At 40.7% G+C, this 70,735-nt stretch overlaps 9 protein-coding genes and 1 long non-coding RNA gene across 14 annotated transcripts in view; 6 read left to right on the forward strand and 4 right to left on the reverse strand.

The window, feature by feature from the left end:
- Positions 1-6,261: 6,261 nt before the first annotated feature.
- Positions 6,262-7,297, reverse strand: LOC132858497 (uncharacterized). Its single transcript, XM_060888877.1, has 3 exons — positions 7,193-7,297; positions 6,919-7,022; positions 6,262-6,823 (listed from the first exon to the last, which is right to left on the reverse strand). The coding sequence occupies exons 1-3, from the start codon at positions 7,202-7,204 to the stop codon at positions 6,262-6,264; spliced, it is 678 nt and encodes a 225-aa protein (XP_060744860.1). The 5' UTR covers positions 7,205-7,297.
- Positions 7,298-13,193: 5,896 nt separating this feature from the next.
- Positions 13,194-17,987, reverse strand: LOC132858498 (uncharacterized). Its single transcript, XM_060888878.1, has 5 exons — positions 17,891-17,987; positions 17,617-17,720; positions 17,011-17,510; positions 13,770-13,803; positions 13,194-13,683 (listed from the first exon to the last, which is right to left on the reverse strand). Exons 1-5 carry the CDS (start codon positions 17,900-17,902, stop codon positions 13,194-13,196), a joined length of 1,140 nt encoding a protein of 379 aa, XP_060744861.1. The 5' UTR covers positions 17,903-17,987.
- A 514-nt stretch (positions 17,988-18,501) lies between these two features.
- Positions 18,502-19,343, forward strand: LOC132858056 (uncharacterized). Its single transcript, XR_009649616.1, has 3 exons — positions 18,502-18,633; positions 18,896-18,947; positions 19,064-19,343. It is a non-coding gene; the product is annotated as an uncharacterized LOC132858056 (long non-coding RNA).
- A 5,191-nt stretch (positions 19,344-24,534) lies between these two features.
- Positions 24,535-33,198, reverse strand: LOC132858124 (uncharacterized). The gene is made up of 4 exons (XM_060888342.1): positions 33,049-33,198; positions 25,600-26,379; positions 25,304-25,407; positions 24,535-25,210 (listed from the first exon to the last, which is right to left on the reverse strand). The coding sequence occupies exons 2-4, from the start codon at positions 25,609-25,611 to the stop codon at positions 24,649-24,651; spliced, it is 678 nt and encodes a 225-aa protein (XP_060744325.1). The 5' UTR covers positions 25,612-26,379; positions 33,049-33,198; the 3' UTR covers positions 24,535-24,648.
- A 163-nt stretch (positions 33,199-33,361) lies between these two features.
- cldn8.2 (claudin 8.2) lies at positions 33,362-34,811 on the forward strand. The gene has a single exon (XM_060888786.1). The coding sequence runs from the start codon at positions 33,427-33,429 to the stop codon at positions 34,315-34,317; it is 891 nt and encodes a 296-aa protein (XP_060744769.1). The 5' UTR covers positions 33,362-33,426; the 3' UTR covers positions 34,318-34,811.
- A 1,594-nt stretch (positions 34,812-36,405) lies between these two features.
- Positions 36,406-39,316, forward strand: cldn8.1 (claudin 8.1). The gene has a single exon (XM_060888704.1). The coding sequence runs from the start codon at positions 36,655-36,657 to the stop codon at positions 37,528-37,530; it is 876 nt and encodes a 291-aa protein (XP_060744687.1). The 5' UTR covers positions 36,406-36,654; the 3' UTR covers positions 37,531-39,316.
- A 2,043-nt stretch (positions 39,317-41,359) lies between these two features.
- On the forward strand, positions 41,360-43,795 carry LOC132858471 (claudin-8-like). Its single transcript, XM_060888835.1, has one exon. The coding sequence runs from the start codon at positions 41,753-41,755 to the stop codon at positions 42,806-42,808; it is 1,056 nt and encodes a 351-aa protein (XP_060744818.1). The 5' UTR covers positions 41,360-41,752; the 3' UTR covers positions 42,809-43,795.
- A 1,166-nt stretch (positions 43,796-44,961) lies between these two features.
- On the forward strand, positions 44,962-57,537 carry grik1b (glutamate receptor, ionotropic, kainate 1b). The gene is made up of 15 exons (XM_060887927.1): positions 44,962-45,129; positions 49,512-49,679; positions 49,767-50,024; positions 50,919-51,100; positions 51,222-51,275; positions 51,500-51,673; positions 51,951-52,094; positions 52,728-52,835; positions 54,004-54,114; positions 55,069-55,272; positions 55,513-55,736; positions 55,823-55,941; positions 56,139-56,356; positions 56,451-56,676; positions 57,060-57,537. Exons 1-15 carry the CDS (start codon positions 45,039-45,041, stop codon positions 57,347-57,349), a joined length of 2,571 nt encoding a protein of 856 aa, XP_060743910.1. The 5' UTR covers positions 44,962-45,038; the 3' UTR covers positions 57,350-57,537.
- Positions 57,538-60,619: 3,082 nt separating this feature from the next.
- rwdd2b (RWD domain containing 2B) lies at positions 60,620-63,778 on the reverse strand. Its single transcript, XM_060887787.1, has 4 exons — positions 63,357-63,778; positions 61,579-61,646; positions 61,099-61,467; positions 60,620-60,991 (listed from the first exon to the last, which is right to left on the reverse strand). The coding sequence occupies exons 1-4, from the start codon at positions 63,552-63,554 to the stop codon at positions 60,757-60,759; spliced, it is 870 nt and encodes a 289-aa protein (XP_060743770.1). The 5' UTR covers positions 63,555-63,778; the 3' UTR covers positions 60,620-60,756.
- A 405-nt stretch (positions 63,779-64,183) lies between these two features.
- The window catches only part of usp16 (ubiquitin specific peptidase 16), a 9,268-nt gene continuing 2,716 nt past the window's right edge, over positions 64,184-70,735 (forward strand). The window contains exons 1-11 of one of the 5 annotated variants that reach the window (XM_060888419.1): positions 64,184-64,304; positions 67,196-67,279; positions 67,364-67,542; positions 67,717-67,820; positions 68,074-68,222; positions 68,823-69,019; positions 69,149-69,244; positions 69,910-70,040; positions 70,136-70,223; positions 70,318-70,396; positions 70,508-70,653. In XM_060888419.1, the coding sequence (XP_060744402.1) occupies positions 67,207-67,279; positions 67,364-67,542; positions 67,717-67,820; positions 68,074-68,222; positions 68,823-69,019; positions 69,149-69,244; positions 69,910-70,040; positions 70,136-70,223; positions 70,318-70,396; positions 70,508-70,653 (1,242 nt within the window). In that variant the 5' untranslated portion in view covers positions 64,184-64,304; positions 67,196-67,206. Of the gene's footprint in view, positions 64,305-66,539; positions 66,741-67,195; positions 67,280-67,363; positions 67,543-67,716; positions 67,821-68,073; positions 68,223-68,822; positions 69,020-69,148; positions 69,245-69,909; positions 70,041-70,135; positions 70,224-70,317; positions 70,397-70,507; positions 70,654-70,735 lie in introns of those variants that run through there. The other 4 variants (XM_060888418.1, XM_060888420.1, XM_060888421.1 and 1 more) reach the window with 4 other exon arrangements.

The raw sequence follows: 70,735 nt of genomic DNA on the forward strand, positions 1-70,735 counted from the left end.
AACACACACACACACACACACACAAACTTACAAACACACATACACTCACACACTCACACACAAACAAACATAGACACCTACACACAAACACATCCACACGCACACACACACTCACACACACAAACTCACACACACCTACACATGGGCATAAATTTCATTTAACAGTAGGGGGGACAATAAATATAAAATTTCTCATAAGCAATTTTTGAAGGGGACACAAATAATACAGTCAAATTGTACTTATAAAGACATGTCCCCACAGTGAAAAACTTTGCTTTTATCATTATTATTGTAGCATGGAGACTGCGTCATTATGGTTGTTTTCAAAGTTTTTCTCAGGTTCAATGACAAAAGCCTGTACTAAAGAAAGCAGCATCAGGTCTATGACCTAAAGAGGACTGGTTTGAAACACCTTTGCTGCAGTAAAAACATAAGACCCCTTTCACGATTTACACCCATATACCTCAGTACATAAGCTAGCTGAGCATTGCAAATATGGCATCTTATGTGAGGAAAGATCCAAGATAGGATTGTGGTTGGCCTACGTGATGCTAAATTGTCTGAGAAACTGCAGCTCAACCCAAATTTGGATTTATCTACAGCTATAGTTCAAGTGATCAAGGTATGTCGTTCCTCCTTAACCTGAAAGACAAAATTGTTGAAATTCAATTATCACTTGAAACTCAGCCTGCAATCCAGAATTCTGAAGAGCCAAAACAATTAGTTCAGTACAAAGATAACTTAGTACAAAGTAATAAGAAAACTGCAGTCCAACATCGGCTGATGGTGCACTCAGTTGAATGCACTGATGTCCCAGCACCTACAGAGAAGAAAGGGAAAATGTTACCTCAGGAAAGTAAGAATAAACACTTGCTAAATAAAATCAGAGAAATCACATCAGATATGGCACTATTAAAAAACCTTAGTGCTGAAGTGTCACAAATCAGAGAGTCGATTCAACTGCCTCAAGCCAGTACAGCACAGAATTTGTCCACACCTGGTTTACAAAACAACATACCAGCAAATCAGATTGAGTATTTTTCTCCTGCATATTGGCCAAAATACAGCCCAGGACAGAGAGGAAGAACTGCTCAATTTCAACAAGGATTTGCTCCAACTGGAATATGTTTAAGCAGGCTGCCACCAAGTGTATTGATGATGTAACAGTCACAAAGACTGTAGTGGCAGGTTGTGGCCACCTGATGGGGCTAGAGGTCCAGATTGTTAAGCAACAAGAGAGTAGAATTAATAAAGTGTTGTCTGATTTCATCCATTGAGTTGTGTCCTTGAATACAGAGTATAGAGGAACAATACATGGTGTCAGAAATAGTTAACCCACGACAGACAGAGTCTAGTGGCACAGATAAGAACCTGGAGCAGTTTAATGGTGCGACAGTGATAATCTGTGGAGCTGTGGAGCAAGAGAGAGCGGCTAACTAAATGATCTGAGGAACTGATCCGAGATAGGATTGTGGTTGGCATACGTGATGCTAAATTGTCTGAGAAACTAGCATTGATGATGCAGAGACTCACTTTTGCTCAACTTACCCAGATGTATATAAAGGGCTGGGTAACCTTATGGGGGAGTACAAAATTAAGCTGAGAGACAATACAACACCCTATGCCCTCTCTGCACTGCCACGTGTAGCAATTCCTCTCCGGGCCAAAGTCAAAGAGGAACTAGACCGGATGGAGAAGATGGGAGTCATAGCCTGTGTTGAAGAACCAACAGAATGGTCACGGGCATGGTCCCTATAGTGAAATCATCAGGGAAAATTCACATTTGTGTGGACTTAACCCGGCTGAACGAGAGTGTAATCAGAGAGAGACGTATCCTACCGGCAGTGGACGAGACACTGGCCAAGCTGGAAGAAGCCAGAGTTTTTACAAAGCTCGATGCGACATCAGGCTTCTGGCAGGTACCACTCCACAAAGACTCAATGCTGTTGACCATGTTCATTACTCCAGAGGGGCGCTATTACTTCAAAAGGCTGCCTTTCTGTATATCTTTGTCACCCAAACATTTCCAGAAGAGGATCTCTCAGCTGATTGATGGTGTTGACGGGGTCCTATGCCATGCTGATGATGTCCTTGTTATAGGAAGAGACCGGGCAGAGCATGATGACAGGCTGCACAGGGTGTTACAAAAATTCAGAGAGGCTGGACTCACACTGAACGAGAAATGCCAGTTTGCTCTGACAGAAATCCACTTCCTGGTTCATGTCATAAATAATCAAGGCATCAGAGCAGACCCTGGTAAAATAAAGGCAATCCTTGACATGCCTGAGCCAAAGTGTGTGGCAGATGTTCTCCGTCTCATGGGAATGATAAACTTTATAGGAAAATTTTCGGCATGCCTGCCTGAACTGACAAAGCTCATTCGTGACCTGTTAAGGACAGAGAACAGCTGGACTTGGGGAGCACCTCAACAGAAAGCATTTCTTGAGACAAAAAAGAATTGGGGTCAGAGAGGGTGTTAGCCCAGTACAGCCCAAATCATGAAACCATGGTGTCAGCTGATGCCTCTTCATATGGATTAGGAGGTGTCTTGACACAAAAACAGACAGATGGTAGAAGTCTGACTAAAACTGAATCATGATATGCTCAGATAGAAAAGGAGGCTTTAGCTGTGACCTCGGCATGTGAGCGCTTGCGAAGATACTTACGTGGACTGGATTTTACCATAAGAACTGACCACAAGCCACTAATAACACTTCTGAAGTTCAGAGCATTGGATGACTTAAATTGGATGAATTAAATCAGATTCAGACTCAGGCTGCTCAGATTTAATTTCAACATCATCCATGTCCCAGGTAAAAACCTGATAACAGCTGACACACTGTCCAGAGCACCTCTTCCAGCTACAGCTGCAGAGGTAGAGCTAGACTTGGAAAGAGAATGCAGAGCTTATCTGGACAGTGTAGTAGACAGTTTGCCGGCCACACCGACAAAGCTGGAACTTCAGATGACATCTGCAAAAATCTCAGCCGATACATTGCAAATGGCTGGCCGAGACACAGACGAGATGTGCATGAGCAGCTGCTATCCTACTGGCCCAATCGGTCAGTCTTGCATGAAGGAAGAGGACTGCTCATGAAAGGAGAGAGACTTATAATCCCTGAATGCATTCAAGGTATCAACAAATGTCTAGCTAGGGCCAGAGAATCAGTCTGGTGGCCAGGTATCACATCTGCAGTAAAGCAAAAGATAGAGAGATGCGAGATTTGTGCACACGAAGATCAAATACCAGTTGAACCTCTCCTCATGACTGAATTCCCAATCAGACCATGGCAGAGAGTTGCAATGGCAGAATGGGAACTATTTAGTCATGATAGATTATTTCTCTCGCTATATTGGAGTTTGCTCCCTGCAGGGCAGCACATCAGCAAAACAGACCATTGCCAGATTTAAAGCTGTGTTTGCCAGATACGGATGTCCAGAAGTGCTTGGCACGGACAATGGTCTTCAGTTCTCCTGCAATGAATTCACTCAATTTGCACAGGACTATGACTTTACCCATGTGACAAGCAGTCCCTGTTACCCCTGCAGCAATGGGGAGGCAGAACGGGCCGTCAGAACTGTGAAGTCCCTTCTGGCAAAAGAGGGAGATTTCCACAAAGCTCGGCTGGCCTACAGAGCCACTCCATTGGAACATGGGAGCTCCCCAGCACTACTGATGGGGAGGAGAATCAGAACACCAGTTCCAGTGTCACCAGAACAGTTACAATCACAGTGGCCTGATCTTAACAGATTCAGGGAAAAGAATACAGCTGAAACTGCAACAGGAACAAACATTCAATCGCAGACACCGTACTCAAACCTCTCCTCACCTCTCCAGCCGGGACAGCATGTATGGATCAAACCTACAAACACAAAAGGGACAGTTGTTAATACTGCAACTACACCACGTTCTTATGAGGTAGAGACCCCGGATGGAAGATGGCTGCGATGCAACTGTTCACACCTCAGGAAAGTTCCAGTGCCCCCTGCACCAGGTGAAATGATAATGACTAGGTCAGGGAGGCTGCCTAAGGCTCCTGAGAGACTAGACCTTTGAACCTTAAACACATGCATATACACAACAGAGTAAAAGAAAAAAAGAGTCCTAATTTTCTGTTGGAAGAGTTAAATGTTTATTAGGAAATACATGTTTGATTTATTGAAGGTTGCATTAACTTTAAGATTAAGTCTACAAAAATGGCTACTGTGAATTAAAAGGTCTTCTGTTAGTTCCTCTGGTTACACTTTTAAGTTAAAGAAAGTTGTGAGAATAATTGTATAAAACAATCTTTTCTGGTAATGTTGCAGACTGTCTGTAAAGAGTACATTGCTCTTTGTCTCTTACACACACACACACATACATTCTCCCCCACACACACAGACACACTCTTGTCCCTTAATTCTCTTGTTTCATAATTAGTCTTAAAACAGATGGCCCTGCCATAATCATTCTTTATGTTACCAACCATGGGAACTAAGGGAAGTATAGGTTTGCATGCCTATGAGATCTGACTTTATTGGGGTAAATAAAAGGTCACCTAAACACAGATGCACACACATAGCAACACACACACGCCCACTACACCCTCCCTCTTCTTGAACGACTATATATTCCTGCTTTTCTTAATAAACTTTGGAACTTCTCTCTGAAAAACTTTGACTAGTGTGTTCATTGAGACTTCCCCGAGTACTCGCCGGGAACCAGAAACCGAGCAGAGGTTCGAGAGGCTGAATTTTGTTATCCTGCCCAGGCGGCAGATGAAACGAGGGTTACCCTGTCCAAGCGACAAATGAAAACTCCTTACAAAAGTATTTGATGGAATTTGTAAAGTTATAAAATAAGTGAGTTAAATAATGGAGTAGATATACTGGTAAATGTATCTCATTATTTTAATGTTCTGTTAAAACAAGTATACTTTGATCTAAAAGGAGGAGATGTGGTGGCAGGTTGTGGCCACCTGATGGGGCTAGAGGTCCAGGTTGTTAAGCAACAAGAGAGTAGAATTAATAAAGTGTTGTCTGATTTCATCCAGTGAGTTGTGTCCTTGAATACAGAGTATAGAGGAACAATACAAAGACCATCACTGTCCGGGCTAACCAGAAGCCATGGATGACAGGAGAGGTCTACAGACTCCTGAAGACACAGAACGCTGCCTTCAGACCTGGAGACGAGGTGGGCCTGAGGACAGCCGAGGCTAAGAGGCAGTACTCCAGGAGGATAGCCCATAAATTCAGCGACAGCAGAGACACTCTGAGCCTGTGGCAGGGGATACAGACCATTACGGACTACAAGCCCCCACCACAGATCTGTGACAGCAACATCTCTCTGCTGTCACTATGTCACAAAGACTAATAAACTTATGCTATTCTAAAAAAGCACAAGTGAATTGTAAGATGTCTGGACGACATTTAATTGTCAATTAAATTAACTTTTACAGTTCATAACTATTATCAGTTTGTTAACTGCAACATAAAGAGTGCTAAGTCAAAATGATTAATTCATGTGATGCTTATTATTGTTCTAATCCGGTTGGTTAACTAAAAATTAGATGTAATTCAAGGAGTGTCCAGGTGGGGGAACTCAAAGGCTGCCGGGAGTAACTGATTCGTGCTATGCTGTGCGTCGAGCCAATACAGCTCAGCACACAGAAAACAGCACAAGTCTGTGTCTCTTTTATTAATATATATTTTCCCCATTTTCAAGGGGTGCAACACTAACAACAAATATCCAGCATGCTAACACACTAGCAGGGACAAATCTGCTCGTTCATGGATTGAGTTGGAGTCATTAAACCATGAAGACAATCAAATAAATTTAAATAATCAAAACATAAGAAAAAATAGAAAATATTGTGGTGCTAATATGAAGCTCATATGAAAGTAGAAACTCAGGACTTTAAGAATTTGTAGAGTTTCATCACTATTTCTGTTTTTCTCTACAATATTGAAGGTGATATATTTATAGATAAACCCAGAAAAATAAACACGGTTATTTTTTCCCACACAAATGGACACTGCGCCACACAATCTTATTAACACAGTAACAGTTAACACTCTTCAATCGTACAGTGTAATTAGTAACAACTAAAACTTATGGAGAGATGAAAGAGAGTCACAACAGATTTGATGCTTCTTAAATCTTTACTGATTAATGCAAAAAAGAGGCACAAGCCAAGCAGGAACCTTTTTTAGCCGTTTTGTTGCAAGCTTTCTTTCCTTAAGCGATTTTATTCAATCTTCTTTTGGAGCATTTAAGAACGATTAAAAAGGTTTTTGGCCGACGCACTGAGTGTTAACTACATTATTAGTGATGCAGCGGACGCATCTTTTGTTGTGGCAGCGATAGACTGGAATTCGTTTTTCTATCTCACCTATGTTATCTTTCCATTCAGTCTTACCCTTATCATGATGCCAAATCTGACTGAAAACAAAAGCTTTTGGACCGTCGTGATTTTTGAACATCTCGAGAGCTGAGATGATGCTGTGGGGTTCGCCAGGTGTTGAGCAGGTCTTGACACAGGGGGAGTTTAAGGTGAAGAAAACCGTGCAGCCATTTTCCCGTTTATTCAGGAGCTTTTGCATGGGCGAGGGATCGGAGCCTCTCAGTAACAGATACTCAGAGTGTATATTGTAACCTTTAGACCGTTTTGGTCTGGCACCAACCAGCTCTTTACCATTGTAAATACGATTTTTACGGTTCATGCCGTTCTTCACCTTTCTTGCGCTATCTTGAGACAGGAAGTTCTGGTCGAGTTTGTGATCTGAAGTACAATATGAATCTAGGACATTAATGCCCAGAGCATACTGACCATTAACTCCATAGCTGAAATAACAGAAGAATAAAAGTGTCATCCGTGTCATGTGGCACTAAAAAAGGTTTGTGTGTGTGTGTGTGGGTGTGGGTATGTGTGTGCTTACATGTTCTGAAGGTGGTTAATTATCTTCTTGAGATTTGTAACCTCAGCCCCAGAAGCAGTAGAGAGCAGAAAGAGCAGAACGAATCCCAGAGCTCCAAAACACACCTAAACAAAACACACACCGAAACATGATGGAGCTTTCCTATATCATTCCTATATCATTCCTATATCATTCCTCTATCATTCCTATATCATTCCTAACTCATTTTTAGCTCATTCCTAAACTCAGAAATGCTTAAGAACAAAAACACAATATTGAATCAAACACTACTTACATAACCAGCCATCTTTTGTCTCTCGTTGGAAACTTGTAGAGGAAACTGGAGTGAGTTTTGCTAACTGTTGCTATCTTATTTATACTGAGCAGCGCATCACTGTGGTTATTGTACATTACCAAAAATGTGCATGTGCAGATTTACAGTGAAATGTGTGTTCACACCTCCTTGACCCTGTACACACCAGTACACTGATGTTCAGTTCATCAGCAGAATAGACATGAACTTATGAGACGTTTTCAATCAGTATAAAGAAGCGTCTGATGTTGTGTGTGAGTCTGATCTAAAGTGAGTCAGGACTCTGTTGTTCTTTCAGTGTGTTTTAGACGTGTGTTTGTCCCTGTGTTGATGATCTTACACTGAATTTTAGTGTTGAAGAGAAATCTGAGCTTCTTTTTAGATGAACAAACACTCAGAGCATCTCACAGAGCAGAAATGGGTTTGATATCAACATTTACTCTGAACATACAAACATTTGTGTGGAAAAGAAAACCGTTTTTCTCTAGTATTGTAGAGAAAAACAGAAATAGTGATGAAACTCTGCACATTCTACAAAGTCCTGAGTGTCTACATTCTTCTGAGCCTCATATTAACACCACTGTGGACTGAGACATGAGGAAGACGTTCAGTGATCAAAATGGACACAAGAAAACCATACACTGTATCTAGACATACTGTAGTTCATCGATCTATGATAAGATAAACAGTGTGTAAGTGGAGAAATTCAGTTAGATGATGATGATGATGATGATGATGATGATGATGACGGAGCTGAAAAGGAACCAAAGAAGACAAACTCAAAATGTGTCCTGCAGAAATCATGGATAATGTTGAAGAAATGATACGACAGAAGGACACGTCCTCTATAAATAAATAAATAAATAAATAAATAAATAACATCTTAAGATTTAGAAAGTCTTCTGGAAATCTGGGACAACACACACACACACACACACACACACACACACAGAATAAAATGCTAGAAAACACCAATACACACTAACACACTTTAACATACACACAATAATATACAGCAAAACATAGACAAATATACACAAACACACACAAACACACATAAATACAAAGATTCACTTTAGTAAACACATACACACTAAAATGCACAACAACAAACTCTGACACACACACAGTTACACAGTAATACACACATATGCAATAACATAGCACACACATGCACACACACACACACACACACACACACCAAAACTTATGTTGGACTGTGTTAGTGTGTATTTGTGTTTTTGTCAAGTTTTAGATTGTGTGTGTGTGTATATGTGTGTCGTACTGTGTATAATTGTGTATGTGACAAATAAAATTTGAATTTGACCCTAAATCGAATATATATAAGAACCTGACATTATATTTCTGTTTTTTTAGTTTAGATTTATTAAAGCCATTTAGTTCATTGCAGCTCCGGGACGTAGGAATCTGTGCAGAGCCACAGTCTGTGCAGAGTTACAGCTCTACACATATTTACACTTTTCTGTGTTTTGGGAAGTGGTGAAAGAGGTGCAAGACAAACATCAGCTTTCATTTTTACTTCCTTTTTTTTACAGAACATTTCACTAACACTAACACACATACACACACATACACACAAAGACACACAGCAAAGATTACATGCTGTTTTGCACACTTTTTACTTTTGCTCTTTGCACACACTGTCTAATATTTCAGTCATTTTGCTCACACTGTACAATATTTCAGTTGTTGCTGTTCTTGCACAATCTTATACACTATCTCAGGGACCTGCTGCTAAAAAACTGTGTTCATTCTAGTATTACTGCACGCAATATTGTCTGAACTTGCAGTATTTACATACAGTATTGACACTGGTCGGTCGGCGCTGTTTTTTGTTTACTGTCTTTTTGTATTTTGTGTATTGTCTTGTAACCTTTTGTCTGCACTGTCTTTTGTCCTGCACTGTCTTGTCTGTCTTGTCTTGCACTGTTTGCACCAGGTTGCACAGTTGCACTTTATGTGGCTAGGACTACTTACTAAGTCCCAGCCCTGTCTTTATTTTATGTAGCACCTTAATCCTGGAGAAACGTTGTCTCATTTCACTGTGTACTGCAACATCTATATATGGTTGAAATGACAAAAAAAGCTTCTTGACTTAACTTGACACATACTAAAGTACACATATACAGAGCTATACAAACTTGCACACACACACACTAATACAAACATAACACTAACACACACACAAACACAATAATATGCAGAAACACACAAAAACTCGAAAAACCTTTTTACACAAAACACACTTTAACATACATACAATTAGACATAGTAACACACACACACACAAACAGTGCTCAGCACGCAGACAACAGCACGAGTCCGTGTCTCTTTTATTAATATATATTTTTCCCCTTTTCAAGGGGTGCAACATTTTGGAGGCCCCAACGAGGAGGATGGTCCCTGGTCCTGCTGATCGATGTAGTGCCATATGATGACATCCCACCTTGCAACCACAACCACAGTGATAGGAGGTCAGCGTTGTGCAGTAGTGCAGTAGTCTCACAACCGGATGGGCAGAAGTGCGAGTAATCTCTAAAGTTCTTCCCAACCAAGTAGACATTCTGCTTTACACTGACACTGACCATTTATTCGCAACCAACATGGATATGCTAGAGGACCTGAAACTTGATGTAGTTGAGACACTTTATACACGGAGTAGTGATCAGTTGCCTGCAGTGTGTGACTTTCTAGATATTGTTGGTACTGAACATGAGAATGTTCTGGGGAAAAGTTGTTCATTTCTAATTGCACACATTGTGAAGTATAGTGAGAGAAATGAGGTACAGGAATTTGAGGACCAAGGTATGTCGTTCCTCCTTAACCTGAAAGACAAAATTGTTGAAATTCAATTATCATGAAACTCATGAAACAATCCAGAATTCTGAAGATCAGAATTCAGGATTCAGAATTCAGAATTCAAAACAATTAGTTCACTACAGAGATAACAGTACAAAGTAAAAAGAAAACTGCAGTCCAACATCGGCTGATGGTGCACGCTGTTGAATGCACTGATGTCCCAGCACCTACAGAGAAGAAAGGGAAAATGTTACCTGAGGAAAGTAAGAATAAACACAGTTCTGACTTGCTAAATGAAATCAGAGAAATCAAATCAAATATGGCAGTATTAAAGAACCTTATTGCTGAAGTGTCACAAATCAGAGAGTCGATTCAACTGCCTCAAGCCAGTGCAGCACAGAATTTGTCCACACCTGGTTTACAAAACAACATACCAGCAAATCAGATTGAGTATTTTTCTCCTGCATATTGGCCAAAATACAGCCCAGGACAGAGAGGAAGAACTGCTCAATTTCAACAAGGATTTGCTCCAACTGGAATATGTTTAAGCAGGCTGCCACCAAGTGTATTGATGATGTAACAGTCACAAAGACTGTAGTGGCAGGTTGTGGCCACCTGATGGGGCTAGAGGTCCAGGTTGTTAAGCAACAAGAGAGTAGAATTAATAAACTGTTGTCTGATTTCATCCATTGAGTTGTGTCCTTGAATACAGAGTATAGAGGAACAATACAAACACCATCACTGTTCGGGCCAACCAGAAGCCGTGGATAACAGGAGAGGTCTACAGACTCCTGAAGCAATGGTGTAAGTTTGATTTTGTCATTGGTGGGGACATAATTTATTTGACATTGGTGCGGACAACATTCCCTGTATTTTGTGAATAAAACTGTTATAAGAATACTTTCTTAGCCTGAATAATCATGTTGCATATTGCTTCATACAACGGAATATAGCTGCAGCATCCTACCTCAACACATTAGCGAGAAAGACAAAGCCAATCAAACAGCGATGTGGGTTAGAGAGCAGGACTCAAAAAAGGCAAAGGCCAATCCTTTTAGAGAGGTGAGTTACAGAGGCGAGATTCATTGCAGGGGGTAGATCTGTTAACCGTTTGTGTTCCACAAGCGCTATTTTTTACAGAACTCCGTTGTAAAATATATTTCACCTTATTTAATGATTCCTGGATAAATGTTAAATGAAAGACACACAGACAGACATCAGTGGTTATGTATATATGTATATTTATATATATATATATATATATATATATATATATATATAATATATATATATGTATATTTATATATATATATATATATAGGCTTGGTCGAATTATTGCTAGGGACAATTGAGTGTTCCCTGGATATTGGTAGGGACATGTACCTACCGTCCCTACCCAAATCGACGCCCTTGTCCTGAAGACATGGGACGTCTCTAGGTTATGACCATAACCCTAGTTCCCCGAGGAACGATACGCTGCGTCGAAACGTTATGGCAACGCCCCTGCGTGACCGCGCTCTGAACCACGTGTGTAAACTGACCAATAGGTGTTGGGACGTGACGTCATCGGCGGGTGACGTCACGTAAACAGGAAGCTACAAATGGCTGCGAGATGGACAAGACACTAGCTCCTGCGAGACAAGGTAAGCGCCGCAGGGATACAGGGAGTGTGGCACGGAGACGCAGCGTCTCGGTCCTCGGGGAACTAGGTTTACGGTCGTAAACTAGAGGCGTTCCCCTTCGGAACTCGAGCTGCGTCTAAACACCATGGGAACAAGTGTCCAATCACGCCACACTGACCAGACCCTGCTTAGAGAGTGAGGGTCTCGGCACCTGCACGTAGGACAGAGGAGCCGGGGGTGGCTCTGAGGTCAAGGTCATAGAACTTGTCGAAGGTCAGCGGGGTGGACCAACCTGCAGCGTCACAGATGTCTTGGAGTGCCACTCCAGCGGACCAGGCCGTAGAGGCCGCCACACCCTGGGTGGAGTGAGCTCGGACCCCGAGCGGTGCGGGGAGGCCGGAGGACTCGTGAGCCGACACAATCGCATCCACTACCCATCTGCTCAACGTCTGCTTAGTGGCTGGGAAACCTTTTCTGTTAGGGCCGTAGCAGAAGAGCAGCTCCTGTTCGGGGGCTGTAAATGGAGGAGGGCAGAATACCTGCAACATGACAGGTCGTGAGGGGGCCGAAGGCACCTTAGGTACGTACCCAGGTTTCAGATAGAGAAACACTCTGGCCATGCCAGGGGCAAACTCCAGGCGAGACAGGGCCACGGACAGGTCCTGCAGATCCCCGATCCTCTTCAGGGAGGAAATCGCCAAGAGGAAGGTGGTCTTAGACAGAAACCTAAGGGCCACTTTGGCCGATGGCTCGAAGGGGGGCTCTGCTAGAGCCGCCAGCACAACTGCCAGATCCCAGACAGGCACTCTGGGTCGCGTCCCGGGCCTCAGCCTCCGGGCGCCGCGGAGGAAACATGTCACCAGTGGGTGCCTACCCAGCGACTGCCCCACCGGCGGGGTGCTATATGCCATGATGGCGGACACGTAAACCTTCAGGGTCAAGGGGGTTAACCCAGTGGAGGAAGCACTGGAGTGGAGAAGGGTCTCTACTACCTCGGTAGAGAGACCAGCCGCTATGAACTGTGCCCCCTCAGGGGCCACAGCCACAGCCTCCACAGCTCTGGGCGGGGGTGAACCAGGGTTCCGCCCGCCTGTGAGAGGAGATCTCTCCTGGGGGGAATTTCTCACGGAGGGCCCTCGAGTAGGGACAATAGATCCGCAAACCATGGCTTGCCCGGCCATCAAAGGTGCTACCAGGAGGAGACGGACTCTATCCCGGCAAACTCTCTCCAGAACTCCAGGGAGCAGTGCGATTGGGGGAAAGGCGGACAGGCGTAGCCTCGGCCACGACTGTACCATGGCATCCAGACCTAACGGGGCTGGGTGAGAGAGAGAGAACCAGAGGGGACAGTGTGAGGTCTCCTGGGTCGCAAAAAGATCCACCTGGGCTCTGTAGAACCTCCACCTCGGGGTGGAGACGCCATTCCCCAGGCCTCGGCCCCTGCCTTGACAGGGCATCTGCTCTGACATTCAACCGTCCCGGGATATAAATGGCCCTCAAAGAGAGGAGTCTGTCCCGGGACCACAAGAGGACCATTCGTGCTAGCTTGTACAGAGGGCGAGATCGGAGACCCCCTTGGTGGTTGATATAGGAGACCACCGCAGTATTGTCCGTGCGGACCAAGGCGATCTTGTAGGTCCGGGAGGAAGTGTTTTAACCCCAAAAACACTGCCATCATCTCCAGGCAATTTATGTGCCACGAGAGACATGGGCCGCTCCACAGACCCTGGGCTGGGTGGCCACTCATGACTGCTCCCCACCCTTTTGAGCACGCTTTTGCTGGCGTTTAGTCGAAACCCAAGCACCTTCATGCAGGCGAGGACGACATCTCGATGACGAATCGCCTGGCGCTCCGACTGAGCCAGAATCAACCAATCGTTGAGGTAATTTAAAATGCGGATGCCCTGGAGCCGCAGCGGGGTCAGTGCTGCGTCGACGCATTTCGTGAAGGTGCGGGGCGAGAGTGGTAGGCCGAACAGGCGGACCCTATATTGGTAAGCTTCGCCCCCGAAAGCAAACCTCAGGAACCTCCTGTGTGCAGGGAGAATGGAAACGTGAAAGTATGCGTCTTCCAGATCTATTGTGACGAACCAGTCCCCGGACCTGATCTGAGTTACGACCTCCTTGAGGGTGAGCATCTTGAACCTGAGTCTCCTGAGAGAGAGGTTCAAGGAGCGTAGATCTAGAATGGGATGCAACCCGCCATCCTGAAGCCTGACTCTCGAAACCGAGTAGGGAACCACCTCGAAGGCTCCTTTTCTCAGTAGGGAACCACCTCGAAGGCTCCTTTCCTCACTGCCGACTTGGCCCGAAGAGCCAAGTGGGCAGTGCGACGCAACTCCTCAATATCAGCGGTCCCGGAGCTAAGTCCCTCATCCAAATCTCGTAGAAGGTCAGCCTGGTATGCCTGCAACACACCCATGGTCTGCAACACACCCAGCCCGCGGCCTGACCTGCTGCCGCATAAGCCTTCCCTACTAAGGCCGACGTAGCACGTAGCGGCTTAGTAGGGAAGAGATAGCTAGCCAGCCTCTCTTCCACACGCGACATCACCCCGTAGCCGCATGCCTTAGCCCCAACCACATTCGCGTAGAGCGAGGAGTGATGAGGAGAAGTGCACGCCAAGTACAGGGTTTCCCAGGATCTGGACACCTCGGCATGCAGATCGGGAAAAAACGGCAGATAGCCCAGGAAGTGACACAGGCGCCCAGGAAGTGACACAGGATGCAGGAGACGCTCATCCAGCTTACTGGGTGTGCGCTGCTTCTGCTGCTCCACCGGCCAATCTAAATCCAACTTGGCTCGTGTGATGACCTCGAGGAGCTGCTCGTACAGCACAGGCTGTGAGGAGCCCACGGGCTCGCTAGCATCCATCAGCTCTAATTCCTCGGAGGGATAGAAATGTAATGCTGCGCTGCTCGCGCCAGGAGAAGAAGCAGCCATCGGGCCTGCTTCTCCTTGAGAGCAGGAGCTCGTTTCAGCAGACGAGGCTGGAGAGGACTCATCCGACTCCAATCCCACTGCTAATCGACCTGCGAACCTGTGAGGGAGAGAGCTCTTCTCGAAGAGAAGATGGTGCTTGCAATGCTACAGCGCATAGTGAGAGCAGCTGAGAAGATTATTGTCTCTCTCCCCTCCCTCCAGGACATTTACGAGACCCGTCTCACCCGCAAAGCTCTCTGCATTGCAGGTGATCCCACCCACCCATCACACAGCTTCTTCAGTCTGCTGTCATCAGGGGAGTAGACTGCGAAGTCTCTGGGCCAGGACCAACAGATTGAAGGACAGCTTCATTCATCAGGCTGTCAGGAAGCTAAACTTACTACCCGACTTGCCCACCCTTCCCTTTTCTGCCCCAGGCACCACAGATCTATGAACCCACCCCACCCCTCCAGATCCCACATCCCCAGGTCCCAGGTCCCCTTCCCACTAACATATGATGACATGCACCAGTCACTTTGTGCAGCATTGGTCTGCTCATTTGCACTTTATCTGCCATATGACTTGCACTGCTTTATTTAATTTCTATTGTTAGTATTATCTGTATGCACCTAGGGGCTGAGAGTAATGCAATTTCAATTCTCTGTATGTCTGTCCTGTACATGTGGAAGATTTGACAATAAAGCAAAACTTGAACTTGAACTTGAACTCCTCAACGTCATTTCATGCAGCCCAGGAGTCATCCTAGGGGGTGTTTAAACTGCCAACAGAGTGGAACCGATATGTATTGTACACACTGTTACAGGTGTGGAAGCAGTGAGCATTTCCTGGCAGGCTTAAATTTAGATGGTAATTTAAACTAGGGAGGGTTGCTTCCATGGGACAGGAAGTGAACTGCCAGGTGTTAAAGCTCCACCAACAGTGCTTGTGTTGTGGTGTGAAGGGGGATTCCCATGATTTCAGGCTTTGCACATCATGCCACAAGGCCCGTTACTGCTCTAAGTTATGTCAGGCTCGTCACTGGAGTGAATGCAAGAAAGACTTTAAGTGGAATGGACACAAAGATGTGAAAGAATTAAGATGCAATACGATGCAGAACCAATTCAAACAAAACATTGAGTGTGGTTGCTTTAGTGAGAAAACATTGATTTAGTAAAAGCAGCAAAGTCCACAGGAAACAAAGACTAATAAACTTACTGTATGCTATTCTAAAAAAGCACAAGTGAATTGCAAGATGTCAGGACGACATCTAATTTTGAGGGGGAGTGTGTAGTGGTTTAAAAGGATCAATATGATTAACTTTTACAGTTCATAACTATTATCAGTTTGTCAACTGCAACATAAAGAGTGCTAAGTCAAAATGATTAATTCATGTGATGCTTATTATTGTTCTAATCCGGTTGGTTAACTAAAGATTAGATGTAATTCAAGGAGTGTTCAGTAGGGGGAACTCAAAGGCTGCCGGGAGTAACTGACTCGTGCTATACACAGCCAATACAGCTCAGCACACAGACAACAGCACGAGTCCGTGTCTCTTTTATTAATATATATTTTTTATTAATATATATTTTATAATTATACTTTATAAGGGGTGCAACACTAACAACAAATATCCAGCATGCTAACACACTAACAGGAACAAATCAGTACTCTTTCATGTATGGAGTCGGAATCATCCGATCCGATGCTGATTTTAATTCATGTTAATTATGATTTATTTTCCATGGTGAATAATTTCAAATGTGCTGAATGCAATCAAATTCAAGTAAATGCAAAGTGGGGGAAAAAATGTATTGTGGAACATTACTTTGTTACTTAATTTGTTATTTCAAGATAAAGTTTTTCGTGTTGCTGTATGAGTTTCTCTCAGAAATCGGCATTTCCTCCTGTCTTGTGTCCATGTTGATGACTGAATGTCTTCCTCATGTCTCACTCCACTGTGGTGTTAATATGAAGCTCATATGAATGTAGACACTCAGGAATTTGTAGAGTTTCATCACTATTTCTGTTTTTTGCTACAATCTTAAAGGTGATATATTCATAGATAAAACCCAGAAAAATAAACACGGTAATTTTTTCCCATACAAATGGACACTGCGCCACACAATCTTATTAACACAGTAACAGTTAACACACTTCCATCGTACAGTGTAATTATACGGTGAACAACTAAAACTGATGGAGACATGAAACAGAGTCACAACAGATTTGATGCTTCTTGAATCTTTATTGATTAATGCAAAAAAGTGACACAAGCCAAACAGGAACTATTTTTTTTTAGCCGTTTTGCTGCAAGCTTTCTTTTCTTAAGCGATTTTATTCAATCTTCTTTTGGAACAGTGAAGAACGATTAAAAATGTTTTGAGCCGACGCACCGAGTGTTAACTACCTTATTAGTGACGCAGTGGACGCATCCACTGTTGTCGCAGCGATAGACTGGAATTCGTTTTTCTATCTGAAGTATGTTATCTTTCCATTCAGTCTTACCCTCATCATTATGCCAAATGTGTTTGAAAACAAAAGCTTTTGGACCTTTGTGATTTTTGAACATGTTGAGAGCTGAGATGATGCTGTGGGGTCCTGTAGGTGTTGAGCAGGTGTCGACACAGGGGGAGTTTAAGGTGAAGAAAACCGTGCAGCCATTTTTCCGTTTATTCAGGAGCTTTTGCATGGGCGAAGGATCGGAGTCTCTCAGTAACAGATACTCAGAGTGTTTTTTGAAACCTTTATCACCAAACGGTTTTGGTTTGGCACCAACCAGCTCTTCACCATTGTAAATACGTTCTTCACTATTCATGCCGTCATGCACCTGTCCTGCTTTATCTTGAGACAGGAAGTTCTGGTCGAGTTGGTCATCTGAAGTACAATATGTATCTAGGACATTAATGCCCAGAGCATACTGACCATTAACTCCATATCTGAAATAACAGAGAAGAATAAAAGTGTCATTAGTGTCATGTGGCACTAAAAAGGTTCTTGTGTGTGTGTGTGTGTGTGTGTGTGTGTGTGTGTGTACGCACTTACGTGTTCTGAAGGTGGTCAATTATGTTCTTGAGATTTTTAACCTCAGCCCCAGAAGCAGTAGAGAGCAGAAAGAGCAGAACAAATCCCAGAGCTCCAAAACACACCTAAACAAAACACACACCGAAACATGATGGAGTTTTCCTCTATCATTCCTATATCATTCCTATATCATTCCTATATCATTCCTATATCATTCCTATATCATTTTTATCTCATTCCTAAACTCAGAAATGCTTAAGAACAAAAACACAATAATGAATCAAACACTACTTACATAACCAGCCATCTTTTGTCTCTCGTTTGTCTCTTTTGTCTTTCGTTTTGTCTCTCGAGGAAACTGGAGTGAGTTTTGCTAACTGTTGCTATCTTATTTATACTGAGCAGCGCATCACTGTGGTTATTGTGCAATACCAAAAAATGTGTTCACACCTCCTTGACCATGTACACACCAGTACACCGATGTTCAGTTCATCAGCAGAATAGACATGAACTTATGAGACGTTTTCAATCAGTATAAAGAAGTGTCTGATGTTGTGTGTGAGTCTGATCTAAAGTGAGTCAGGACTCTGTTGTTCTTTCAGTGTGTTTTAGATGTGTGTTTATCCCTCTGTTGATGATCTTACACTGAATTTTAGTGTTGAAGAGAAATCTGAGCTGCTTTTTAGATGAACAAACACTCAGAACATCTCAGAGAGCAGAAATGGGTTTGATATCAACATTTACTCTGAACATACAAACATCTGTGTGGAAGAAATAAACCAAACATTTTATGAATATTTCACCTCTAGTGTTGTATCACACACACACACACTCACATACTCACACACTTACGCACAATCACACACACTCACACACAAACACACATTCACACACTCACGCTGTGGGGGAAAACCGACTCCAACCTACATTGGCCCAGGCTAGCTCCTGCAATCTGACTATAAGTTTAAAAAACAGTTCTAAGTAAAAATTCAAAGAAGAAATGATCAGCCAAACTCACGAAGACTGGATTCAGTTGAGGTAGGTTTATTGACAGACACAAAGACAGCAATCAACCAGCTGGTACCAGTGATACAAGTTTGTCCAGTAGACGAGACTTGCACCGAAGCACTGCCAGTCACAGCAAGCTTATATACAGTTCTGACTGTAAGCATTAGGCTATGAATTTAGCCATCCCAATTCCCATTATCTTTTAACCGAGGGGCTTCATTCCTATATTTTAGCTCATAGCCTACGTCATCAGGCCATAAAGCTTTTAAGTTGGTTTGCCGTGCTTTTTTAGACTTTATTCTGCTTCATGAGATCTTTGTCGACACGACCTACTTTCTCCATGGGTACGTAAGGGTTTCTTGTACTTTTGGTCTATGTGTTCTTAGCCAGCAGTTTACTTATTAACCCAGTGGCCAGAGGCTGCTTGTGCTGACCAAGGCATTATGGATTTGTGTTTTAGCTTCAATCTCAGCTTGGGTCGCTCAACTGTTGGATGAAACCAACCTTTCTACACCATCACCAACTGCTGGTCTTCTCACTGAGGTCATCACTCATTATATCCAGGATATGGAGAGTCGTGGTCGACCCAGTGACACATCTGCACATCTGTTAAGGGAGTTGATGTCTCAACACAGACTGCTATAGTTGTTACCAAGTTCTACTCAGACTTTTTCAGCCTCATCCACACGCACCCAGGCTACTCAAGCTCCATGGCGTGTTAATAAAAGGACTCAATATCCTCCTCGTCATGCTGTCAAACCATTCTATATTAGGAGTGACTCTTTCTGAGTTTGAATCTTCTTATTAAAACTTATGCTCAGTTTTGGGCCTTAATACCGTGTGCATATGTGTCCTTTTTTGCATTCCTGTGTGTGTGTTTCTGCGTGTCGTCAGCCTATATGGGTGGTTAATCATTCTCTACCTCTGTCCGGGACCTGCTTATCTCTACTGACCTTTTACCTTCTAGGGCCTACATACCTAAGATCTGTGTGCACTCAATGGCCTGTTCATATTGTGACTCTAAATAGAGGTTTCTTTTCCCTCTTTCACTTTTCCCCTCGATCATAGTGTATTTTAGCATTACTTTATCAAAAATTTCCCACAACGCACACACACACATACATACAATTAGACAGAGTAACACACACACACACACACAAATACTGTAACTGTTTCTTCTAGATGACAGTAGATGGTGACATTAAAATACTGTTACGGATCTTTTCAGCTGGAAAGAATCAGTGAGCTTCTACATGAACATCACACATCTGCTCAGAAACCTGGAGATTTGTTTATTATTAAGAATCTCTGGTGTCAGCAAAGCTGTACGATTCGCTGTCACAACGAAACTCATAAAAAAACTCATTGTTTTGCAGAAATTTCTCAAGTGGAATTTACAAGAATTTTACTGTGATATAATAGTCTATGGAGTGCTAGGACACACACACACATAAATACAAATACACACTCACACATACTCTTTCACACACACACTCATTCACACACACACACACACACACACATAAAAACAAATACACACTCACACACACACACACACTCACACACACACACTCACTCACACACACTCACTCTCACACACACACAAATACAAACACACACACTCACTCACACACACACACTAACAGACTCACACTTACACACACATAGAAACACACACACTCACACATAGAAACACACAGACACACATGCACACACACACACTTACACACACATACAAACACACACACTCACACATACAAACACACACTCACACACACACTCACACACAGACACACATTCACACATACAAACACACTCACACACAGACACACATACATACAAACACACACACACATACAAACACACACACTTACACAAACACACACACAAAACACACACATACATATACACACACACTCACACACACTCACACACACATACAAACATAGACACACACTCACACACAAACACATTCACACGCACACACACTCACACACACCTACACATGGGCATAAATTTCATTTAACAGTACAATAAATATAAAATTTCTCATGAGCAATTTTTGAAGGGGACACAAATAATACAGTCAGATTGTACTTATAAAGACATGTCCCCACAGTGAAAAACTTTGCTTTTATCGTTATTATTGTAGCATGGAGACTGCGTCATTATGGTTGTTTTCAAAGTTTTTCTCAGGTTCAATGACAAAAGCATGTACTAAAGAAAGCAGCTTCATGTCTATGACCCAAAGAGGACTGGTTTGAAACACCTTTGCTGCAGTAAAAACATAAGACCCCTTTCACTGATGGACTGTAATGTAGCCATGGAAAGTCTTGACACCATTTCTCTTGAAATGTCAATGACTCATTTGAAAGTATTTGTTTTTCGATACACTGGGGAGGTTGGTACGACTTTGTGCAGGCACTGAGATCTAAACTAAAAACTGTGCTCCCTGTGCTGGTGCTGGCAATATCATCTCTTTGTTCTGCTGTCTCCGGCTCCCTCCCTGGTTCTGAATCTGCCCCTTCATTTACTCTCACTGTCTCAGAACAGACTGACTCCTGAAGCAGAAAAAATGCAGGAAAAAATGAGTTTAACATACTCATAATAACTAACTTGTTTACATGACACGTTAAATTGACAGATCATTCTGTAAATTGGTGAGCCTGTGATGTTCATCTGCTGAACAGCCACAACTCCGAAAACATTAAAGAAATTGTTCAAATTTCTTTAACCCAAAAAAAAAAAAAATCTGTCATTATCCCTTCAATAAAAGCACCACACTTACCTGACACTGTACATCTGATTGACCCTGCTCTACCTGTCCCTCGATAATTTCTGTCTCCTTTGCCTGTGATTGATATTGTGACATTAGTGTTTTCATAAGCACCCATTTTTTAAAACCAAATTGCCTTAATATGTGAACTTTTCATTTTCATGTCCATTTTCCTTTTCTCCGTCATATTATCTAGTCTATGACACTGCAATTCAGGTTTATTTATACTGTAGCACATTTCATACACAATGGTAATTCAAAGTGCTTTATAGGAATGAGCGAGTACAGCATTATCTGTATCTGTATCTGTTAACCATATGAATTATCCGTATCTGTATCTGTACTCGGAGTGGGTGGGGCCTAACCCGAAAGTAGGCTTGTCTTGAAATGGGCGGGGCTTTAACTGGTAATAATTAATTTGTAATATTTATAAAACTAGCTTACTACCTTTATGTTTTTATGAAATACAGCAAAAACGTGTCAGACACTCAGTGTCTGGTTACTGGTTAGAGACAGCTGAAGGCTTAAAAAAGAAAAAAATCTCCGACAGGCAGAGACGCAATGCGAGTCGCATTCTACCAAGCAAGCACCACGTCTGAACGAATCCATGTTTACCAGAACTCTACTGGTTGGTAAGTACGTATTATTAACGTTACAACCCGAAGTAAAAAGCTGAAGAAACCCTAAACGTTAACGGAAAAGACCCGCGAACCCGGGTGACTGAGGGAGAGACAGAGAGCTGTTGTGTGTGTGACTGTGAGTGAGCAGAGCGAGACACAGCAACACAATACATCTGTATGTGTATTGGGGAGGGCCGCTGTGACTAGCCTATCACTATAGGGGAGGGGCGCTGTGACTAGCCTATCACAGAACGCTGACACAATCAGCTACCCAATGATGATTTTCATTCAATACAGTGATGCCTCGAGATACGAGTTTAATTCCTTCCGTGACTTTGCTCGTATCTCAAATTGCTCGTATCTCAAAACAATTTTCCCCGTTTAAATGAATTGAAATCCCATTAATCCGTTCCAGCTCGCAAAATTCCACTCCAGGTGTTTTGTTTATGTGTTTTGAATGTGAAAAATGTTCAGTACCTTTATGTATAAATGACAAATATTGTATAAAAACATATAGTAATAAAAGAGAATGTTAAAAAAAATAAACTGGTTTTACTTTACTGAAGATGCGCACGGAGGTTGAGGGAGGAGTAAACAGGAGGAATTTTGCCTCGTACATACACTTTCGCTTTCGTTCACTTACTCGCTACTGTACACTACTGTACACTCTACTGTACACTCTTAATGCTACTTTACACTTAAAACTTGAACTTGAACTCCTCAACGTCATTTCATGCAGCCCAGGAGTCATCCTAGGAGGTGTTTAAACTGCCAACAGAGTGGAACCGATATGTATTGTACACACTGTTACAGGTGTGGAAGCAGTGAGCATTTCCTGGCAGGCTGCAGAGTAAGAACAACAAACAGCCAGAGATGGTAATTTAAACTAGGGAGGGTTGCTTCCATGGGACAGGAAGTGAACTGCCAGGTGTTAAAGCTCCACCAACAGTGCTTGTGTTGTGGTGTGAAGGGGGATTCCCATGATTTCAGGCTTTGCACATCATGCCACAAGGCCCGTTACTGCTCTAAGTTATGTCAGGCTCGTCACTGGAGTGAACGCAAGAAAGACTTTAAGTTGAATGGACACAAAGATGTGAAAGAATTAAGATGCAAAACAAGAACCACTCTCTCACTCACTCATTTTCTACTGCTTATCCGAACTTCTCGGGTCACGGGGAGCCTGTGCCTATCTCAGGCGTCATCGGGCATCAAGGCAGGATACACCCTGGACGGAGTGCCAACCCATCGCAGGGCACACACACACTCTCATTCACTCACACAATCACACACTACGGACAATTTTCCAGAAATGCCAAACAACCTACCATGCATGTCTTTTTTGGACCGGGGAAGGAAACCGTTTTTTTTTTTTAACCGGTTTGAAATTATCAAACTGATAATAGTTATGAACTGTAAAAGTTAATCATATTGATCCTTTTAAACCACTACACACTCCAAAAGGATCAATATGATTAACTTTTACAGTTCATAACTATTATCAGTTTGTCAACTGCAACATAAAGAGTGCTAAGTCAAAATGATTAATTCATCTGATGCTTATTATTGTTCTAATCCGGTTGGTTAACTAAAGATTAGATGTAATTCAAGGAGTGTCCAGTAGGGGGAACTCAAAGGCTGCCGAGAGTAACTGACTCGTGCTATACACAGCCAATACAGCTCAGCACACAGACAACAGCACAAGTCCGTGTCTCTTTTATTAATATATATTTTTTATTAATATATATTTTATAATTGTACTTTATAAGGGGTGCAACACTAACAACAAATATCCAGCATTCTAACACACTAACAGGGACAAATCAGTACTCGTTCATGGATGGAGTCGGAGTCATTAAACCATGAAGACAATCAAATGATATAAATAATCAAAACATTGATAGAAAAAGTAAATATTATAAGAATGCAATGAATTCTGGGTAAGTTTCCTGCTGATGTGTGCAGGGATATCGAGCCGATCCTTCATGCTGATTTTAATTCATGTCAATTATGATTTATTTTCCATGGTGAATAATTTCAAATGTGCTGAATGCAATCAAATTCAAGTAAATGCTAAGTGGGGGAAAAAATGTATTGTGGAATATTACTTTGTTACTTAATTTGTTATTTCAAGATAAAGTTTTTCGTGTTGCTGTATGAGTTTCTCTCAGAAATCGGCATTTCCTCCTGTCTTGTGTCCATGTTGATGACTGAATGTCTTCCTCATGTCTCACTCCACTGTGGTGTTAATATGAAGCTCATATGAATGTAGACACTCAGGAATTTGTAGAGTTTCATCACTATTTCTGTTTTTTGCTACAATCTTAAAGGTGATATATTCATAGATAAAACCCAGAAAAATAAACACAGTCATGTTTTTCCCACACAAATGGACACTGCGCCACACAATCTTATTAACACAGTAACAGTTAACACACTTCCATCGTGCAGTGTAATTATACGGTGAACAACTAAAACTGATGGAGACATGAAACAGAGTCACAACAGATTTGATGCTTCTTGAATCTTTATTGATTAATGCAAAAAAGTGACACAAGCCAAACAGGAACTATTTTTTTTTAGCCGTTTTGCTGCAAGCTTTCTTTTCTTAAGCGATTTTATTCAATCTTCTTTTGGAACAGTGAAGAACGATTAAAAATGTTTTGAGCCGAAGCACCGAGTGTTAACTACCTTATTAGTGACGCAGTGGACGCATCCACTGTTGTCGCAGCGATAGACTGGAATTCGTTTTTCTATCTCAAGTATGTTATCTTTCCATTCAGTCTTACCCTCATCATGATGCCAAATGTGTTTGAAAACAAAAGCTTTTGGACCTTTGTGATTTTTGAACATGTCGAGAGCTGAGATGATGCTGTGGCGTCCTGTAGGTGTTGAGCAGGTGTCGACACAGGGGGAGTTTAAGGTGAAGAAAACCGTGCAGCCATTTTCCCGTTTATTCAGGAGCTTTTGCATGGGCGAGGGATCGGAGCCTTTCAGTAACAGATACTCAGAATGTATATTGTAACCTTCAGACTGTTTTGGTCTGGCACCAACCAGCTCTTTACCATTGTAAATACGATTTTTACGTTTCATGCCGTTCTCCACCTGTTCTGCTTTATCTTGAGACAGGAAGTTCTTGTCGGGTTCGTCATCTGAAGTACAATATTTATCTAGGACATTAATGCCCAGAGCATACTGATCTTTAACTCCATAGCTGAAATAACAGAAGAATAAAAGTGTCATCCGTGTCATGTGGCACTAAAAAAGGTTTGTGTGTGTGTGTGTGTGTGTGTGTGTGTGTGCTTACGTTTTCTGAAGGTGGTCAATTATCTTCTTGAGATTTTTAACCTCGGCCCCAGAAGCAGTAGAGAGCAGAAAGAGCAGAACGAATCCCAGAGCTCCAAAACACACCTAAACAAAACACACAACAAAACATGATGGAGTTTTCCTCTATCATTCCTATATCATTCCTCTATCATTCCTATATCATTCCTCTATCATTCCTATATCATTCCTAACTCATTCCTAACTCATTTTTATCTCATTCCTAAACTCAGAAATGCTTAAGAACAAAAACACAATATTGAATCAAACACTACTTACATAACCAGCCATCTTTTGTCTCTCTTTTGTCTCTCGTTTGTCTCTTTTGTCTCTCGTTTTGTCTCTCGAGGAAACTGGAGTGAGTTTTGCTAACTGTTGCTATCTTATTTATACTGAGCAGCGCATCACTGTGGTTATTGTACATTACCAAAAAAATGTGCATGTGCAGATTTACAGTGAAATGTGTGTTCACGCCTCCTTGACCCTGTACACACCAGTACACTGATGTTCAGTTCGTGTGTTTGTCCCTCTGTTGATGATCTTACACTGAATTTTAGTGTTGAAGAGAAATCTGAGCTGCTTTTTATATGATCAAACACTCGGAGCATCTCACAGAGCAGAAATGGGTTTGATATCAACATTTACTCTGAACATACAAACATCTGTGTGGAAAAGAAAACCGTTTTTCTCTAGTATTGTAGAGAAAAACAGAAATAGTGATGAAACGATACAAATTCTTAAAGTCCTGAGTGTCTACATTCATCTGAGCTTCATATTAACACCACTGTGGACTGAGACATGAGGAAGCCGTTCAGTGATCAACATGGACACAAGAAAACCATACACTGTATCTAGACATACTGTAGTTCATCACTCTATGATAATATAAACAGTGTGTAAGTGGAGATAATTCAGTTAGATGATGATGATGATGATGATGATGATGATGATGATGAAAGCGCTGAAAAAGGAACCAAAAGAAGACACACTCCAAATGTGTCCTGCAGAAATCAAGGATAATGTTGATGAAATGATACGACAGAAGGACACGTCCTCTATCTATAAATAAATAAATAAATAAATAAATAAATAAATGACATCTTAAGATTTATAAAGTCTTCTTCACACACATACACACACTCACACAGACACACACACATACACACACATATACAGAATAAAACCCTAGAAAATGCCAATACACACTAACACACTTTAACATACACACAATAATATACAGCAAAATATAGCCAAATACACACACACACACACAAATACAAAGATACACTTTATTAAACACATACTAACACATACACACTAAAATGCACAACACACACAGTTACACAGTAATACACACATATGCAATAACATAGCACACACACACACACACACAAACACACACACACAAACACACACACACCAAAACTTATGTTGGACTGTGTTAGTGTGTATCAGTGTTTTTGTCAAGTTTTAGAGTGTGTGTGTATTAGTGCTTTTAAAGATTTTAAAAATTGTGTTATATATTTATACTATATTACTTATTTATAGAACTTTTAGACTGAAGAAAAACATCAGCTTTAAATTTCTTTAACTTTAACTTTTTTTACTTTCTTTTTTTCACAGAACTTTTCATAAATACTCACACACACACACTCACACACACATACACACACACATACACACTCACACACACAAACACATACACACTCACACACAAACACACACACAAATACAAAGATACACTTTAGTAAACACATACTAACACATACACAATGAAATGCACAACAACAAACTCTGACACACAGACAGTTACACAGTAATACACACATGCAATAACATAGCACACACACACACACAGTTACACATTAGTACACATATGCAATAACCCAGTCAAACACACACACATACACACACACACACACACACACACACACAGACACACAGTTACACATCAAAACTTATGATAGACTGTGTTAGTGTGTATTGTTTTTGTCAAATTTTTGATTTTATGTGTGTGTGTGTGTGTGTGTGTGTGTGTGTGTGTTTGTTTGCAAGAAATATATCAGCTTTAATTTTTACTTTTGTTTTACAGAACTTTTCATAAATACTAAATATTTCACACAGAGAACATGAAGAGAATACAACACACACACACACACACACTCACACAAACACACACACACATATACACATACACACAAACACAAAAAAACACACTCACACACACATACAAACACACACTCACACATACACAGACACACAAACACACCCACACACACTCTCTCTCTCCCTCACACACACACACACATACAAATACAAATATACACTTTAGTAAACACATACTACCACACACTACAATGCACAACAACAAACTCTGACACACACAGTTACACATTAGTACACATATGCAATAACTCAGTCAAACAAACACACACACAGTTACACAGTAATAATCACATATGCAATAACTCAGTCAAACACACACACAACAAAACTTATGATAGACTGTGTTAGTGTGTATTAGTGTATTTGTCAAATTTTAGATTTTATGTGTGTGTGTGTGTGTGTGTGTGTGTGTGTGTGCTCTACACATATTTACACTTTTCTGTGTTTCAGAAGTGGTGAAAGAGGCGCAAAAATACATTTAAAAAGCTTTAAGTTTTACTTCCTTTTTTCACAGAACTTTTCAGAAATACTTCGAAATAACTGTCATTTCTCTCTTTGTGTTTTAAACACGAACTAATGTGTGATATAGATACACACAGAACATGAAGAGAATACAACACACACACACACACACACACACATACTAAAATGCTGAATAGTACATATACACATACAAGCACAAAACTAACACACACAAACACACACAAAGACACACACACACTAATACAATCATAACACACATACACATACACAAGGACAAGATACACAATAGTACACATATACAGAGCTATACAAACTTGCACACACACACACACACTAATACAAACATAACACTAACACACACAAACACACACAAAAACTAAAAAAATCATTTATACACAAAACACACTTTAATATACATACAATTAGACAGAGTAACACACACACACACACACACACACACACACACACACATAAATAACTGTTTTTGTCAAATTTTTTATTTTATGTGTGTGTGTGTGTTTGTATGTGTGTGTATTAGTGCTTTTAAAGATTTTAATGAGTGTGTTATATATACAGGGCTCTCAGTTTTGAAGACAGGCAAGAGTGACATCTCGAACCCCACAGCGACCCTCCACCCCAACCCCCCACCCTACACATATTTACACTTTTCTGTTTCAGGAAGTGGTGAAAGAGGCGCAAGAAATACATCAGCTTTAATTTTTACTTTTGTTTTATAGAACTTTTCATAAATACTAAATATTTCTTTCTTTGTGTTTTAAACACGAACTAATGTGTGATACAGATACACACAGAACATGAGGAGAATACAACACACACACACACACACACACACAAACACACATATACACACAAACATAAAAAAACACACACTCACACACAAACACACACACTCACACACACATACAAACACACTCACACAAACACAGACACACAAACACACTCACACACACACTCTCTCTCACACACACACACACACACACACATACAAATACAAAGATACACTTTAGTAAACACATACTAACACACACTAAAATGCACAACAATAAACTCTGACACACACACAGTTACACAGTAATACACACATGCAATAACATAGCACACACACACACACACACACACATTTACATTTACAGCATTTAGCAGATGCCCTTATCCAGAGCGACTTACATTTTATCTCATTTTTATACACCTGAGCAATTAAGGGCCTTGCTCAGGGGCCCAGCAGTGGCAGCTTGGTGGACGTAGGAGTCGAACTCACAACCTTACGATTGGTAGCCCAACACCTTAACCACTAGACTACCACAAGTTACCACAGTTACACATTAGAACACATGCAATAATTCAGTCAAACACACACAGTTACACAGTAATGAGCACATATGCAATAACTCAGTCAAATACACACACACACACCAAATCTTATGATAGACTGTGTTAGTGTTAGTGTTTTTGTCAAATTTTAGATTTTATGTGTGTGTGTGTGTGTGTGTGTGTGTGTGTGTGTGTGTGTGTGTGTGTGCTCTACACATATTTACACTTTTCTGTGTTTCAGAAGTGGTGAAAGAGGCGCAAAAAATACATTTAAAAAGCTTTAAGTTTTACTTCCTTTTTTCACAGAACTTTTCATAAATACTTTGAAATAACTGTCATTTCTCTCTTTGTGTTTTAAACACGAACTAATGTGTGATATAGATACACACAGAACATGAAGAGAATACAACACACACACTCACTCACACACACACTTACTCACACACACACACACATACTAAAATGCTGAATAGTACATATACACATACAAGCACAAAACTAACACACACAAACACACACAAAGACACACACACTAATACAATCATAACACACATACACAAGGACAAGATACACAATAGTACACATATACAGAGCTATACAAACTTGCACACACACACACACACTAATACAAACATAACACTAACACACACAAACACACACAAAAACTAAAAAAATCATTTATACACAAAACACACTTTAATATACATACAATTAGACAGAGTAACACACACACACACACACACACACACACACACATAAATAACTGTGTTTATATGACAGTAGATGGCGACATTAAAATACTGTTACGGATCTTTTCAGCTGGAAGGAATCAGTGAGCTTCTACATGAACATCACACAGATGTTACCTCACACATCTGCTCAGAAACCTGGGGATTTGTTTATTATTAAGAATCTCTGGTGTCAGCAAAGCTGTACGATTTCCTGTCATTTCTTTATCGCTGTCACAATTTGAATTTACAAGAGTTTTTACTGTGATAAAATAGTCAATGGAGTGCTAGGACACACACACACACACACACACAAACACACACACACTCACACACACGTACAAGCACAAATACAAACACACACTGACACACATACAAACCCACACACACAAAAACACACACACACACACAGACAAGCACAAATACAAACACACACACACACAAACACACACTCACACACATACAAACCCACACACACAAAACACACACATACAAACACACTCACGCACACACACTCACACACTTACACACACACTCACACACATACAAACACACACTCTCACACACACACATACACACACAAACACACACTCACACACTCATGCACACACCCACAAACACACACACACATACAAACACACACACACACACACACACACACACACACACACACACACACACACATACACACAAACCAAAACCTAAAAACAAAACTCTAGGGTTAGGGTTATAACAAAAACACTAATACACACTAACACAATGCAATATACACATAAAAATACACAGTAAAACACAAACATATTAAACCCACAAATACCAACACACACACAGTGTAATACACACTAGTACACTAACACACAATAATAGACAGTTAAACACACAGATCTAATGGTAATGAAAACACTACTACACAACAACAATCACACAGCAATAAACTAATACACAATAATGATAACATACACTCAATTACACACAGTAACACACACATACACATAGTAAAACTATATAACTCTAATACCCAATAATACACTCCTAACATACACACAACTATACACTTTCATATACGAGTATGAAGAAACACACACACACACACACACACAAACAAACAAACAAAACATAAAATATTGAGACACATATACTGAGGTTTTTTCAGCAGATGAGGAAGAGAGCTTTGTGTGTGTGTGTGTGTGTGTGTGTGTGTGTGTGTGTGTGTGTGTGTTTCTATATGAAACTCAGGCAGTCAGTGCCATTTCAGTAGTCAGACAGGTTGGACAGGTTTGTGGGTTTCTGTCAACACACACTACAGGCTTGCTGTCACTTCCTACTTCATCTCTTAGGCCTTGACACCAACACAACTGTTACACTGATCTTATATGTCACAAATTCTTCACAATGAGGAAGATCTTTCCTGATGGCACAGGATCCTAAATGTCTCCAGCACCATTGTGTCCTGAAGTGTGTTACTCCTGTTCCACCTTTCCAACATTTACAATAACTCTATTTCATTAAACATTACACTTTTATCCATTTATAGTTACATATAAGATTCTGGAAGTTCCTGTCCTTTCATTTATGCTACAACAGTCGTCCTTTCACTTTCTTTCTACTTCAGTTCGACTGTAAGAACTGCAGCTTGTCATGTTTTACTTCTTGAGACTCCTTCCAGAAAAAAACTCTCCTCATGGAGGACTTCAGCAAAACAATGGTTTATTGTTATCAGGTGACTCGAACACACGAGTCCCCCTGTGAACGGTTCCTATAGGATCAACAACTTCCTGGATGAGGGTTTTGTAAATCGGAATTTCTGACGTCGGGCTAGAAAAAAAGCAAAGACGACGTCCCCTAAACTCAGAAATCGACTCTTTGGATCACACAATCCGGAAGGGTGGATTTAAGGCTGTGGAATACCAGCAACCTGAAAAACCGTAGAAAGTGTTGACACACTAATACACACTCTTAACATACACACAACAGTACACGGTAATATTTATGGAAATAGATCTACAAAAACAACACACACACATAATGCTATATAAAAACAACTAAAACACTAACACAGTCTAACATACAGATAATAATACAACAAACACGATAACAAACATACACCAACTCTGAAAAAACACTAAATACACAATAAAACACTCACACACACAGCATACCATACAAAGACACACATTATTTACACACAAGGAGCACACACACGCAAACACACACAAAAAGAGCACACACATACACACATAATGCTATATAAAAACAACTAAAACACTAACACAGTCTAACATACAGATAATAATACAACAAACACAATAACAAACACACCAACTCTGAAAAAACACTAAATACACAATAACACACTCACACACACAGCATACCATACAAAGACACACATTATTTACACACAAGGAGCACACACACACAAACACACACACACACAAACGCACACAAAAAGAGCACACACACACATCTTCACACACACACACACACACACACACACACACACACACACACACACACGTTGTTACTGTCAGGAAGTTTTCCAGATTTTAAATGGGAATTGTCAGCAAATTGAGAAAACAGAAAAATTGTCTATTTCATTCTTGGTTATTTTCTTAATATGACATACAACTGCGTATTTTATTCCGTATCTGCCGTAAGGCATAATGGTTTTCCTACACACTGCTACACACTCCTACACACTCCTACACACTGCTACACACTCCTACACACTGCTACACACTCCTACACACTGCTACGCACTCCTAAACACTGCTACACACTGCTACACACTGCTACACACTGCTAGCTTTAGCACTGACTCTGTGTCTTGATTCAAACTTTCTGCTGCATTTCCATTCAAATTTTACACCTTTAAAGGACAGGTAAAGATGTCTGGCCTTTTAACCTGCTTATTGTGTGAAAGAAAGAAAATAAATTAATAAGAAAATAAATAATACATTTTAAAAAATAAGTGGAAAATAATAAAAAAAAAATGATGATAAAATAAGAAATAATGTCATACCTGAATTTTTCAAGCACAAATCCTGAGAAACTGACAGAAATCAACAAAAGATGAATTACATATGTTTACAGAAATGATGTACAGAGAAGTTTGTATATAAAGAATAAAAAAATCAAGCTATTTTATGTTAAATCCCAACAGAATCAACAAATGTGTAATATATTGTGTGTATGGTGACTGTTTTAAGTGACCATCTCAACTCAAGCTTTGCTAAAACATCAAGAATTGTCAGTTCCCTCCTCTTTCATGCAGATAAACCTGTTGGAGCACATAGCATCCTTTGGGCATGATGTAAATTCTCTTGTTTGACTAATCAGGTTTTCATTTTAGAGGCAGACAGAAACAAAGTAAGAGACTTCACCTTCTTTCTTATCCACCATGTCCTACGTAGCCGGGTCATACGCGGCTAAGTCTTACGCGGACAAATCTTATGCCGACCGCTCGTACGCTGACAAGTCGTACGCAGAGAGCGCTTATGCGGGCTACGATGATGCAGCCAGGTCGGTATATGAACAGCAGCTTCTGAAGGAAAAGAAGAAACGTAAAGAGCAGATGCACTGTGAAGTCGTTGCTCTCGTGATTGGATTCGTCGGGTTAATCGGTGTCGCAGCTGTCACGGGTCTCCCCATGTGGAAGGTGACTGCGTTCATCCAGGAGAACATCATCGTTATGGAGACGCGCTGGGAGGGTTTATGGATGAACTGTTTCCGCCAAGCCAACATCCGCATGCAGTGCAAAGTGTACGACTCCCTGCTCTACCTGCCTGCTGAGCTCCAGGCTGCCAGAGGCCTCATGTGCACCGCCGTAGCTTTGACGACAATCGCCTGTGTCGTCTCGACCGTGGGGATGAGGTGCACACGGCTCGTGGACTCGCGTCCACGTGTCAAACACGTCGTCTTGGTGTGTGGTGGATGTCTGTTCCTGGGAGGATGTATAGCCACCATCATTCCTGTCTCCTGGACGGCTAACGTCATCATCCGTGATTTTTACAACCCCCTGCTACTTGACGCACAGCGGCGGGAGCTCGGTGAGGCGCTTTACATCGGCTGGGTCGCGTCAGCATTGTGTTTCATCGCCGGGGTGATACTTCTGTGCCGCCACGCACCAAGAATAGAAGACAAAGAAGACATTAGCTCTGTGTTGTACCGAGCCCAGTACACTCCAACCAACATCTACCAACCTGGATATTCCTACCAACCTGCTTACAACTACCAACCTGCTTATGCCTACCAACCACCGTCTCGTCCCTACGTACCGTCTGCTTACTAAAGAGCAGGAATGAAATTTTCTGTAGCTGTTTTGACCTCTTGTAATGAAATGTAATGGAAAGTGTCAATGTCCTGGACTCATCAGTGTATATAATGAATCATAGATTTCCTTTACAAATGTTACAAGAAGGCTTTTACATTTGATTTTGATTTAATTGTTTCAATTGCTGTTTTATATAATTTAGAAATGATTTTTTCCAATGGATTTGACTTTGCGTAATGGACCGAACTGTAGCAACGAGCTCTCTGTGATTGTTTTAGTTAAAGAACAATTCAGCACTAGCTGTACAAATTAAAAAAACAAAAAGACATCTGGGACGATTGGTCATGTGACCTGCTATGGACGTCGAACACACACTATGAAGTAAACCAGCTCTTGAAAGCTCTTGTCAAAATGCTATAATAATTTTAAATCTTTGATTAAGTATGTTTTGTTTTATATGTTTAGATGTTGAAAATAAAATTATTCAATTGCATAAAGAACGAAGAATGTTATCAGTTATCAGTATGTTTGTTTTTTACATCACAAAAACCAAAAAAAAAAAAATCCTAATTAATCAAGTGGCTCTATGGGTCAAACACAATGGTTTAAGGTGTTTAAGTTGACTTTATCCTGATACCATACTATAAAAATATTTCCAGCACCACTTCTGGATGAACCTGTTTGTGTGGTTTTACTGAAAAGGATTGTGATTGTTTGCAGTCATCTCGGCCCTGTAGACACACCTGCGACTCAAAACGTACACTCGGAAATCTAACCACAGCAAGAGACAGAGTCAATAAATATTATGCACAGTGTCAACTGGGACAAACTGTTATGAAAGTGTTGGTTGGGTCGATTCCCTTTGGTAACGATTGAATTGCAAAAGAGGAAGGGAATCTGTATCAAGGGACGAACTGAAACTACAGCGATATGTTTACCTGATATACCTAACCAGTCTGTTAGGAACCGAACCCAATACAAAGTCTTTATTCAGAATGAATATGTTCTACATGAGTATGAACATAGATGGGAATAATAGATGTATTATTTATTTATTTATTTTAAAGAAACTTGCCACAACGTGTCTGGTTGAGTCTAGACGTTGCATCAGGACTGGAATCCCATAATACTATAAAAAAAAGTCATGCAAGTGAAACGTTTTACTGTAACATGGATGCGAGTGAAGGGTCAGATATGAACTTTCTCATGGATTGGATATGAAGTTGCACACTATGCTAACATAACATCTTTTTCTCCAAAGACAAAAAAAAACATATTAGAAAGTGAGCAATGCCATGATCAAGGTGCCAAAACTTATGAAAAACATCTACTTAAGGCAGGAATCAAACCCCCAACCCTTTAGGTGTGAGGAAAACCACCAAGCCATGCACATCTGAGAGACTGTAATGAGTTTTAAGGTGGTCCAGGTCAACTCGAAAATTAAGTGCTAAAATAAGTCAGTTATGATCAAGTTCTTTAGCCCAAGCCCCGCCCCCGGTAAGCAGTAAGTATTGATCGTTGGTGCATCAGTTAAGCAAGTCAAGATGATGTCATTCTGACTCCCTGTTAAAGGAAACACAGCTTACAGAATCACATCATGCCTTTCAAGATGATCCACATGGACTTTAAGGGCAAATACAGCAGGTCTACCAGTGAAGCCGAAATTAACAAGTAACCTGAATTTTAATGTTTAACGGTGCAGTCGTCTACAAGTCCACTGCTCACGGGTATCATTTTTAATATTAAAGAATTCATGACTGTGAGTTCGGAGAAGGTAATAGTGTGTGACAGAAATTGAAGAAAAAGGATCTATATACCTCTAGAGTCAAATCTTTACACGTCTCTCTACTGGTCAATTTGTCTAAAATATCATTAAAGCCCGTAATCCGTAAAGCCTATGTTAATATTTGACAACAGCTCAGCGTATAAGGTTCTGCAAAAACAAGGACCTGAAGGTGAGTCGTTATGTGTTTGTTTTCAGGATCCCCAGGCATCAGAGGTGGATTTGACTAGCTGCTTTCTGCCCCTCCCTTACCAGCAGGTGAAAATGAGATCAGCAGAGAAGGGTACGATTTCACAGCAACCACCTGGAAATCCCGCCCATCCTCGACTTCATTACTGAGGCGAAGGGGCAGGGAGCAAGTGCACACAACTCATCCACTGGGACTGCTTCAACACCTGAATACGAATCTCAGCAAGAGAGAAAGAGAGAGAAAGAGAGAGGAGCGCTGTTTGTTCCAGAAAGGAGCCTACTCCAGAAGAATGATCTACTGTTTGATCCATTCAGACTGAACATTGTGCCAAGCATCTATCCCCTGGAGCACAAGCAGATCAAGCTAGGAAGCTAGAGCTGAGATGGCAGGCCAGCCGATGGAGCTAGCAGCCCTTGTGCTGTCTTTGTTGGGATTAATAGGTGTATCGGCCAGCACGGGGATGCCCATGTGGCGCGTGACAGCATTTATTGGAGAGAACATCATTGTGATGGAGACTCGCTACGAGGGCCTGTGGATGAACTGTTTCCGGCAGGCCAACATTCGGATGCAGTGCAAGGTCTACGATTCCCTCCTGGCCCTCACACCTGATCTCCAGGCTGCCCGAGGCCTCATGTGCTGCTCAGTGGCTCTGGCTGCCATTGGTCTGTTGGTGGCCATAACAGGGATGAAATGCACTGCATGTATACAAGGAAACGACCGTGGAAAACGAATGGTTCTTATTGTTGCAGGCTCGTTCATTATCTTAGCCTGCATCTGCTGCATCATTCCTGTCTCCTGGACTGGCAACGTGATCATACGAGATTTCTACAACCCCCTCCTGATCGACGCCCAGAGAAGGGAGCTTGGCGAGGCACTCTACATCGGGTGGGTTTCCTCGGCACTGCTTTTCATCGGTGGATGCATCTTTGCGTTCTGCGGTGGGTCTGGTGAGAAACGAGCCGAGCAGACTCGCTACGCTTACAACAGGGATGTGCCATACGTGGCGTACCAACCTCAACCGCAACCACTGATGTATCAGCCCCGATCTCCAGCTGCCTACAGTTTCGCCTCCAGAGAACCGTCTATTATCCAGACATCCACTCAAACATCTAGACAGCAGAGCTTCATCCAGCCATCAAGGCAGCAGAGCTTCATCCAGCCATCAAGGCAGCAGAGCTTCATCCAGCCATCCAGGCAGCAGAGTTTCATCCAGCCTTCCAGACAGCTGTCAGGTCGTAGTGGTGTTGCCTATCTATGAAAACGATCGGATAAACACAAACTAACAACAAAATGCGGGACAGGAACAGGTCAGAGGATGTGGTAACTAGATCCAGTCAATATGTGAATGTATATCCTTGTTTACTGCAGTATAAATGGACTAACCTCAACGCTTTTCTGACGTTTCATTGCACAGCTTTCTATGACTTGACTGTCGATCTTTTGTCGATCATGAAAATCAACATAAAAAATGTCTACTTCTAGTTCTATGACCTGAGCACTTGAGATTAATTTTTGTTGTTTTGTGTTTGTTTTTTTCTCCACAAATTAGCATTTTGTTAGCAATTTTATTGTCAAATTGAACTTTTTTTTTTTTGGTGCGGGTAAAAAACAAATCCTTTGTACAATAAAAAGTAAGCTCTTTTTTTTATTTCTGTATACGGATGTGGATAGAAGGTTGAGACACCTCATTTGCATGCAATAATGTTTACCAACCTCTTTGTCCCTTTGTGTGCTCCAGCGTCTTGGTGATCTCCGTGCCCAGAGGCTCCCTTGTGAAATGTGAGCCAATGAGCATACATTGTCTTAACCATTGACATTTAGCATACATTGTCTTTAACCATTGTCTTTACATTGACACACCTTTACATCCACACAAACCTTAAAACTGAAGCAGAACAAGGACAACAAACATCTAATAAACCTTCACATTCGCTTGGCATTGTAATTGTGCACATTTTTCTTTGACCAGAGAACAGGTTTGATGCTGAATCACGATAACAAAAGCAGAAGCATCACATGCGGATAAACTTCTCCAGCTCTAAATGTTCCTATCTACTCATTTACTGGTGAATCTGGAAGTCCTGGAGACCACTGTTTTTTTTTTCTAAATCATTTAAAAAATGTTGTTTTATTTGCTGAAAACTGTATAAATATATTTTAGACAAATTCTGTATATGTATATCTGTTCATAAAGACTTCATAACGTACAGAAATAATGTCATTACTTGGTACACTAATGTTTTATGGTCACTCGAGCTCAACTGGGCGTTAGCACTGAGATCGTTCACTAACTACATAGTTATTGATTAAATCAAAGGAGGAAAAATTTTAAGAAATGGTTGATTTATTATAATCATTAATCCCAATAAGGATTTAAAGGCAAGCTGAAGAGAAGCCGAGGACCGAGAGGGCAAGCAGACGCGAGTGGAAGAATTGGAAAAAGGGAAATTAGAGGCTTTGCATATTTCAGAGGCGAGGCAAATGAGGAATAGGTGGAATTGGCCTTCACTAAACAATGGCTGTTTATGCTCAGGGAATGCCGGTTTATTAGATATATCTACTATTTGGATCACTTTGTAGGTAAACACTTACTCATATGGATGGAAATGAGTATCACTGAGCATCACTAGACCTGAAATAAAGGTGTAAATAAACGATGACATGTTTTGCTGACAGATTTACATATGCATTTAGTGTAAAATCAGTCAGTCTTACAGTAAAAATAATATCACCATGGTTACACTCAGGGGCAGTTCTAGGATTTCATCTTTAGGGGTTTTAGCCCTCAGTGAGAATTTAAAACAAGAAGAGTTTTATATTATATATTATAAGACTACATAGTAAGCCAAAAGCTATGGTATTATTTAAAATGGCAAAAGTGGACACCAAAATTTTATGCATGATGTAATGATGCCAGTCTTGAATCAGATCAGTTCATGTATGTGTGTATTCTCTACAAACAGTGTGTCCAATAAATGCAGTCATTAATAAATAAATATTCACAAGACAAAGTGCAAATCAATAAATGTTATTTTTATTTAGTATTGAATGGATTGTTTTGTTTGTGCTATCAAGAATAGTGAAATTTCACTGGTATTGGTATAACATTTTTTTTGTCAACACAGTAGTGTATATACAGTATACTACAGCCACACACAGATCTGTGTACATTCAGTTCACTACTATAGCAGAAACATGCAGTAGTAGTACAACTTTTTATAACTGTATCTCCAACAAACTTTTACTTGTGGGATGATATAAAATACATCCTCACAATACATACATTTTAAAAGAAATGTCTCCAATTAGCATACAATTAAATAATGAAAACTTAAAAAGGTTGGGCTTATAGAAAGATGGTTTTTTTTTTCCATTTGAAAAACATGCTTTTGTGGGAGTAACAGACAAAACACAACCTTGCAAACTAGGGTTGGGAACCGAGAAACGGTTCTTATTCAGAACCGGTTCTGTTTTTTAACAGGAACTGGAACCGCGCGGAATTTTCAAATTTCGGTTCAAAACGCGGTTCCGATTCGATGACGAGCAAAGCGCTGGGAGCGGTCACTTCAAATAGCCATGTCTTACCTCATGTATATTCATTGTTTACACTGTTTACAGTCACGTAACCAAATTAACGCAGTTTACCACAGAAATCAGTCACTCGCGCTGCTGTGCTGACGTACGCTTTGTGTTAAACATGTCTAAAAAAAGTCTAAAGTGTGAATTCATTTCCAAAGCTACAACAATGAAGCAAATCTCCCCCCATCTGAGAGGGTTTTCTCCACAGCTGGAGATACAATAAGCCAGGAAAGGTCTCGTCTTCTCCCAGAGAAAGCAGACACGTTAATGTTTCTTCAGAAAAATTGCTAACTGTTTTGCTAAGTTGTAATTCTGGATGTTAAATTTGATGTTGCATTTATTTAAATTTAAATTGATATGAATTGAAATGCTCTGTTTAAAATATTTAAAGAGTGATTAATAAACACAAATGGAGTTGTTTCAGTATTGTGCATTATTTTTCACATTTCTTTTATTATGGAATTGGAATCAGAACCGGGAAACGTAAGGCAGAACTGGAACCGGAATCGGAACCGGAAAATTTCTTTTGATACCCAACACTATTGCAAACAATTTGAACACAAATAGCAGAACGTTGTACAACCTCATGAGTGCCAAATTCCCTGGATTTGTGAAAATTCTTTGCAGTTAATTTGTATAAAATACCTTCTATAACCGTCTTTGCGGCTTTTCACAGATTAACGTTATAGATAAACGCCTCCAGCTCTGACTGACTCTGTGCTTCGTTCAAATAAAGCAGACAGCTGATGACGCACTTTTGAAAGACTACAACGCACGCGTGTAAAAGCAAAGTAAAAAAATCGCTCTTGGATCAAACTGATAAATAATTTTCTTTCCCATCGACGACATGTCCTGCATTCATTCATTCATTTTCTACCGCTTATCCGAACTTCTCGGGTCATGGGGAGCCTGTGCCTCAGGAGTCTCAGGCGTCATCGGGCATCAAGGCAGGATACACCCTGGACGGAGGGCCAACCCATCACAAGGCACACACACACACTCATTCACTCACACAATCACACACTACGGACAATTTTCCAGAGATGCCAATCAACCTACCATGCATGTCTTTGGACCGGGGGAGGAAACCGGAGTACCCGGAGGAAACCCCCGAGGCACGGGGAGAACATGCAAACTCCACACACGACAAGACAGGACAAGACAGAGGCGGGACAAGACAGAGGCGGGACAAGACAGAGGCGGGAATCGAACCCCAAACCCTGGAGGTGTGAGGTGAACGTGCTAAACACTAAGCCACCGTGCCCCCCCCACAAGGAATTTGTCAAACACAAATGTAAACACAATGTAATATGAGTACATCTGGTACACAAGGTCAGTTAGGACAGTTTAAAACAGTAGGCATGTGATTAATATGTCCATAACCCACATAAATAAGAACAAACATGCAGTCAGCACAAACCCTCATCATCCTGAACCAATCACAAAGGGACAAATGCTTCCCATAACAGAGAGAGAGAGTAATAGAGAGAGAGCAAACTCTGCATTCATCATGCTCCATTCAGCTGTACTGGGTATGAAGATGACTTTTTAATGTGGGGCGCACACGAATCCAGAGGCACACCAACTTGTTCGGAACCAACAGGAAGGTGCCGTTGAAGAGTGACATCTTCTGGTGTCTCCTCAGGCGGGATAAGTCTTTCTCGTGAAAGTTGTTCCAAAAGCAAGAACTGGAACATACTGGATTTTGAACCACTCAGGTAATCGATTACTTGACTATAATTTACACTCCAGAACTTGCCTTATAATATTTTCTGGAGAAACTTTGGTCAGCACCTGTGGGAGTTTATAGCCTGCTAATCAGGAACTGTACTGGACCTTAAGTGACCCTGGTTTCTGGATACTGTGGTCTTTTGATACTGCTCAGGTGAAAGTGTGTGTAAATGATGGTTGAGAGTGTGTGTGAGCTCATAGGCTTTTGCCTGGGTGTTGTGGGTCTGATTGGGGCATCAACCGTCACGGGTCTCCCCATGTGGAAGGTGACCGCGTTCATACAGGAGAACATCATCGTCATGGAGACACGCTGGGAAGGTTTATGGATGAACTGTTACCGCCAGGCCAACATACGCATGCAGTGCAAAGTGTACGACTCAGTGCTCTACCTACCTCCCGAACTCCAGGCTGCTCGAGGTCTGATGTGCTGCTCGGTTGTGTTGAGCTTTCTGGCACTGGTGGCATCTCTGCCAGGCTTGCACTGCATTTCCTGTTTTCCTGACCATACAAGGGTTAAATCTCTGATTATCGTAGTCGCTGGCTCAATGGAGATCATGGCTGCCATTTGTGTCCTCATTCCTGTATCCTGGACAGCTCATACCATCATCCAGGACTTTTATAACCCGCTGTTACTCGATGCTCAACGCAGGGAACTTGGTGAAGCTCTTTACATTGGCTGGGTCACTGCATTCATCCTCTGCGCCTCTGGTGTTGTCTTCCTTGCATGCCGGAGCTACCAATCAAACAACAATCAGCCTGTTTATGCACCTTATAGATTAAAGACAACACATTTCCAATACCCCAATCCAACCCCAAGCTCAATCAGCTCATTTTCCCATCAGCCTCTGCTCCTGAATCATCACAGCTTTTCTTCTCAGCAGCCATCTCCATTGGTGTACAACGTCCTTGCAACACCCCCTAGTGGACAAACACAACTCTACAATGTTCCTGTAGTTTATCCTGCTAACATCATGCCTGTTCAGCATCATCCATCTCTGCACAGCTCGCATGACTCAAGGAGAATCTCCATACCGATAAACCCCCTCAATTCTGGCACGTTCTCTACTCACCCGAGTCTTCGTTCCACACCTCCTGCTGCAGGGTATGATGGGAACTTTGGCACTGTTGTACAGCCCACTGTCCCTTTTCCTACGATGTACAAACAGAAGAATACCGGATCACCTCAGCCCTCCAGTACACACTCAAGCTCAGGAGTCTATATTTGAACACAAAGCTTAAATAAACTAATTCTGTGAACATAATTCTTTAAAATTTACCACTAAGACTTTAAATTCATTAGCTATCAAACACTAATAAAAAATAAATCACTGAATCGATCTCTGGAGCATTTAAAGAGTCTTTGACTTTAGTCCAAAATTGACATCAGTCTTTACATAAGGAAAGATTCTCGTACACAGTGTCAAGGAGAAGCTGCGATTTTTTCAGAGAAATGATCGTCCAGAGGTTAGAACAGAGGTGTCAGAGACGGAGATCATCAATATAGCATCTATAGTTTAATTTGCTGCAATTAGAGTGATAATAACAACAAGCACAACTAAGCAACTGTTTCTTTTTTCAGTCTATATTTATTTTCTATCCATGATGTTTTATTATTTTTTTTTAACGGAGGCAGTAAACGTTCCTGCGTCTCCTTCAGTAAAAACAGTCAGGGATAAAAACAAATGTGAACTGTGTAACAAAAGTAAGAAAGAAAAAAAGACAACAGTATTTTTATCTTTGTATAATTACAATGAGAAACTTATAAAATAGCACTTGATCCAGCGCATTTTCTTTTTTTTACTATGCACTCCGATGCTTATTTCTACACACACCAGAGATGGGGACTCGAGTCATATGACTTGACTCGAGTCGGACTTAAGTCACAAATTTGAGACTTGAGACTTGCTTGACAAATATTAAAAAAAGACTCGACTTGACTTTTACTTGACATTCATGACTTGAGACTTGACTCGGACTTGAGTTAAATGACTCAGAGATGGGGGACTCGACTTGACTCGAGTCAGACTTAAGTCGCAAATTTGACAAATGTTAAAAAATACTTGACTTGACTTTGACTTGAGACTTACACATGTGTGACTTACTCCCACCTCTGACACACACACGATACTTGATAATGTCATAAAACCATAATGAGAGTACAGAATGTCACGTTTTCTAATTGTTGCTTCATTAATAAATGACACTTCTTAACATTTTTATTCGTAATCGTCTCTGCTAATTTTAGAAAAAGAAGTTCACAATGTTCTAATATTTTTCATCAGGGTGTTAATTGGATTTGTTTTCTTCGATGGAATTACTTGGCTGTCATTTTAAGACATTGTGCTGGTGAATGCAGGTAAATACTGGGGTGTAACATGCCATTACACTCTCTCTCATTCATTACACACACTCTCATTCACTCACACACTCACACACTACGGACACTTTCCAGAGATGCCAATCAACCTACCATGCATGTCTTTGGACCGGGGGAGGAAACCGGAGTACCCAGAGGAAACCCCCGAGGCACGGGGAGAACATGCAAACTCCAAACACACAAGGCGGAGGTGGGAATCGACCCCCAACCCTGGAGGTGTGAGGCGAACATGCTAACCACTAAGCCACCGTGCCCCCCCTAACGTGCCATTAATACAAATATTTTTATTGTAACAAATATAATACAGTATGTACAGTATGTTATATAAAAGTATTGAGATGTTTCTTTACGGTACCATTTTCGTCTTATTAACTTCAAGAAAGAAGGAAAAATTATTTCCCATTAATCCACTGAAACGCCAAATACTCAAAGAGCTGTGATTGTGTGAATTCATTCAGCATCTCGTGATGTTTCCACAAGTCTCTCAGTTTAGTTTTGTTTCGCTCGATACTGTTCCATAATCACGTAAAAACGTAATCACTCTTATAAAATGTTTAGAATTAAACTCATCCCAGGTTCACAGCAATGTAGCTCACACTGATTTAATGAACATAGCTAACTAGTTTGATGCACTTCAAAGGCTTAGTGACCCATCCAGGCTGTATTCCCACCTCACATCCAGTGTTCCCTGCATAATCCCCAGATCAGATGATGCTGAGGATGAAGATGTTCCCAAATTGTTGCTATTCATGTTTGAAACCATCAAAACAGACACGCATCTGTTTCACTAAAGGTCCGCCTTCTCTTTTATCCGATTGGTCAACACACACACACACGCACACACACACACACACACACACACTAGTTTCTCCTTCGCTTCTCCGAGCGTGAACTTTTTTTTATCGCGTGACGCGTGCGTAACGGGAATCAGTCGGGATCAGACGCTTGATAGGCAAAAAAAAAAAAGAACTGACTGCAAGAAGAAGAAGAACAACAGCAAGAAGAACAAGAAAAAGAAGAAATAAAAAGATCAGGAGGAGAATTATCCATGCTTGAGGCAAGCTCGTTGCGCGCGCGCCATGGCGAAAAAGAAACGACTTCCTTCGTCGTTGCCGCTGCTGCTGATGCTGTGCGTCCTCGCGAGCGCGCAGCAGAACGTTCTGCGCATCGGTACGTATCAGGCGCGATTAACTTTACTACAGCTTTTTCACAGCTAATACAAACACAAACTTCTTCCTGATTTTTGTGGTTAATATAGAACTAATGCAGATTCACGTGCAAGCTCATTCGGTGTGCGTGTGGGTTTACTGTGGGTTCTACCTACCTCCCCAAAAATGGTATTCTAAATTGCCCTCTTGATGTGACTGGGTATTTAAATTTGTGGTGACATCCAGGATGTATTTCTGCCTCGCACCCAGAGTTCCCTGGACAGCAAACAGGATAAAGTGCATGCTGAAGATGAATGAATGAATTGTTTTACTGTTAAATCCTCCAAACACAGAGTTCCTCAAAAGGTTGGCCTGAATATTTTCAGGGACCTCAAAAAAATAAATAAATAAATAAATATATGATCACGTATGAACATGACGGTGGACAGAAAAGTGTGCAAAAGACTGAGTCGGACTGATTTGGAGCCACGTCTCACCTCGAATCTTTTCAGTAAACATCATAAACCAGATCACAGAATCGCATAGAATTGCTAATATAATAAATGATGCACTATTTAAACATGAAGAGAACTTCACTGTGTATCTTAACTCTGGCTCTTGGATAACTGAAATCACCATTTTTCTTCACTGTAACCTGGTACAGTTTTGCACTTCCATTTCATATAAGTTTCAAGTGCAGAATTAAAGAACTTTACACACCAACCACACTGACTACATAAAAGAAAAAAAAAAAAAAAAAAAAAGAATTAAAATCCTGTGCATTTGATTTATTGTCAAACTTCTACTTTCCCAGTTCAGCGCTTGAATTAGACCCTGGCACACTTTAAATAAAAGTCTCTGGCAAATGAAGATGTAAATGTAAGGTCTAATCCTGAATCTTAGTCTGATGTAGGCCAAACTGTGTGACTCAATGAATCTAACACGGTTTATAGAGACCGAAACCCAGAACAATGAGATTTAAGAAACACGCCGTAATCTACCCGTGTTTTAATCCGACTCAAATCCTTTCCTAATCTCCGTCTCTGTATTTGCATAATCTTCATTATTTCATTCATCTGGGGAGAAAATATAATCTGGTCCATATGCTGCAGCGTCGTGTTATGACCCGCTCTGTACAAATACAACAAAAGTCTTAATAACGAGTATTAACGAGAATGAAACACTGATTACAAAAGTAGGGTTGGAATCTGATCAACTGATGATTTTTCCAAGTTGAGTCTGTGCCCGTTACCTCAGATCCTTGTTGTTGGGTGACAGGACCTTGACTTTGCTGCCTCAAGGTTTCATATGTAGTGCTTTCTGATATGTTTTTCTGCTCAACACTGTTGCAAAGAGTTTAGTCTTCGTGTCAGCATGAAGCAGCCTCGCCTCTGACTTCTCTCATCAACAAGACCTACAGATCCGCCCACTTACCGGATGCCTTCGGTTTATCGGACCGTTCGGTTTAAAACCCTACAAACTGTATACGGAATCCAGCCAGTATGGCACCAACGTCCATGCTTGGTGAAAAACAACTGAAGATTTGACTTGTACCTGCATGAGAGTGTTCTTTACACTGGTGCCACATGGTTGGATAATTTGATCATTTCTTGAGTGTTCCTTATAAAGTGGACAGGGAGAATACTGTACATGCTCATGTTCCCTTGAATGCAGGTCTGTAATGAAAGAATACACAAAGAGGCATTTTCAGACATATAGCCTGAACCACTTTCATAAAATTTCCCAGACGGATCAGATCTAAGGCAGCCATCACGGAATAGCACCGTGTTAGTGCTAATGTAGCATGTTGCTGCTTTTTATGTGTGTTATACATTATGTACTGTGATATAAAACCACTATATTAAAGAATTTCAATGAAAAAATCTTTAAAAAAAAATCACAAATCAGAATAATGAAAAATAATAAAATCCAAGGACATTTATATTCATGGAGACAAATATCAAACCTAAACAGCGCCGTCTCATCTGACAGATACTAGTGTAAGATGTCATTACTTATGTAAATATGTCATTGTTTCTCAAACTGACTGCAGGACTGTGTATGGAGGTACGTGTGTGTAGCTCTGGGAAGGCTTTTAGATTCCTGTGTGAATGCAGGGACGAAACAGTGCAGTGATTGTCCTCTAGTCCTTTACATGCACCTCCGCATGGCAATGAATACTGTTTTACAAATACACCACACACACACACACACACACACACACATAGACACACACACACGCGTGCACGCAGAAACACATGCACACACTCACACACACACAGACACACACGCACACACACGCACACACACAGACACACACACAGTCACACACACACGCACAGACGCAGACACACACTCACACAGACACACACACACACAGACAGTCACACACACATACACACACACAGACACAGACAGAAACACACACAGTCACGCACAGACACACACACACACACACACACACACAAACTATTTTACAGCATTTTTATCATTTTTCATTGACAGTAACAATCATTGTGCACAATCCTGAAGTGATTTGTAATTTAGCAATATTTAGTTTAGTCACATCCACTTTACAGTGAAAAAAGGAAATAGCTTTTGAAACTCCCAAAAGGAAGTGTGTAGCTTTCTAGAAATTGTTAAGTGTTTCGTTTCTGCTTGCTCAATAAAAAGCAGAAGTGATTTCTGGTGTCTGTGGTGATAAAAGTTAACCCAAATGGGTCCCACCCCTGTATTGATAGCTCCGCCCACACATACATACATAACCCATGCAACTAATGGAAAGAAATGTGTCTTTATCATAGCTGAAGGGAAGAACAATACGATTGCAGATAAACAAACAAGCAAAAATGACACACAAGCATAATCATGTAAAGGACAAAGACATATATTAGTTCTGTGTAACAAAGCAAAACCAACATTACTCACCTATCGAGAAGGAAAAAAGCGACCTCGGCGTCCCATCACAGGCCTTCCTGCTTTTTTTTTCCCTTTTGTTTGGTGGCCCAATGCAGTTTTCTAAAGCATTTCTCAAACAACGGACACTCGGTTATATGGTAAATATGGATTAATGTTCCTTTAGATTTCCAGGGTCCAGGAAATGCAATAATCTTTGGCTATTTGCAATACAGCACCGATAGGATTGTGACAACGTTGACTGTTTCTCGAATCGTAACTAACAGAAAACCTATTTGTGCCCTAATGTGTAATTGTGTGAACAGTACCTTCACTTTACACCAATTGGGTGAGTTAAAGACACTAATTTCATCCAATTCAAAAGTTAATTCCACTGATATTAAAATCATCCATTTATGTAATAGATTCAACACCTAGATATTTTCGTAATCAAATTCAATCCGTTAAAATTATTTCAAATAATTTTCTAATTTCAAACATCTCCTGTATCTCTAAGGTTCAAGATGTTGTAGCTCTGGGCTTATAATTGGATAGGAATCATATACATGAAATTATTTAATTGGGGTTTAATCCTTACCACAGTACTAAACAGCACTGGTTAAAGTAGTAATTTACCTTCTATATGGCCTCTGATCAGGGTTGTGTTTCTTTGCTTGTATAATGCAGCCTTTGCTACCTTAAATCACATTATTATTCTATTCAGAATTGAAAATGTTTTTTAAGTGTCTCTGGTCTAATTGCTATCAGTTTGTAATTATTAATGGTGACATAGATAGTCTAACGCAAGGCTCTTAACTAGTCTTACACAAAGCTCTTAGTTAGTCTAACACAAGGCTCTTAGCTAGTCTAACACAAGGCTCTTAGCTAGTCTAACACAGGGCTCTTAGCTAGCCTTACGCAAGGCTCTTAGCTAGTCTAACACAGGGCTCTTAGCTAGCCTTACGCAAGGCTCTTAGCTAGTCTAACGCAAGGCTCTTAGCTAGTCTAACACAAGGCTCTTAGCTAGTCTTACACAAGGCTCTTAGCTAGTCTAACACAAGGCTCTTAGCTAGTCTTACACAAGGCTCTTAGCTAGTCTTACACAAGGCTCTTAACTAGCCTTACACAAGGCTCTTAGCTAGTCTTACACAAGGGTCTGTTCTAGGGCAAGTGTGTTTTTCCTTTCATATGCTACGTCTGGGTAAATGTATAGTATACATAGCGTTTTAGCTTTCACTTCTATGCTGATGACACAATTGTACCAGCTTCATGACATTGAGGGATGGGTACAGGGTAGGAAATACTGGATGCTGAGTAACCTTGATATTACTTACATTGCTGGATTTGGAATTGGTGTATCACGAATTAGCAAAAGGAAGTAAACTGCCATGGGACAATTCATAATAAATTAAACTAAGAATCTTAGAAAAACATATTATTATTGAAATTATCCAAATGTAATGTATCCATTATCAGTTGCTATCCGTAATGCTTTGTTTATGTGTTCAGGTGGTATTTTTGAGACACTGGAGAATGAGCCAGTCAGTGTGGAGGAGTTAGCCTTTAAATTTGCAGTGACCAGCATCAACCGAAACAGGACATTAATGCCCAACACAACGCTCACCTACGACATCCAGCGCATCAACATGTTTGACAGTTTTGAAGCCTCAAGGAGAGGTATGTCTGAGCTTTGGAACAGAAATATTTAATTGCACTTTTACATCACTCTAAATCTTTTGTTTTCTTTGTTACTTCTCCATTCAGCATGTGATCAGCTGTCACTGGGCGTGGCTGCAGTCTTTGGCCCCTCCCACAGCTCTTCAGTTAGTGCAGTGCAGTCCATCTGTAATGCGCTGGAGGTTCCTCACATACAGACACGTTGGAAACATCCATCTATGGACAACAGGGACAGCTTCTATGTCAACCTGCACCCAGACTATGCCTCTATTAGCCGGGTTGTGCTTGACATTGTTCACTTCTACAAATGGAAGAGTGTCACCGTTGTGTATGAGGATGCAACAGGTATAGAAGCTATATTATAAATGAACCTTTTAAGGGAATAGAGGAGTGGTCAGTCAGACTTTCTGCAAGGAATTTGATTGGGCATAAATTCTGAATTAGTGATGGGATTGATCAGCAGGTGAGAATGATTAATCAAACTTTCTGTGATACTGGGCAGGACTTGTTCAACCTTTCTATGGATGCCTACAAGATTGGGCAAACGCCCCAAATGTCCTAGAATGTCCATGTCCTAGAGCATTATGCTTTTTGGGTGAGAGGAATAGTGTTACTAATCCAAAGGACGGTTAGAATTGTGAGTTCTTAGAAGGGGAGTTAATGTTTTCCTTACATTTACATTTACAGCATTTAGCAGACACTCTTCTCCAGAGTGACTTTCATTTTTATTTCAGTTTATACACTTGAACAATTGAGGGTTAAGGGCCTTGCTCAGGGGCCCTGCAGTGGCAACTTGGTGGACCTGGGATTTGAACCGATGATCTTCCGATCAGTAGACCACATCCTTCAACTGTGTCACACAGCCTGTGATGCAGCATAAGCAGCAGTTTGAATAGATGTGGTAGTTGGTAGAAGGCTACCAGATCTCACCAATTTGGATCAAAATCTCTGTCCACCAAAAAAATTGTGATCATCAATGATAAGAATCAGACGTTTAATTCTTACCTCAAATTTGACCAAAATAAGAATATCAGAAGGAGCTTGCAAATACTGCCTTTCTATGCATTGATGAAGATTGTAAAACAACAAGAGACAAACAGACTATCCTAAACGCTGATGAAAACACTAATTAGCTGATATGGTTATTCAGCTCAAGGAAGAACTGAACAAGAAAGCGAAGACATAACAGAAGGTTGTGTAAGGTAAACGCCTTACCGGGTTTGCTTATTTGTTTTGAAGGTCTGATTCGTCTGCAGGAGCTGATCAAAGCTCCATCCCGTTACAGCATTAAGATTAAGATCCGCCAGCTGCCCGTGGGGAACAGAGACGCTCGGCCGCTTCTCAAAGAGATGAAGAAGGGTAAAGAGTTTTGCGTCATCTTTGACTGCTCATACCAGACCACAGCTGAGGTTTTAAAACAGGTAATAGATGCCAACACTCTCCTGAGGTCAGCTCAGGTAACATTCTCTGAAAATCTCTGGCTTCTGTTATGCAGAACACTTGTATGCAGGATATATGAATATATACAGTATTTCTCCACAGTTACTCTCTATGGGTATGATGACTGAGTACTACCATTTCTTCTTCACAACTCTGGTAAGTCACGTTGCCTAAGGTTTGATTACGCAATATATTCTATCAAGATCTTATTTGGGATTCATCCTCAGTATATCATCAAGAGTAGACACTTTTTTGCACATTTATTGACTATTCATCTACTTAGCTATCTAGATTCCCTCCTCATTTGGTTGCCTCACAAAATTCAGCTAAATGTAGTCTTTAAATTTTTAATGTTTCTGATAAGTTGTGCTCTGTTGTAGGATCTGTATGCTCTGGATCTGGAACCGTACCGCTACAGTGGCGTAAACATGACAGGTTTCCGCCTTCTGAATGTAGATAACCCCCAGGTGGCATCGGTGCTGGGGAAATGGTCCATGGAGAGGGTTCAGGGTCCACAGAAGCTCGACACCGGCATAATGGAGGGCATAATGACGGTGAGAAATACTGCTGTGGTATAAGTGGAGTAAAGCACATTGTATCAGATCACATCTTGTATCAGAAAACAATCAACTTCGAAGTGCTCCCCTTCAACACACCACACCATTATTGATTAATTTTCTGTAAGAGCTCACCCACAAGTGTTTGATACTCTACTTAACCCACCCTTCCAAATACATACACAGTGGATGTGTTTAAGTTTGAACTTGGACCTTTAACAAACCTTTCATGATGAATGATGTTAACAATGAATGAGTATTTTTTCTCTGCCAGACTGAAGCGGCTCTGATGTATGATGCCGTGTTCATGGTGGCAGCAGCGGCTCAGCGAGCATCACAGATCACTGTCAGCTCGCTGCAGTGCCACCGACACAAACCGTGGCGCTTTGGCTCGCGCTTCATGAGTACGTTTAAAGAGGTGAGCGATGGCTTCAGTCCAATTAAAAGGAATCCCTTAAAAAGGAATATAGTGAAGCCTTGGGAAAAGGGGAGGGTTGGTCACACTGGCTACACACTGGCATGGGATTAAAACATCCTGATACACTTTTTGCTAGAATCCTGTTCCGAAAGCACACATATACTCCGGTCCTAAATGACCACAGAACTCTGCTCTTATATTGGTCTGGTCTCTGGGTAGATCTCCTGTTGATCAAAGTGAAAGTAATGAATTGCAAGTGCCTTGAATACCGAACAGGCAGTTAGTGCACTCCTTTGTGTGTGTTTGCTCTTTGATGGTGCTGCATTAGTAAAGATCACGGGGAGTCTCAACAGGGAATCTCCATTTTTGCTACAGAAAAGAGAGAGATTGCAAGTTCAAATCCAGATGCCAGAGACATCTGTATCCTTGAGTCCAAGAGAGCAAAACTGTGTGTGTCTCTACATCTCTTAATCACTCGGGAATCACTCCAAATTTCCCAGAATGCCTTTGGTCAGTTCAGTTTAAAAAGATCCTTGTATACAGTAGGTGTGTGTGTTTTCAGTTCTAGAGTAACTGTAATCGGATGTATTTGTGTCCAACAGTCTTTTCATTGTGTCTCGCTTTCCTTGTCAGTCTCAGTGGAGCGGATTAACTGGACAGATTGTCCTGAACAGGACAGACGGACTGAGGAAAGATTTTGAACTTGACATCATCAGCCTGAAAGAAGATGGCATGGAAAAGGTATATACACACTCACACACACACAATTAGATTGTATTAAGTTGTATTTGCTTTACCATTGTTGCATTAATGGACTTCCTATTAGGTTGTTGGTTATTTATCAGAATTTCTTTTTTCTTCTCTGACTTTTTACAAGTCGGATGTTGGGCGCTTTCATAAAGTGTGGAAGAAGGTTTGTTTTCTAAGCATGGATTTCCTTCTTCCACTCCTGCCCTTTACCCTTTCTTCTGCTTTTAATTCCCAAATCTGTCTACTCTGAATTAATCAGAAACACTAGCGAACTGTGCAATAGTACATTAGATTTGTCTGTGTCAGTGGCCTTTTAGCACTTAGCTAGCTAGCTGGAACCATGTGATAAATTTCATGTATCAAAGGCAGTATATTTTTTTAACTTGTCACAAACATTTTTTGTACAGGTAAAGGTACAGATGATCAAACTTGTCTAAAGAAAGAGGACGTGAATGGGTTAGCTAGCTAGCTTTGTATGCTAATTATGTAGATTATGTTAGTAGCATACACAGATAACTTACTTGTGGATTAATTGATTTAGGAAAGTAGCTTTTATTTAGGAAGGCTAGCTTTTATTTAGGAAGGCTAGCTTTTATTTAGGAAAATAGCTTTTATTTAGGAAGGTTAGCTTTTATTTAGGAAGGCTAACTTTTATTTAGGAAAATAGCTTTTATTTAGGAAGGTTAGCTTTTATTTAGGAAGGCTAACTTTTATTTAGGAAAATAGCTTTTATTTAGGAAGGTTAGCTTTTATTTAGGAAGGCTAACTTTTATTTAGGAAAATAGCTTTTATTTAGGAAAGTAGCTTTTATTTAGGAAAGTAGCTTTTATTTAGGAAGGCTAGCTTTTATTTAGGAAGGCTAACTTTTATTTAGGAAAGTAGCTTTTATTTAGGAAAGTAGCTTTTATTTAGGAAGGCTAGCTTTTATTTAGTAAGGCTAGCTTTTATTTAGTAAGGTTAGCTTTTATTTAGGAAAATAGCTTTTATTTATTAAGGCTAGCTTATATTTAGGAAGGTTAGCTTTTATTTAGGAAGGTTAGCTTTTATTGAAATATTTTATTTCCCTCATTTCTTTCCATTATTGTTGTGTGTTTACTAATATTTTGCATTGTTATCGACATTGTGATAACGTAATTCTTTATGATTTACCTTTTATCAGATTGGGGTGTGGAACTCTAACACAGGTCTTAACCTGACAGACAACAAAGACAAGACGGGTAACATTTCAGACTCCATGACCAACCGGACTCTGATCGTCACAACTATTCTGGTAAAGACTGCCAGAAGACTGTTTTAAGATACATACCAGCTATATGTTATTCTAAGAACTGCTTATTCTAGCTATGATGGTTATTAGGTGTTACTGGGGAGGCACCATCAGGGACACAATACATATAAATAGATCTTAAGGAGCTTGTAATCCTAAAGGAAGATCATTCTTGAAATAGTTGTAATCCATATGTATTTGATAGACTGAAGTGACAACCGCAACCTTGTTAGTGACAACCGCAATCATGTTCTTTAACTCCTTGTTAAAATTCCTTGTTCCCTTAAAAGTTGTAGTAATACCCCTTATGAGGGTCCCAGTTGTACCTGCTCCAGAAAACAGAATCTGCTCTGTAGCAAGAACTAATTCTATGGATCTATTGACCACCTGATAATGTTTTTTCTTTTTTTTTAAGCAGAAATGCAGCTAATGAGGAGCCCAATTATACCCTTTCCTGAGAATGGTAGAACTTCCAGGAACTTCCATATATTTTCCAGATAGCTTAATTACATTGCATTACATTACATTAATTACACCTGATAATGTGTCTTTGTGGTGGTTTTTTAAAGCAGGTTGTCTGCACCTTAAGACAACCCCAGGCATACTGTGCCCCAGGCAAAATGTGGCTAGGAAATTAAAACTGCCTCTGATTTTTGGGTTTTTAATGCAGTTGAAGTGCACCTCATAAGAACTAGAGGCAACGAGATAGGAAAGTATGAAAGAAATAAGAAACACTTAAAACAAGAGCGAAAAATTGCAAGAGCGAAAACGGAGTAAACAATAGTACAAACAATTGTAATGTCAGAATACAAGAGCAGAAAACAAGAAAAATAAACAACAATTTGAGAATTTAGGCTCTAAATTCCTTCTTTTACTTTTACAATTCTGTCCTTTATGGCAAGGACAGAATTGTTGGAACAGCCAAAGACATAATTGCCCTGGTTCAATTTGTTGTAGGAAAACCCATATGTGATGTACAAGAAATCTGACAAACCACTGTATGGGAATGACCGCTTCGAGGGTTACTGCCTAGACCTGCTGAAAGAGCTGTCCAACATCCTGGGATTTTCCTATGAGGTCAAACTTGTCTCGGATGGAAAATACGGTGCCCAGAATGATAAGGGGGAGTGGAATGGCATGGTTCGAGAGCTCATTGATCACGTATGTTCAACGTAATTCATACATAGTAATAGAGTGAGTATAAAAATAGAAGGAAACAGGAATTGTTTGCTAGTTGTATTCGTTTTGTTTTAGGTTTGCAAACAGTTTGTTAAGAGCTAATGATATTTGATGATGTCTTGTTGCACTTCTTCAGGATATATACCAAAACTTCAGTTAATGAAGGACAAACCTACAATGTTTCCAAAAATCTGCTTACAATGATGTTTTTTTCTTCTGCAGGTGGCGGATTTAGCTGTGGCTCCACTCACCATTACCTATGTCAGAGAGAAGGTGATTGATTTTTCCAAACCCTTCATGACCCTGGGAATCTCCATCCTGTATCACAAACCCAATGGCACAAACCCAGGTGTCTTCTCCTTCCTGAACCCCCTTTCTCCTGATATCTGGATGTACGTTCTTCTCGCCTGCCTGGGAGTCAGCTGTGTACTTTTTGTCATCGCCAGGTAAGACTTTAAACTCAGACTTTATCAGTGTTTAGCTGAGATCTGGTCTCAGACGCATAGTAAGACAACCGTCTATGTGTGTGTAGGTTTACACCTTATGAATGGTACAATCCTCACCCCTGCAACCCTGACTCGGATGTTGTGGAGAACAACTTTACGCTAATCAACAGCGTGTGGTTTGGTGTTGGAGCTCTAATGCAGCAAGGTAAGGCTTTCTTTTTAAAATTAAACTATTTCAAGCATTGGACATGCAAGACCGTCGAGAATTCTTTTCATCTCATTGATTGCACTCAAGTCTCTGAATATTTGCGAATTCAGCATTATGCTACAATTACCACCAGGTGAATGCTGTATAGAATCAACTTACTATATCTAGTGTCATCATTTTTTTTGCTTCGACAGGTTCAGAGCTGATGCCTAAAGCTTTGTCCACTAGGATTGTTGGGGGCATCTGGTGGTTTTTCACACTCATAATCATTTCGTCGTATACAGCAAATCTCGCTGCATTTCTCACAGTGGAGCGCATGGACTCGCCCATCGACTCCGCTGACGATCTTGCCAAACAAACCAAAATTGAGTATGGAGCTGTGAGGGACGGTTCCACCATGACTTTCTTCAAGGTGGGAAGACAGAGCAGGTGTTTGTTCTCCTCCTAGAGCTCTATATTTTGCATGACGCACTTGAAACAAACACTTTCTTTCCCTTGTTCCCCAGAAATCTAAGATCTCAACATATGAGAAGATGTGGGCCTTCATGAGCAGCCGTAAGAACACCGCTCTGGTGAAAAACAACCGTGAGGGAATCCAGCGTGTTCTAACAACAGACTATGCACTTCTGATGGAGTCCACCAGCATCGAGTACATCAGCCAGCGCAACTGTAACCTCACACAGATAGGAGGCCTTATTGACTCCAAGGGCTATGGAGTGGGAACCCCAATTGGTAAGAGGAGGAACTGGCAGGAGGAACTGTCTGGTTAATGGGAACTTAGTGATTGAATATAGAGTCATCTGTTTAGGGTTTCTTCACTTATTTGTCACCAAAAAAACTCTAACCAGGTCATACATTTCTTCCTGTAGTAATGGGTTTTAATGGACATCTCATTAAAGATCTCACTAGTGTCAGATACGATACAGTCAGGAGATAATTGTGCAGTTGAGGATTAAGGGTCTTGCTCATGTGTACAGCATCGTGTTAGAATTTCTTCCAAACAGTAGCTCTCAAAGACTCAACCAAACTGAGCCACCACTTTCCTGCCACCATGGTTTTTCAGTATATTAAACTTCAGTAGTTTACCAAAACAATGCTTGTTTTTTTCCCCACAGGTTCCCCGTACCGTGATAAAGTGACGATTGCTATTCTGCAACTGCAGGAGGAAGGAAAGCTACACATGATGAAGGAAAAGTGGTGGCGAGGAAACGGCTGTCCGGAGGAGGACAGCAAAGAAGCGAGCGCTCTCGGTGTCGAGAACATCGGCGGTATCTTCATAGTCCTCGCCGCTGGGCTTGTGCTATCCGTGTTTGTGGCTATTGCTGAGTTCGTTTACAAATCACGCAGGAATCTTGATGTGGAGGAGGCGGGTGTCGGTCAGTGTGAGTGGCACAACAAGTATTGACCGTGACGGATGAATATATCATCACAACCCTGCATTGCGATGGTACGTTAGGAACCTTTGGAACTTTAGAATGGAAAAAAAGACTCTCAGTCAAAGGGAATTGTTCGTGACATACTTCAGTGCAACAAACATAGAAAGTATTTGTTATTTTCATAATGGCTACATTCCTGTACGTCCGTTTTGTCCAACTCTTTAACTTTTCAAGTGGAATATATATATATATTATATATATATATATATATATATATATATATATATATATATATATAGGGTTTGATATAATAACTTCTACACCCTGTGTAATCCAGGGAGCCATTTGGGATTCAATCAGTAGTCCTGAATACTGGAAATATGTTGAAAATAATGACCCGACCGAGTGCAGTCGTGAGTTGGGGAAACTCTGGAACTAAAGACTTAATCTTTATTTGTATTTTTTTTTTTTTTTGTGGTATCATTGAGCAAAGTGCAACTGTTTGACAGTTCGATGAACAATAGAATGCCCTGAAATTCACTGAAAGTTTGTGCAAATACATTCAGAAATATCACGAGAGGTCATTTGATGTCATTGAAGTAGATGCTACTGAAATCCCTGACCTGGACACATCTACTACGAGCTCAGAAATCCTTTTACTCTAAAGAAGAGGAACATTTTTGGTCTTGCGTGTCGATAACAAGATAATGTTTAAGACACTAACTACACAGTGAAATAAAAGTCCAGTATACAATATGCACTATATAAGACAACTGACATTCAGCTTTCTATTTTGGGTATGAAATAAAGGTTCAGACAGTATTTATTGGCTGGGGGACTGAAATTACTGGTCAATCTAGTGCAGACCTTCTCAACAGGGACTTATTTGTCATTCAGCATGCAGGTTTTCTAAATAAGAGCAAGACGTAAGGTCTTAAAGACTCTGAAGAAACTCTGAGCAGTGGCATATTTTTTCTTTTATTATTATTATTTTACAGATGTGTTCGTGTCAGTTTTTCCTCTTTGCACTGAAAAACATTCAAAAATATGAACTTTAAATAGCAACTGTTAGGTTTTTTATTATTATTATTATTGTTATTATTATTATTATTATTATTATTGATTTCTGATCTGTCGTTGAGCTTAAGTACTGGTTCATTACAGGATTCAAGTATGAAAGCATCTTGTACGTTCTCTTTGTTTATCTTTCATTTATGATCTTTTTCTATTGACTTTGTGGTGTTTTTTGACGTTTTTCCTTTGTTTTTCTTACTGCTAAAAAAATAGGAGAGAGAGAGACAGACAGAGAGAAAGAGAGAGAAAGAGGGAGAGAGACAGACAAAGAGAAAGAGAGAAAGAGAGAGAGAGAGAGAGAGAGAAAGACAGAGAGAGAGAGAGAGAGAGAGACAGACAGACCGAGAGAACGAGAGAGAGAGACAGAGAGAATGATAGAGAGAGAGAGAGAGAGAGAGAGGGAGAGAGAGAGAGAGGCAGACAGAGAGAAAGAGAGAGGCAGACAGAGAGAAAGAGAGAGAGGGAGAGACAGATAGAGAGAGACAGACAGAGAGAGAGACAGATAGAGAGAGACAGACAGAGAGAGCGAGAGAGACAGAGAGAAAGACAGAGAGAGAGAGAGAGAGACAGACAGAGAGAGAGACAGACAGAGAGAGAGACAGATAGAGAGAGACAGACAGAGAGAGCGAGAGAGACAGAGAGAAAGACAGAGAGAGAGAGAGAGAGACAGACAGAGAGAGAGACAGACAGAGAGAGAGACAGATAGAGAGGGAGAGACAGAGAGAGCGAGAGAGACAGAGAGAAAGAGAGAGAGAGAGAGAGAGAGAGACAGACAGAGAGGGAGAGACAGACATAGAGAGACAGACAGAGAGAGAGACAGATAGAGAGGGAGAGACAGACATAGAGAGAGACAGATAGAGAGGGAGAGACAGACATAGAGCGACAGACAGAGAGAGAGACAGATAGAGAGGGAGAGACAGACATAGAGAGACAGACAGAGAGAGAGATTAGAGAAAGATGTGTGTGAAATATACAGTAGAAGTATAAATACAGTATTTAGGCTTTAGGTATTTAGTGAGACAGAAAATCCAGATGAGACGACATCTGGCTGTGAGATGAGACCTTAAACGTTCGGGTTGTGATGAATTCAGGACTGAACCTTGTTCTTTAATCTCCTGGAGACTTAATCAAGTCTTTCATCATGAACCGTGATTAGAATCTGAAGCCGAGGGGATTAAAGAAAGTGACCTGGAATCAGCCTCCTCCCCCTCCTCCTGCCCCTCTTCCTCCTCCTCCTCCGGAGCGCTTTCACAGAGCTGAGTTCACAATGTACTGAAGCTGTGTGTAGGGGAGAGAGTTTGGGAGTTTATTAAAAATGAAACACAACGTCTGCACTGTGTCTTAAACCTCCACCTTTAGCTCGGTTTATTATTTTTGCCGAACGACACCATAGACCTGATGTCTGATGTGTATGGCGGCGTCTTTTCCTCACGTTTATACCAGAGGTTGCTGAGGGAATGACTTTATTTTATAGCGGCTATAACCTGATAAGGGGAACTAACTTGTCTCACAGACATTGCACAACATAAAACAGGTCATTGCTTATTTTCTGATAACAACAAGGTCACGAGTGTCTTATTCTTTACAAAGTTCATCCATCAAAGATACATCATTGTTCTCTTCTCGCTTGCTGCCAACTCGTGACTTGGTCAGGAGGTGAAAAGAGCTTTACGGACTCTATGTAGCTCCACCCACTGAAATGTGTTGTAATTTGCATAAAGTATGAAACGTATCGAACCCCAAAGCTTCTGATCGGTAACCCGAAGCCTTAACTGTTGGAGTTACTGCAAATTTCCATCACAACAAATAAAAGGTGAGGTCATAAATCAGCATCATGAGTCCAACCTTCCATGTATGAACAATTTGTGCTGGTGGTGTTGGTTTAACGGTGTGGGAATCATGTGCTTTCATGGACACAATAAAACCACCTGAGTATCATTCGAATGCTAAAGTCTTATTGAGTATCATTGAAGTTCTGAGGACGTTCCTCTCTTCAGGACACGATTTTCCTTCTTCTAAAGGCTACATCCAGATGATAAAGTCACAAAAATCATCTCAGACTGCTTCAGATCGTGACTGAGATCCGAATCCCAGTAACACACCTTTATCAGCATCAATCTGTAAACTTAAACCAGTGATGTCATGCAATCACACCAAGGTGGACCAGAAGAGCAATAAACCCACAGAGCGAACAGGATGTAGAGGAGATAAAAAAGAAGACAAAGTTTATACATAACTCTTTATTCTATATGACATGGAGTTGGTGTATTATTTAAAACAGAGGCACTTTATCATTTCTCTCTCTCACACACACACACACACACTCTATAAACTAAAAACCTGCTTTATGAAAAGTCCTCACTCATCTCCCTTCAACTCCGAAGTATAGCTGGAAGATTTGTGCACAACCTCGATCGCTGAGGAACTGGAAGAGCTGCCCGAGGTCCATGTGGTTCCCCCTGTTCCCATGAGGATCGAACGAGGCCTCCTCAAAGCCATCGAACCTTCGCAGAGACTTTGGGTTCTGAGTGACTAAGTCCAGCGGGACGTCCTCTCTGTGACGGATCATGATGCGTTTCCAGGTCAGGACCTTTACCCTGTGGAGCATCGGACAAAACGTACATCATTCGATCATACAATGATGAAAAACATAAGGACTCAAGGATTAAAGTGCAGCTTCATCACTCCTTTAAGATTCACACACCTGGCCCAGAATTCCTCACAGGCAGCCTGTAGACCCTCCACACACACGACCCCCGGCTTCCCTGGCATACTGAAGCCGGTCAGCTGCAGCTCTTTGGCCCACTCTAGGATGTTCTTTCTTTTGCTTTTGTTGTAGATGTGATGGCTGTAGATCCACAGCCTGGTGAAGGTTTCTCCACGCGGCGTTTCCACTGTTCCTTTCGCACCATCGTCATCGTTGTTATCGTCCTGCTCGAGGTATACGTGTGTCTGATCTCTGAGCCAATTGACGGCGGACAGCACACACACTTCACCCATGCAGCTCTCGCGCAGGTACGAGCGAAGCCCGGAGACGAGGCAGGCGTGTTGCGTCCGACTCAACTCACCACACCTACCACAATAACCATGATATTTATTACCTTAACTTTGTTTAAATCGGTTCATCAGCTGTTGCTGTACAAATCCTTCTGATTGAGAAGAAAGGACACAGGAGGTTTTATACCTGACTACGATCTCGGGCAGCACTGCTGGATAGTCAGACGGGTACGTGCATGAGAGTGAAACGTCTACCTGCATACCAGATCAACACATTATTACGTTTATAAACAGAGAGCAATGCGGCGGCACTTTTTTCCCTTAGTCTGTCTCAAACATATAAACTAACATTTTCATGCCATCAAACTCATTATTATGGAGGGATTTTTGCAACTGCGTTTCCTGCTTGTCGTTGTAAAAACCGTGAAATAATTCATTCATTCATCTTCTACTGCTTATCCGAACTACCTCAGGTCACGGGGAGCCTGTGCCTATCTCAGGCGTCATCGGGCATCAAGGCAGGATACACCCTGGACGGAGTGCCAACCCATCACAGGGCACACACACACTCATTCACTCACACAATCACACACTACGGACAATTTTCCAGAGATGCCAATCAACCTACCATGTATGTCTTTGGACCGGGGGAGGAAACCGGAGTACCCGGAGGAAACCCCCGAGGCACGGGGAGAACATGCAAACTCCACACACACAAGGAGGAGGCGGGAATCGAACCCCCAACCCTGGAGGTGTGAGGCGAACGTGCTAACCACTAAGCCACTGTGACCCCGTGACATAATTCAAACTGTCAATAATTGTTGATTATATCGGGATTGTGGGATTATATTATGGGCCGTGTTTGTATCTGGAAATGACGTCATTCACAGTTGACCGCCGTGTCGAGGGTCTCGCCGTCAGCGAACAGGACAGAACACGTGAATTCGACTCTGTTTTTATTTACCATGGATGTGAGCGGTGAAGTTGTTGAGGACGTTATGATAGTCACATGACAGGCCGTAGACAGTTCCTTCTCTACTGATTAACTCTAACTGAAAAGCCATATAATTTTAGACAGGTTAAGTGAGTTTGTGACCTTAACAAATTGCAACATTAATAAAGTTGTTTTCGCCAAACTCAGTGAAGTGGAAGAAGGGCTTTCTGTCTGTATTTTGAGTTGTTTTAACTGATTTTAAAGGATCATAACATCAGTCAGAGGTATGCTAAATAAACAAAAGTGAAATACAGAAAGAAGAATGTAGAAAATAAAAAAAAGGGCAAAATATTTGAAAGAAATTATTTACTGGATTATTTATTGGATTTTGCTTTTCCATTTGAAATTTGTCATACATTGTGCCTTAGCATTAAACGGAAATGCAAACGGTTTGAATTCTGTCACGGTTTTTACAACGACAAGTAGGAAGCGCAGTTGCAATATAATTTGCAATTCCTTTTTAATTTTGTCCGCAAAATCACTCCATACATCATATCAGTAGCTGAGTCGAGTCTTTGAGTCGAGTCTTTGAGTTGAGTCTTTGAGTCGAGTCTTTGAGTTGAGTCTTTGAGTCGAGTCTTTGAGTCGAGTCTTTGAGTCGAGCCTTTGAGTCGAGTCTAAGAGTCGAGTCCAAGAGTCGAGTCCAAAAGTCGAGTCCAAAAGTCGAGTCCAAAAGTCGAGTCCAAGAGTCGAGTCTCTGAGTCACATAGCGAATGAGGAAAGAAGTTTTTTAAAGGAGGTAACATAATATATGTACTGTTTCCCACCCTCTTATTAAATATCAATATAACTTCTCTAGCAACTGTGACGTCATACAGTAAACAATCTGTAACATTTCAATAAGGAGAATCAGCATTAACACTTCAGCACTTCATCAATGAAAACATCACAAATATCTCAAACTGTATGTGATGATTTTTATAATATGAAACATAAATATGATCTATAAATATTAAGAGTGTGTCGTTCACCCCTGTGTGTGTCCGGATCTTGATGCACAGTTCAGGTCTGGTGTTTGGTGAACAGTCCACTGTTCCTTCTACATAAGATCTCAGCTCTGCATGTGCCACCTGATCCACCTCCAGCTCGTCCTGACCGGGAAACATACTCAACAGCAGCTCCAGCTCAGCCAGCTGAGCCTCTGCGTGCTCGGTCCGACTCTGAGCCATTCACCCAGACTCATCTACTCTCATCTAATCCGATCTAATCTGATCTAATCCGATCTCTCACTGCTGATGCGGCACAGAGAAAAGAATCACACACCATCACCATGTTGTCATAGAAATCCACAACAACACCAGCATCTTTAAATCATTTAATCTGTCCAAATAGTACAAATCCTAAACTGCTGTTCGGTAAAGGTTCACGTTTTCCCTGCGCATGCGCAGTAAGATTACGGTAATAAAACTGGCTTCAAGAAACGTCAGTACTTCCGGTCTCACAAAAAAAAAAGCTCATTATCAAACTATACATTTGAAACTGATTTTATATATTAAATTATAATATAATAACAGAAATTATTAAGCTCTTAACATTTAAATAACAAAAAGCATAAACGCCTCGATTACCTTTTTTATTATATATATTTTAAATATTTTTATTAAGTATGTATTATTTATTTATTTACATTTTTTTTCTCTACTTCTATTTACATACGTGTATTTTATTTTTTAAATTCTCGTCTTATTTTTATTGTCTGTGTTGTTGTTCTGGACACTAAAACTACTTCCTCGTGTGCGCCATAGATATCCACACCTAGATGTCGCCTTGGGGTCCTAAAAATGCGTCAAAACCGCCGCCATCTTGGAACAGGGGTCTTGTACTTCAAATGCATGGACGATGCCGGACTTTTGTGCTGCGTTTGGATGTTCAAATGAACGCAATCTAAAACCCAGACAGCAAGGGATTACATCACACAGGTGAGATTGTGTTTTATGATATTGAATGTTAGGAAATTATATTTGTGGTTCCGTTTGGTTTGTTTTAGTCCTTGGTTAACGACCGCAGCTAATCCATGTTAGTTACTCATTAGTTTTTGACAGTTAGGAAAACTGACAATGTTTGTAGATTCCGAAGCTTTTAATAAGGACATAGAAAATTGACCCATGTCTTTTTTTTGCTTAAAGGTGAAAAGACCCAACTTTATGTATGTTCTGTAAGATTCCCTTATCTGTCAAACAGATTTTATTAGATTGTCCTGGGCTTAACACAAGCAGAATGATCTTTTATCATGTTACTTCACTTAAAGGATAGTGTTAATTTCGTCAGACGAGACGAGACGATGACGAGACTGCGCCACTGTCCAAAAACGCTAAGACTAAATTAACACGCATTATTGTTGACGAAAAAAGACGAGACGAAAATGTTTTGTATAAAATAAAAACTAAGATAAAATCTCTCTTCATTTTCGTCTACAATTGTCTCTGCTTTTTCATCAGCTGTTACGCCTTTAAAATGTTCAGCACGAGTTCGCGGCTTCGCTGTTGCTCAAGTTACAGGTCCGTGAAGCGGATCCCGCTTATTATATTGTTACCTACCAAATAAATCAATAATTTGACACAAAATGATGATTTAAAAAGGAGTTTATTGATTTAAAAACAATTGTATTGTTTCCGCTAAAGAAAATAGTGCGCTCCGTCTCTACGGTTAGAATCCTGTGTGTCCATGGCAACGCTCTGTTTTTCATGGCAACGGTGTGACCTCCGTGAAGTTGGCACCCCATAAAAAGAAATAATCACCAAAACTATGCCATTCGTTTGTGCTGATTTGTGCCGCAAAAACGAACGTTTGTGCTGGTTTGGTGTTTGAGATATTAAACATTATTTTTTTGACCGTGTGACATCACTTTCCACCCCACATCGCCCAAATCGCTCAAAATGGGCTGTTAAAACAAACACTGTATCTGTTTTTCTTCCTGAGATATAACCAAAATATTTTCGGGAACTGTGACGTCACTCTCCACCCCAGTTCGTCTAAATCACACAAAACTGGTGTCATTCGTTTGTGCCGTTGAAATGAACGTCAAGTATATTTCCCCTTCTTAGAAATAACAAAAACAATTTGGAGCTGTGACGTCACTCTCCACTCCGTGCCGTCCAAATCTCTCCAAACCGGTGGTGTTCGTTTGTGCTCGATTTGTGCCGTTAAAACTAACCTGGTATCTCCGAGCCCTTCTTAAATATAATGGGGAAAATACTTGTTTGGGACTGTTACGTAAGATATACACGTGAATGAATGGTGTCTCGTCCGATGATGGTAAGTTTCCATTCACAAACTATAACAACCTCTTCCGGGTTGTCTGACTTGTTAATGTGTTTTCGGATTTGTTAATTTGTTTTGGGATTTGTTAATTTGTTTTCAGATTTGTTCATTTGTTTTCAGATTTGTTCATTTGTTTTGGGATTTGTTAATTTGTTTTGGGATTTGTTCATTTGTTTTGGGATTTGTTAATTTGTTTTCAGATTTGTTAATGTGTTTTCGGATTTGTTAATTTGTTTTGCACTTTCCGGCCACCGTAAATTGTTCATTTTAAGTTTACTCAAGTGGAAGAATGTAAGTAATAAACTTACACCTACTAGCACTATATTGTATTATATTGTGAAAAAGTAGATTATCTTAATATCAAAACCTTACATTTTATCTGGACTTCTGATACTGAACCTAAAGCACCGTCACCACTTCCGGTTACAAAAAAGAAGTCAAGTTACGTAAGTTTCATAGGTATAAATAATAATGTCGTAATCTTACAACATATATAAAATCATACCAGGATTACAATAATAGCAGTTCACGTTGTAAACGCTTTTTACGCTATATTTAAAAAAAGCTAGGAAAAATGAGATAATTCTAGTCTAGTGTGAAGCAAGTTACTGCTAGCAGCGGTACTTCCGGTCACAAAAATCAACGTTATATATCTTACAATCTTGACATTTCACATTATTACAATTATGCACGTTTTAAATATCTAATTCTAAATAATTTCAATACTCGATTACAACTTTAAAAAAAAAAACCGCTGTATTTACATTTACAAACGCGAGATTTAGGTCTAAAGTCGTGGGTTGTGTTCCTAATACAGTCGTGTGTGATATGTAGGGCACTAGAAAGGGAGCACGTGCTGTCAGATTGTACACTGTAGATGGCGCCTAAGTAGGGAACGATGAGGGGTTTGGGATTGAACACTAGGAAACGTGGAGTTTAGCAGCTACACCTGTGATTTGAGTGAATTTGGTTAAAATGTTTGTTAGTCGGATTTCTGTCTGTTACAGGATCTTGTAGTTTGGAACGATAAAGTCTATAAAAGGACAAAGAAAGACCACAAAAGTGTGTAAACATCAGTGTTGTTAGTTAGCGAGGTAAGCATGACGTTAGCATTGGGTTTAAAAACAATGAATACAGATGAAATGAACAGATTTACACAGTGATAATGAAAATATATCAACATCTGGGATAAAAAAAATTATCCTTTTTATTTCTAAAATGTTTTTTTTGGACTTTTAAGTTAATGGTCATTTTAGCTTTTCTTCATTCTTAGAGAAGATCAAAACTATTTCTGAGTATTATTTAAATATATATATTTTAATATTTATTATCTAAATATAAATAACGAGTCATTTCGGATCTTATTATTATTATTATCATTATCAATTAAAAGTGTAGAAGCATTTATTCATGCAAATGATTCATGAAATCTGAATCAATTACGTAATGCATGACGTCATACTGGGCACCTAGAGCCCTAAATGACTCCTGCTGTGACTCTTGACAGTTCTAAATGGTTTTTTTGTGTGTGTGTTGTCAATTTGCACAGGAAGTAAATCGATGGGGAAGAAACGAGCCAAAGCCCGAGGCAAGGATCCCGAGGAGGACTTGGACAGCTCTGCAGACCTGATAGGTGAGAGATGCTCATCGTCCTTGTAGAATACGAGACTCCTGCTTCCTGAATCGGTTCACGTGACCCGTGTGTGTCTGTGTTTAGGTGTGAAGTGTACGCACATCCGTAAAGGAACGGACCCGAGCTGGCTGAGGAAGACGAGCATAGACGAGAGCTGGGACGTGTGCGAAGAGTGTGAGACGTGCGAGCGGAAGAAAGAGTCTATTGACAAAGATGCTCAAGAAATGTCAACGATATGGATGTGTCTCAAATGTGGTCACAGAGTGAGTATGACACTGTGCACTAGTGTGTAGTGTCCAGGATCCGAGCTTGAGCCCTTATATCACTTACTGTATACCACTAGTAACTTTACATTACCAGGTATTAGTGTGTAGCACGTAAATCACAGCTTTTTCCACTTGAATTAAATTGATTTTGGTACGTTTTTGTGTGTTCAGGGTTGCGGGAGGTTCTCAGAGAACCAACACGCTATTAAACACTACGAGACGCCACGTTCAGAACAGCACTGCCTGGTGCTCAGCCTGGACAACTGGAGTGTGTGGTAAAGTTTTACACACACACAGACTTTAAACTACAAACTTATCTATTTAAAAAATGTAACAGCTCTTTAGACATAAATCTGGCTAAACACTAGCTAGCACAATTAAGCATTAATATCGGTGTATTCTGTAAGTTTGGCAAGAAATCCTCATTATCTAACATCAACTGCTTTCAGTTAGACACTTCTGGAAAATTGGCAGAATTTTATATAAGAGAATGTTTTTGTTGTTGTTTTGTTTTTCTTTACTGTTAAGGTGTTATATCTGCGATGACGACGTGTCCTACTCCAGCACAGGACAACTGGCTCAACTCATTTCCAACATCAAGAAACAAATGCAGGACGAATCCAGACACAAAGCTGTCACTAGGAGTAAGTGCCATAGTGACTTGATGTACAGAGCAGGTAATGAGTGAAACACAGAAAAGTGTTGGACACATTTTTAAACAAACTTCTGAACATTTAGCAAAGCAGTTGCAGGCTTTGTCTTGAAGTACATACTAGGTTAGAAGTACATTATACTGCATGTTATCATGGTTATGTGGCATACAGTCGTAATATTCCAGTTATATATAATATACAGTTTATATAGTATAGTTTTATTTTTTTATTAAAAATGAAAACATGGGCTTGGAATGTGGGCCCCTTTTTATTCAATTTACAGTCAAGGCATCTAGGAACCAGGCAACCTGGGGCCTGTGTACAAACTTTTAGACAGAGACTATGAGGTTTGGGAATATAGGGTTGAAATTTGTGATTTAAAGCTCTAATGTAATCAGCAGTGGACGAGGTTAGCAGTAGGCTATTATGTCCGTACGGTGTCTCTTTAGTGCCGTACGCAACTTGGCAAGAACGGACCAGTACTTGTGAACGGTGCTTGGACCCCTTTACTCGCAGCTTGCAGTTATACTTCTTAGTAAATCACATTCCTATAAAATATCTTGGCGTGAGGAGGCATACCGATGTAAACGCAGTTTGAATCTAAACTCACTTCTCTCGGTTAAGAAGCAGAAGAAGAGAAAAACACTTCAAGCGAGACCGTGCAGGAAAACGAGGCTGAAAAAGAGCAAGAAAATAAAGAAGAGCAGAAAGAAAACAAGAAGTGTGTGAAGCAAAATGACCAAGAAGCACAATCCCGCACGGTGCCTGTGCGAGGCCTCAGCAACCTCGGCAACACGTGCTTCTTCAACGCCGTAATGCAGGTCCGCAGAATTTTATACTATATTTTATAACACGCTTCTTCACTAGAACTTATGCTATCTTTGCTAATGCTAACTATTGAAATCCAGTCAGATGGCGACATGTTGAAATCTCTAACGTGTGCGTTTCAGAATCTGTCGCAGACGTTGCTGCTGCGTGAACAACTCGGTGACTTCCGGGACGAAGAAAAGAGCGTGTTGATCACACCGTCATCATCCTCACAACTAGTACGTCCTACGTTTCTGTTACGAACCGTACGCTTCGTGTTTTCTCCTTTCATAATAGAATTTACTGCTCCGTCGTGGCCGCCTTGTTTCCACTCTGGTGTTGTATCGGTGTTAGCCAGCGATGCTAACTGTAATTATTAGCCGTACAGTTATTTTGTAGAAGTTTGTCAACATAGAGGTTAATGTCGATATTCCTGATGTCGTTGTACGTCTACGTCGTCTGTATTAACGATTTTTGATAGCTAGCTTAGATACCTTTAGCGCCACGCCTCCTTCTCCGGTTGCCTAGCAACAGTGTTCCTGTACAACCTTGAAACCTTTTGAAAAAAAGTACAAAACCGTAAAACTTTTCAGCAGCAAGTTGTATTTTTACTTATCGTCATTGACAGACAACTGTGAAAGGCTGATAAATGACCATTTAATGAATTAATAATTTTATGACTAGCATTCCTGAGGGTCTGAAAGACATCACAACTAAAACAAGACCTTAAGAAATTAAAGATTTGTGACAAACTCAAAAAATATTTGATTAATAATTCTTTCTGTTTGTTCTTTGTAAGCACTGCGCTAACAGTCATCCTGAACGACTTGCTAATAGCTGAATTAGCTGAACAAAGTTTGACATATGTCATTTTTCTGAGGTAATTTTTTTCTTCCTTCCTCAGGATCCTCTTCAGGTGCAGTTACCGAGACCCGGCTCTCTCACCCTGGCCATGTGCCAGCTGCTCAATGAAATCCAGGTGACCAGAAAAGGCGTGGTGACCCCGTGCGAGCTCTTCACGCAAGTGTGTAAAAAGTACGGCTCTTAGAAACTAGCGTCTGTTTTACTGCACGGTGATAAGTCTGGTTTGTTAGAAATAGTGAAGATGTCTCTTGTGTGCGCACGTGCAGGGCGGCAAGATTTAAAAGTTTCCAGCAGCAGGACAGTCAGGAGCTCCTGCGCTACCTGCTGGACGGAATGGAAGCCGAGGAGAACATCGTACGTTTACTAATCGCAAACAATTAGTGTTTATTAGCAGTTCTCTGTACACTTCCCTAAGCTACGTGTGCTAATGCTAATGCTTCATCCACAGAGAGTAACTTGCGGAATCTTGAATGCGCTGAAAAGTTCAGGGAAAACCTCCGAGCCGGAGCAAAAGAAATTAGTAAAAGGTGAGCCTTTGTTACATCGTGCTGTTACACGATGTATGCTAATGCTAAGCAATATAAACTTTATATACACCTGTGTTGAGTTCCAACTGTGTTTTTTTTTTTTTTTGCTAGAATATAAGAGCAACGGTGTGACGAAGAGTTTTGTGGAACGTGTGTTTGGCGGAGAGTTGACCAGCACCTTGATGTGTACGGACTGTAAGACTGTTTCCATGGTTACTGAGGTGTTTCTCGATCTCTCGCTACCTGTAGCTAATGAGGTAAAGAACTGAAACTATTTATTTAAGTTTGGAATATTTAGCTTTATATCTTTTTTTTTTTTTTTTTTTTTTTTTTTTACCA

This window comes from Tachysurus vachellii, chromosome 15, assembly GCF_030014155.1.
Source record: "Tachysurus vachellii isolate PV-2020 chromosome 15, HZAU_Pvac_v1, whole genome shotgun sequence".
In the NCBI taxonomy this organism is placed as follows: Eukaryota; Metazoa; Chordata; class Actinopteri; order Siluriformes; family Bagridae; genus Tachysurus; species Tachysurus vachellii.

Excerpts from the sequence above, each read along its gene's own strand:
- LOC132858498 (XM_060888878.1), bottom strand. Across the intron at positions 17,511-17,616 it reads ATTGACCACCTTCAGAACAC|ATATGGAGTTAATGGTCAGT; the intron begins GTAAGTGCGTAC and ends CTGTTATTTCAG. Across the intron at positions 13,804-17,010 it reads AGTCTATCGCTGCGACAACA|ACTCAGGTTCAAGATGCTCA; the intron begins GTGGATGCGTCC and ends CTCTCTCAGGAG.
- cldn8.2 (XM_060888786.1), top strand. The coding sequence starts at position 33,427 with ATGTCCTACGTAGCCGGGTCATACGCGGCTAAGTCTTACGCGGACAAA.
- cldn8.1 (XM_060888704.1), top strand. The coding sequence starts at position 36,655 with ATGGCAGGCCAGCCGATGGAGCTAGCAGCCCTTGTGCTGTCTTTGTTG.
- LOC132858471 (XM_060888835.1), top strand. The coding sequence starts at position 41,753 with ATGATGGTTGAGAGTGTGTGTGAGCTCATAGGCTTTTGCCTGGGTGTT.
- LOC132858497 (XM_060888877.1), bottom strand. Across the intron at positions 6,824-6,918 it reads ATTAACCACCTTCAGAACAT|CTATGGAGTTAATGGTCAGT; the intron begins GTAAGCACACAC and ends CTGTTATTTCAG.
- rwdd2b (XM_060887787.1), bottom strand. The coding sequence starts at position 63,554 with ATGGCTCAGAGTCGGACCGAGCACGCAGAGGCTCAGCTGGCTGAGCTG. Across the intron at positions 61,468-61,578 it reads CTGCCCGAGATCGTAGTCAG|GTGTGGTGAGTTGAGTCGGA; the intron begins GTATAAAACCTC and ends TTATTGTGGTAG. Across the intron at positions 60,992-61,098 it reads TGTGAGGAATTCTGGGCCAG|GGTAAAGGTCCTGACCTGGA; the intron begins GTGTGTGAATCT and ends GATGCTCCACAG.
- grik1b (XM_060887927.1), top strand. The coding sequence starts at position 45,039 with ATGGCGAAAAAGAAACGACTTCCTTCGTCGTTGCCGCTGCTGCTGATG. Across the intron at positions 51,276-51,499 it reads ATTTCTTCTTCACAACTCTG|GATCTGTATGCTCTGGATCT; the intron begins GTAAGTCACGTT and ends GCTCTGTTGTAG. Across the intron at positions 52,095-52,727 it reads TCATGAGTACGTTTAAAGAG|TCTCAGTGGAGCGGATTAAC; the intron begins GTGAGCGATGGC and ends TTTCCTTGTCAG.
- LOC132858124 (XM_060888342.1), bottom strand. Across the intron at positions 25,211-25,303 it reads ATTGACCACCTTCAGAAAAC|CTATGGAGTTAAAGATCAGT; the intron begins GTAAGCACACAC and ends CTGTTATTTCAG.